The sequence below is a fragment of the Erinaceus europaeus genome, chromosome 7 (assembly GCF_950295315.1).
Source record: "Erinaceus europaeus chromosome 7, mEriEur2.1, whole genome shotgun sequence".
NCBI classification, from domain to species: Eukaryota; Metazoa; Chordata; class Mammalia; order Eulipotyphla; family Erinaceidae; genus Erinaceus; species Erinaceus europaeus.
The window spans coordinates 10,520,864-10,592,952 of NC_080168.1; the positions used below are offsets into that span (position 1 = coordinate 10,520,864).

General features: G+C 39.4%; 1 long non-coding RNA gene and 2 other non-coding genes across 4 annotated transcripts; 1 reads left to right on the top strand and 2 right to left on the bottom strand.

The window, feature by feature from the left end:
* Nucleotides 1–27,875: 27,875 nt before the first annotated feature.
* Nucleotides 27,876–40,831, bottom strand: LOC132539252 (uncharacterized). Of its 2 annotated transcripts, none has more exons than XR_009550516.1 (4): nucleotides 40,802–40,831; nucleotides 30,796–30,857; nucleotides 29,959–30,087; nucleotides 27,876–28,092 (listed from the first exon to the last, which is right to left on the bottom strand). It is a non-coding gene; the product is annotated as an uncharacterized LOC132539252 (long non-coding RNA). The 2 variants fall into 2 exon arrangements; XR_009550515.1 differs by lacking the exon at nucleotides 40,802–40,831 and adding an exon at nucleotides 34,927–35,256.
* LOC132539628 (U6 spliceosomal RNA) lies at nucleotides 37,532–37,637 on the bottom strand. The gene has a single exon (XR_009550966.1). It is a non-coding gene; the product is annotated as a U6 spliceosomal RNA (small nuclear RNA).
* Nucleotides 40,832–70,721: 29,890 nt separating the features above from the next.
* LOC132539625 (U6 spliceosomal RNA) lies at nucleotides 70,722–70,827 on the top strand. Its single transcript, XR_009550963.1, has one exon. It is a non-coding gene; the product is annotated as a U6 spliceosomal RNA (small nuclear RNA).
* Nucleotides 70,828–72,089: the final 1,262 nt, after the last annotated feature.

Consider the following 72,089-nt stretch of genomic DNA (forward strand, 5'->3'; position numbering starts at 1 on the left):
AGACTAGCAGCATTAGAACAGAGAAGGCTATATGCTGAACTCCGGTGGGAATCTCTTTTTATTAAAGGGTTGATGGAATAGGATGAGCAGGATATTACCAAACAACATGCCACAGTCATACAACTCTGAAGCAAAGGATCTCAGATAGGAAGGAAAAGGAGTTTGATTTGGTTCCCTCCTACCCTATGCCTGTGTCATCCAAGTTATACTTTGACCATAAAAATGCATAACTTTTGTGGTCCGGGAGGTGGCACAGTGGTAAAGCTTTGGACTCTCAAGCATGAGGTCCCAAGTTCGATCCCCGGTAGCACATGTGCCAGACTGACGACTGGTTCTTTCTCTCTCCTCCCATCTTTCTCATAAATAAATAAAATCTTTAAAAAAGAAAAGAAAATAAAATCTTAAATAGGTTTTCAAAAAAAAAGCATAGCTTTAATTTAAGTTTAGATGATTTCTTTGGCAACCATTCATTTCCCTCCATCCATATTTCTATCAGCTTCTATCTTAACATATCCTAGGTCCAGAGACCAAATTCGTCAACATTAAAATAAGCAAATCAGTTCACTAGCAAGTTAAGGAAAATTAAGTTTGGTAGACTTCAACCAAGGCATGTTGGCTACACAGGGAGAACTCAGGGTGATGGAGGAAGAACCAGTTGAGTGTACATGCTTTATTCATTCATTTAGCAAACTGTTGGGTTGTCAATTACATGATAAAATGAACTGGAGAATTAGCTGAGTGGTTATGTGAAAGACTTTTATGCCTGAGACTCTGAGGTCCCAATCCTTGGCATCACTGTAGTGATGAACTGTAGAACTGAGCAGCACTCTGAGAAAAATAAGTAAATAAACAAGCAAATAAATAGATAAATAAATAAATTAGTGGTGCACCTGGTTGAGTACACATGTTAGAATGTACAAGGATCTGGGTTCAAGCCCCACTATTACCACCTGCAAGTTTTGTGAGTAGCAAAGCAGTGTTGTAGATGTTTCTTTTTCTCTTTCCCTCTCTGTCTCACCCCTTCCCCTTGATTTTTCTGTCTCTATCTCAATTAATTAATTAATCAATACTCAATAAGTAAATAAAGTCTCTCCTCAAAGTAGAAATGATGCAAACTAGTAAATAAAAATGATAAACCCACGTAGCTTTCTTTTAACATTAAAAAATTCTATTCATGATTTTTTTTTTGGTGAGAGATATTATTTTGTCTAAATATGATTGCCTCCTACCTTTTGAAAATTGTTACTAATTTAAAATTGGCTTATGACATTATAAAATTGCAGGGGAGTTCCACCAGGACATAGAGCATTTGTCACCAGGAATCTTGTTTCTATACCTTCACTGAAAGAGAAAAGAAAAATAATAAAGACAAATGGAAGTAGTAATAGTTGTAGGAATGAACTAGAAAGGAGTGAAGGCAGGGCCATTAAAAATGAGGAATATATATATGTATATATATATATATTTATATTTATAGAATCAATTCATATCAGTGACCATGGGAGAACTATTGCAGTTTCCAGTGGTGGGAAGGGGACGGGACAAAGAACTCTGGTGGTAGGAACTGTATGGAATTATACTACTATAATCTTACAGTTCTGTGACTCAATATTTTATAAATACAATATCATAAATCAATCAATGCAAAATCAAATTTGTAAAACAAAATCGATGTTAAGTTTTGTAAGTCAAAACAAAACATTACAATTTTGTAAATCAGTGTATAAACAGTATTATAGTTTTTTATTATCTTTTTTTATTGGATAGAGACAGCCAGAAATGAAGAGGGAAGGAGGTGGTAGAGAGGGAAAGAGACAGAGAGACACTTGCAGAACTGCTTCGTCTCTCGATAAGCTTTCCCCTTGCAGATGGGGACCAGGGGCTAGAATCCAGGTTCTTGCACATTGTAACGTATGCCACCACCCAGCCCCATAATGTTTTGTAAATCACTAACAAAAAAGGAAGAAGAAAGCAAAATAAAAAAACAAAACAAAATTTCAGGGGAAAGATGAACATCTCTGCATTTGTATAAGGTACTCTGCATCCACCACAAAGTTCTGGTGTCCTCTCACTATCAAAAAAAAAAAAAAACAAAAACTTCTCTCTCTCTCTCTCTCTTTCTCTCTCTCTCTCTTTCTCTCTCTCTCTCTCTCTCTCTTTTCCTTTTCTTTTTCTTTCCCTTCCTTCTGGTAACCACCGAAGTTTCCAGTGTCTGAGAGCTAGTTTTATCGATTTTTGCCAACTTCTTTGCTTTAGTATGTGCTATTTGTGCTTACATCCACTATTTGTTTTCCATACATTTTCTCATTTACTTTATCCTAACCAACTCAAGTACCTTTGGGGACATAATGTTTTCTCCATTTTTAATAGAGTGAACGTTTGGGTGCAAAGAGTTACTTGAATCTATTTGGCTCCTGAGATTTGATACCAACATGTAAAATAGCAAAAGCTTAGGAACAGAAGGATAACTAAGCTTCCATTGTGCGAGTGACACCATAAAGAAAACCTGAGTAGTGATATTGTAGTCAGTATCAAGACAGAAATCTGACTTAGATCGGGTGATTGGGGGGTTCCACTTTAATGATGTAGGTTTCAGGAGAGAGCTTGAGAATGAGAAGAAATTAATTGAGTAAAATTAAGAGGGTACTTATCTTCTGGCAATATTTTGTGCTCTTCACAACTGAAATGTCATGTGGAAAAGGTTATTGAAGTAGAAACAGACTGGAACAAAAAACAGTATGAGTAGAATGGGTTGGGGCATGAGTTTGGGATGGAGATGCTTGAACTTGACCATGCATTACCATTACCGTAGGACTGGACTGCTGTGCAGAATCAATTCAAACATTTAAGTCTTTAATGTCTTTGAAAAAGACCTGTCTTTTTCCATGTCTTTGAAAAAGTAATTTGTGAATGTGAGTGTCTAACAAGAGAGGAGTGGCTAAGAAAGTTGTGGCTATGCACACTGAAATACTACTAGGCTATTAAAAGTGACGAAGTCAACTTCATCTTATCTTGGATGGAGCTTGAAGGAATCATGGGAAGTGAGATAAGCCAAAATTTCTATTTGAACAAGAGAATTTCTATTTGATTAAGAGAACTGCCCTAGAGGAGTTAAGACCTCCTCCTACTCAATAAAATTTCAACTAAGAAATATTTTCAATGACATCCTTCTAATGTAGAAGCTGATCAATGAAACTTCCTATATCCAATGAAGCTACAGGATTCACAATGAAATTCTTCCACTGGGTGTAGTACCAAATACCAGCTGCATGTCACTTTTCCACTGCCCACTGAGTAATCACATAACAAAAGTAATATTAAGCACAAGAAAAGCAACTGGCTTTATGGAGAGGTACAGCAATGTAAGTAAAGTTACAAAATCTCCCAAAATAATGGACAAGAAAGTCAGTGTAATTTCCAGGGCTGGATGTCACAGAGGACACAGGAGAAAGCTGTCATTCTAGTTGGAGCCTTTGCTGGTTCAAGTTTACCAGATCAAAGTACCCACAGAGAGAAAGAGAGGCATTGCACATGGTCACTCATCTCCTGCTGGTGGGCAATCACCTTGATTCCATTCCTTATTCATCTTCATTAAGGAGATTTTCATTTCCTACACATCAGGGAACTTCTCTGATGGATAAAAAAAGAAAAAAAAAACACTTTGCCAATGTGGCTTTTAGCCTCGTCAGAAGGGAATCCACAAACCAATATTTGGAGAAGTTAAGCATGAGTAAAAGTTAGGATTTGGGAAAGCTAGCTATAGGTGTGTCTACATAGACATGGATTTTCAGCTTTTAGTACATCTCAGACTGTGTGAACAGTAGAACATTAGTATCAGTTTACATCATTTGGGTCTATTACTTATGCCCTAAGAAATTTAATAGGATCTACAAAACTGTATAGAATCAGATATTTTCTAGCTAGATAGTAGAAATGGAATTTAGGGATAAAACAGCAACAACAAATTTTAAAAACATTCTACAACATAAAATAAGAAAAACTTAGCACTAGATAAAGAAATAAATACAAAATACTGTGGAAAACAAAAAAATTACTGGATATTCCTTAATATCACATCATGAGAAGTAAGATAAGCCAAAAAGAGAAGGATGAGTATGGGATGCTCTCACTCATGGGCTGAACTTAAGAAACAAGAACAGAAAGTGGAAATGCAAAGTAGAATGTGGACTGGTCTGGTGTATTGCACCAAAGCCGAAGGCTCTGGGGAAGGAGGGCAGGAAAGGAGTGAGGGAAGGGGGCTATGAGGTCTCTGAAGTCTACGGTGAGATAAGAATTATACCCATTTGCAAACAGTTATACTATAATCCATTAACTCCTTAATTAAGAGAGAGAAAAAAAAGATTCCTACTCTTTAACTGTTCAGTGAAGGAATATTGGAGAACATAATAAAAAAAAGTACACATACTTCTGTTAGGAATAAATTAGGTTATATACCATCAAGATGACTATCACATGGTAACGTGTGTGAATATATACACATAGGAGAGGATGAAATGGAAGTCACAAGCTTCTAGATTTGTGGGGAAAAGCCCACTGTCTGGGAAATATTTCATGAGGGTCATCATATTCCATGAGGGTCTGAGAAGATTGACCCCGAGCCCCCTCCTCATAGGAGGGGCAGTAGGCAGGTCCTCACTTGACACCATGACCTTAAGATGGATGGACTTTCCCAGGCTGGGAACTTCCTTGCACATGCTTCCTCATTCCCTTTGAACAAAGGCCATAAGTTACCATATATGGGCAACTCGAACCCACTGCAAATATCCTGGTTTTGCTTAACTGCCCCCTTACCACCTGCCCTGAGGTGTTCATGTTTCACCTTCAGAGAGAAGCCTGCCTATACATGGTGAGCTCCTGATCAGACCTTGTATGGTGACTTCCCAGCAGTGAACAAACATCTGATAGGTCAAGACTTAACCCTGTATTGTATGTGTGGCTTAATGATTACCTTAACCTTTTCCTAACCCTTGGGTATATCTAAACAAGTTTTCTCTCTGAAGCTTCTCCCGGAAGAGGTCCTGTGATTCCTCTCTGCACACTCTCCCTTGTAAGGAGGGTTCCCAGGACCCCCAAGGTGGCCCGTCTCCACTCCTCCTCCATGGTCACCAGCGCAGAGGAGAAAGGGTCTCCACATAGACTGGCTGACTTCTTTTCTTCCTTTTCTTTGGGGGGCCTGGTGGTAGCGCACCTGGTTGAGTGCACATTACAATGATCAAGGACCTGGATTCAAGACCTTGGGCCCCCACCTGCAGGGGGAAAGCTTTACCAGCGGAGAAGCAGGGCTGAAGGTGTATTCCGTCTATCTCCCTCTCTATCATCCCCTTCCTTTTCTATTTATGGCTGTCTCTATCCAATGAATAAATAAAGATAATAAAACAAAATTAAAAAAAAAGAAAAGAAATTTTTTATTTGTTCTGTTTCTCTATTATCTTGTCGTTTTTCAAATCAGTGCTAATGTGTGTTTTTCTGAGGTAGCTTTCTCCAAGCAGTTTGCAGACAATGGTTTCCTGAACGCATCCCAGCATCCCATAGCTGGGGCTTCAGGTTTCTGTGGGAGGGGAAGACAGTGGGGTAATGGGAATCTCAGAAGCTGATCTCCTGTACACCAGGCCAAACAAGCCTTCTCTTCCCTGGGGCCCTGCTTGTGGTTACTGGCAGGGATGGAACAATCTGGGAGGCAAACCAATGGGGCTTTTGAGGCTGTGGGTAGAGCAAGAATTTCAAGGCCCACTGCCAACTGCAGTGTTTGAAAATGGTCAGCCTGCCTTTGGAAGGTTCTGGAAAGAGGCAGGGCCAGCACAATCCAGGCACCCAGAAGTGCTCCCTGGAGACCAATGCACCAGGTCTCCCATGTGTGCCCCAGTGCTGAGCTGGCACTGAGCACTCGAGTGGGCCCCTCAGAGTCCTGCCTAGGGCTTTGCAGGTGGGACTCCACTGTTGGCCCCGCCCGAGTCGCCCACCCTCAGATTGACATTCTGCTTTTTAAATCTTGAAACCACTCACCCCCTGAGCTCCTGAAGACAGGCTGTAGTGCCAGAAGGTGCTTCTAGAATGAGCTAGTGCCCGCAGTCACAGGAATCCAGGGAAATAAATGGACTTATGCTAACGCAGCAAGCAAGCAAATCAATCCCCTTCTGTCGCCAGAGTCCTCTGATGTTGTTAGGGCCTAACAATAACCAGAGGAGTGACTCTTTGCTATGGGCTGGGGACTCGTTTCTCTAGTAGCTTCTCCTTGGTTTGCCCAGAATCATGACAACAGTGGTGCCATGCTAGAGGTGCTGATAAGGTTTCTGAGTGAAGAGCCGGGAGCTGCCATACTGGTCTCTGTGATGTCCCTCCAGCAGAAAGACGAAGCCCTCCTCTGGGCATTTGTCTTCGTCTTCCTTCCTTCTGGAATGTTCTTCCCCCAAGTGTCCAAATGAGAGGCTCTGAAAAGATGGTAGAAAAAAAAATAGAGAGAGAGGGAAAGAGAGAAGGGAGAAAGTGAAAGGAGGAAGAAACGAACAAACGATGGAAGGAAAGGATAGGAAGGGAGGGAGGAATGAAAGTAGACATCGGGGAAAGAAGTGAGAGAGGGAGGAGTGGAAGGAAGGAATTAGAGAAGAGAAGGAAGAAAAGAGAGAGGGAAAAGAGGTGGGGGAATAAAGGAAGGTGGAGGGAAGAAGGCAGGACAAAAGGAAGGGAGAAGAAGGAGGGAGAGGAAAGCAAGAAAGGCCTTAAACACGAAAGACAGGGAAGAACATTTCGAGTGGAGTGTGTTGAGCTGAGAAGGGTAGAGCTGAGAAGGAAGACTCAAAATGTATGGGGGCAGGCAGTGGCACACCTGGTTAAGTGCACCATGCTCAAGGACCTGGGTTCAAACCTCCTGTCCCCATCTATAGGGAGAAAGCTTCACCACTTCATCTTGAGTTTGGGGATTTTGTGAACCAAACAACCCTCATGGCCTGGGTCTCACATTCTCCAGCCTGTCTGCTTGTGCTTCTTATCCAGAGACCGTTGGGCCATTCTTTAGCTTCATATCCTCTTAGCTTGAAAACCCCCTCACTAGTCGGCACCTCCTCATCCTACAAGTCTCCCTTCAAACTTGCCTTGCTGCTCAGAGAGGACCTCACTGAGCCTCTACACCCAGCCCTGCTGTGGGCAGCATGATGACTTCTCCTCTCCAGGACTCACCTCAACACACACACACAGACACACACACACACACACACACACACACAAACACACACACACACTTCTGTACCTAGCTAGAGCTGTTCAGGTGATGGGCATCTGAAGAGGGAGAGTGGGAGAGAGAGGATGGAAGGAGAGAGAGTGGGAGGGAGATGGAGAGGGAAGGAGAGTTAGAGAGAAGAGGGAGGAAAAAAGAAAGAAGAGAGGTGAGAGAAAACAGAAAAGAGAGAAGACAGAGACAAAGAGAAGAGAGGGACAGAGAGAAAACAGAAAGAAGACAAACACACAGAGAGAAAGAGGGAGAAAAGAGAGAAGTGAGAGAAAACAGAGAGAGAAAAGAGAGAAGAGAGAGAGATGGGGAGAAAAAAGAAAGAACACACAGGGAGAGAGAGGAGACACAGAGAGAGAGAGAGAGAGAGAGAGAGGTTTTTGATAGGAGAACAGGAGAACAAGATAGAGAGGCCTTGAACCACAGTCCCGCCTGTGACTTCTCCAGACTCTCACTTTTATTTATTTTGCGGGAAGAACTTAATGCTCTAGGAAGGTAGCCACACCTGGAAAAAAAAGTCTCCACCAAGTTTCCTTAGGTGGGAGGAAAGCTGGGACTAAATCAGGTCAGAGAATTCAGGGAAAGGCCACAGTCGCTGTGACCTCCCTGTGTCTGTGCACAAGCTGTTCTGCACCTAGAGACCTGCTTTGGCACGATTTCTAACTACCACTTTGGAGTACCGTTTGCACACCTAATCCACAGACTCTCTTGTGATTATGCCAAAATGATATCCAGGAATGAATCACCAACTCCTGGGGGAGGGACTGGCCCTAAGTTTGCTCTGGGACCCAGGGCCTGCCCTGCCGTAACACTGCCATTTCCACAGAGTCTTCAAGGTCATGCTTTCCCCCTGGAGCACCTTGAGCAGAACTTGCACACACGAGAGTATCTGTAGGTGTGCATGAGCTTCTGTAAGTGCACCACCGGGCTCTTTGGGGACACAGAGCAGGTGAATCTAATTCACTTTGGAAGCAGGGTCTTAGATGCCCCTCAGTCTTGAAGTGAAAAGTAGGCATCCGCCCAACAGTGGGGAGTCGGAAGGAGAAACGTGGCTGCTTCACCCATCAATTACAGTCAGTGTTTGATGACTCTATTCTGAAAATATACAGTCTGGAGCCTTCCTGGTGTCTCACCTCTGGGATTGACGCTGTCTGAGCAGGTGTGTCCAAGTGAGCAAGAACAAAGGTTGTTGTTGTTTTTTTTTTTCTGCAGCACTTCCCCATGATGGCCACAAGAGGGCGACGCAAGCCCACGTAAAACACTCAACCTTCCTCTTCTCCAGGACCTGGGGGTTCCTCCCAGCCTGGCTTCTCTGTGCCCTTTGTCACAGCACTATGGTAATATTATGAAAGTGATTCTATAGCCTTGTAAGAACCACACTGGACAGTCTGAATCTCATCTGAAACAAAGAATGTCTGCTTTGACTAGGTCCGAGGCTGTACCAGTCATGGTGTGCGGTGTGTGATCACTTGGAATCTGCACCAACACTTGGGGGCCACCATTCTGATTTTATGTGTTTATATACTAAAATAAAAAAATGTTCTCACGAATTATCTAGTTCAAATGCAACTGAGAGTCTGTGTTCTATCGGATAACTTACAGAGTGGGTGAAAAAGAGTATCATAAAAGCAAGACATATCAAATGCCTTATGATGGTGCTTGGTATTGAGAACAACAAAGCCCTCTCATTAAGAGAAAGGGAAGAGGGAGTCGGGCTGTAGCGCAGTGGGTTAAGCGCAGGTGGTGCAAAGCACAAAGACCGGCATAACGATCCCGGTTCGAACCCCGGCTCCCCAGCTGCAGGGAGTGAAGCAGGTGGTGAAGCAGGTCTGCAGGTGTCTGTCTTTCTCTCCCCCTTTCTGTCTTCCCCTCCTCTCTCCATTTCTCTCTGTCCTATCCAAGAACAACATCAATAATAACTACAACAATAAAACAACAGGGCAACAAAAGGGAATAAATACTTTTTTTTAAAGAAGAAGAAGAAGATTTCTTCTGGTCTCCTACTTCCAATCCCTACCCAATTCCAGTGGAAGTAAATCTTGGGAAGAAGTTGGTCTTCTCAAGTTAGCAGAGTTAGCAGATTCTTTAGCTGAATCATTTTTTCCCTTTTTTTTTACTTAGTCTATAGAATTCCATGGCCTAACATCTCAGGGCTGTGAAGCAGATATGAGGAAGGAACTGAGACCTTTCTCCCTGGTTGGCCAGTCTTGTCTTTGCTGCTTTCACTGAGTACGCAGGGCCTGGAGTTGTGGGGCTCTGTTGGCAGGGTGAAGACCAGCAGCATAGCCTTTCTACATTCGCTCTGATCCCATCACTGAAACTGAAACTACTCCCTTAAAGCTGTTCACTTCTTCTTCTTCTTTTTTTAAATATCTTTTTAAAAATTTTTTTTATCTTTTGTAAAAATTTATTTGTTGGATAGAGACAATCAGAAGTTGAGAGGGAAGGGGGTGACAGAGAGACACCTGCATCACTGCTTCACCACTTGTGAAGCTTTCCCCCTACAGGTGGGGACCAGGGGCTCGAACCTGGGTTCTTGTGCACTGTAATGTGTGCACTCAACCAGGTGTGCCACCACCCGGCCCCAAAGCTGTTCACTTCTAATCCAGTTGTTATAGACAGCCACAGGTACATCTGAAGGTACATTCCTGAAATATTATAGATAAGGTCCTTTTCACCTAACTGCTCATGTGTGTGACTATTCAAATAATAGTAATAATAATGTGGATCTTCTGATTAGAAAAAAGCAAAAAGTGGGGCCAGGTGGTGGTGCACTTGGTTAAGTGCACATGTCACAGTGTGCAAAGACCAGGGTTCAAGCCCCTGATCCCCACCTGTAGGGGGAAATCTTTGTGAGTGGTGAAGCAGTGCTGCAGGTGTCTCTCTGTCTCTCCTCCTCTCTATCTTCCCCTTCCCTCTCAACTTCTGGCTGTTTCTATCCAATAAGTAAAGACAATAAAAAAATTTAAAAAGAAAATCTGTGATCTCACTATTAATGTCTCAGTCACTTGATTTAGCACTCAAGACAATACTTTTAGAAGCCTGGCCTAGAGAAACTGTGACAGAAAGGTGTTTATACTAAGTAATTGTGACATGGAAATGGAGAAGAAGAAAAAGGAAGAGGAGGAGGAGGAGGAGAAGGAGAAGAAGAAGAGAAGAAATGTAAAATCTCCTACTGGCTTTCTGTCTTCGTTTCTTTAAATGCAAGGCTTCTTTCAAAGTAAGACCAGAGACACTGCAGCTAGACTACACTTTTTCTTGTACAATGCCTAGGGCTTCTGCAGTCTTCCTGTATTTTTGGTTCTTTTTTTCTTCAAATAACTAAGTTGGATAGCAGCCATGATAGGTACCTGTTGTCTTAGTGATAATATTAGCTTCTGGGCAGTCATGAGCTTCACTTAGAGCTAAACCCCTCCCCTGACTGTCCCCAAGACTGTCTCTGATTTCTAGGTACCAAACCTTACTCTCTGCACAAAAACTGGCTTCATGGGACCTTTAATTTTACTTCCTAAGAGGATGATTGAGTTTCTCTCATCTCCTAAATTACACCCATGACTTCCTAATGCTCCTGCCAATACATCAGGAAGACAATCTTCTTAATGAGTAAAAGCCAAATTATAGAAAAAAAACCCTGGCCGGGACTCACCGCCCCCCGTGATTTTATTCTAAATTCACCAATTAGCTACAAGAACTTCAGCGGATGCTTCTAAAACATTTTTCTTCCTGAGGCTAATTTCTCTCATAAGATGATAATTTAAAAGGATTTCTTGGCTAGAGAGTTGACTCAACTCTCAGCAAGGGCAGTGTCATAGCAACAAGCCCAGGTCCCAATGCCAGCACCACATGGGAGGTGCCAAGGCACCAGGGCAAACTCCAGCGCTGTGGCCGCTGTTTCAAAACTATGTCAATGGAAAAGGAGTCCAGGTGCAGTGAAGATGTGCAAGGCACCAAGCCCACAACAACAACAACAACAATAACAACAACAACAATAATAATAATAATAATAAAATTGCCAGAGTCCATGTAGTGGTGCACAAAGTTGAGCAGACATATCACCACAAGCAAAGGCCTGGGTTCAAGCCCCTGCTCCCCACTTCTGTGTAGGTCTGGGGGGGCTGCTTCAGGTGAAGCATGTCTGTAGATGTCTACCATTTTCTTTTCCTCTCTATCTCCCCTGTCCTCTTAATTTCTCTCTGTCCTATCATGTATAATAGAAAGAAAGAGAGGAAGAGAGAGACAAAGAGGGAGGAAAGGGAGGAAAGGGAAAAAAAAATAGCCTCTACTTGGTGAAGACGCCAAGCCCTGGTAATAACCCTGGTGGCAAGAACAATAAATAAATAAATAATTTCTATAAAAACTTCAACCTCTCTAATTGTGTCTTTTTCTTTCAAAATATGCTAAGATGTAATTTTGTTGATAATTTTATCAAGTATAATTGTCTATAGTAACATAAAGCCAATAGAATTATCAGGATGCTTCTTTTCATTCTTATTTAAAAATATCTTTTTTTTTTGCCTCCAGGGTTATTGCTTGGGCTCAGTGCCTGTACCATGAATCCGCTTCTCCTGGAGGCCACCTTCCCGCCCCCCTTTGTTGTCCTTGTTGTTGTAGCCTTGTTGTGGTTATTATTATTTTTGTTGATGTTCTTTGTTGTTGTACAGGACAGAGAGAAATGGAGAGAGGAGGGGAAGACAGAGAGGGGGAGAGAAAGATACTTGCAGACCTGTTTTACTGCCTGTGAAGCGACACCCCTGCACGTGGGGAGCCGGGGGCTCAAACCGGGATCCCTACGCCAGTCTTTGCTCTTTATGCCACCTGTGCTCAACCCGCTGTGCTACTGCCCAACTCCCCAAAATAGCTCATTTATTTACTTATTTTTAGTGTAAGGGAGATACAGTGAGAAACAAACAGGAAGCGGTGCAGGGTGGTGGCTCACCTGGTTGAGGGCACTTGTTACAGTGTGAAAGGACCAGGGTTCAAGCCCTCTGTCTCCACCTATAGGGGAAAAGCTTCATGAGTGGTGAAGCAGGGCTGTAGGGGTCTCTCTGTCTCTCTCTCCCTCTCTGTCTCCCCCTTCTCATCAATTTCTGGCTATCTCTATCCAATAAATAAATAAAGATAATAAAAAATTAAAGAAGATATTTTTCACAAAGGCGAAAGAGACAGAAAGAGAGCTTATAGTGGTTCTGGAGATTGAACCTGGGATCTCAGAGCCACAAGCATGAAATCATTGTGATTTTTTAATTAACTGAGTGTTTTGGAGCTAGATGAATAATGGTGGGTAATATTGGGAATGTACTAATGTGTGTGTCTCTTTGTTTTGATGTATTTTTAACAAATATTTGAAAGGGCAGATTGTTCTAGAGAGTGTCATAATAAGATGAAACACTAGGTGGCAGTAGAACACATTGAATAGTAGACATTGGGCTTCTAAAGCTGTTTTTCTGAGATGGGCTTTGTCTTGTCCTTAGGGGTAGCTAACTAATCAATGTACAAGCACTAGAATGAAACGTGAATATCTTCTCTGATGATTTCAAAAGACAACACTTGAATTTTCATAGTAGAATTCATTCCAAGGGGTAATTCTGAAATGTTGGAGATCCTGGATAAAGATTTTTAATTAGAATATTAAGAAAATGTAAGCCCAAGTAATGTGGTTATTTAAAAAGAAACAAAAAAGTGCTGTGGATTATTAGAAGTGGGGAATAGATATGGCAAGAGGAAAATACTGATGAACGTGTTCATTTCTGATTGGACTTCGAAGTTGGGTTGGTGAACTGTTGCTTTTTTTTTTTTTGTCCTGTAGGTTTTGGGGGATCTCAGACTGAGGACATTGTCTGGAGCAGTGCTGGTAGCTTACCAGGATCATGTGCTTTCTCAAGGATGTATTAAGTTCCTGGCCAAAACCCAAACAATCATAGACCAGCCAGTCTTTCTCACCTACCCGCAGACATTAGGAGGGTCTGGACAAGGTGTTAAGTCCCATGTTTTGAGGAGATGTTCCCTCTTTTTAGAATGGGAAGACAGAGTCAGTTCTCCCAGGAAATGGATACACATCACATACACATACACACACTTGTGAAGCCTTTTATGGGGCCCAGTGGCGGTGCACTTGGTTGAGCACACGTGTTACAATATGCAAGGACCTGGGTTTGAGCCTACTCACCCTCTCCCACCATCCCCACCTGCAAGAGAGAAGCTTTGTGAGTGGTGGAGCAGTGCTGCAGGTGTCTATCTGTTTCTGTCCGTCTCTATCTCCCCCTTCCCTCTTGATTTCTGGCTGTTACTATCCAATAAATAAATAAAAATTTTTAAACAAATATCATCTTAAAAAAAATACTTGGAAAGCTGGCCAAGCATCACAGACTTCATCTTGTAGATATTTCTGTTGCGCTCTTTCCTGATAGAAGAAATGTTTGAAGTAGGAGCCAGCCACATAAGCATCCAGTAAGACTATTACTTGGCAATGTTATCATTATGTCTTATAAGGGACAGACCACTGTGACAGAATCCTAAGAAAAAGGATATTCCATGTCATCCAAATAGCCTCACAGCAGAATCTCTTCTCCCAACCACCTGACTGCCCTTCAGAAAACCTGAACCCAAGCCTGGGAGTCATGTGGAACTTTGGGAACGAGTCTCTATCTGGTCTGATTGCTAGCACCTGAATAAATCCATTTTCCTCAGGCCCTCTTTTATCTCTTGGTTAACTGAAATTCTGAGACATCAACTCAAGACCTTTGATTCAGTTAAGAACTCAGAAATTTCAGTTGCTTCTAGGATCCCTACAGCAGAGCAAGAAAAGATTGTAGAAAATTGTAAAAAGGAGGGGGCTTGTACCGGTGGTGGTGCACTGAATTAAGTGCGGATTAAGTGCACATAGTACAAAGAACCCTTGCAAGGATGCCAGTTCAAGCCCCCAGCTCCCACCAGCAGAGGGGTCGCTTCACAAGTGTTGAAGCAGGCCTGCAGGTATCTATCGTTCTTTCTCACTGTCTATTTTCCCCTCTTCTCTCAATTTCTCTCTGTCCTATTAAAAAATTAAAAAATAAAAAATGGCCACGGGGATAGTGGATTCATAGTGCAGGCACCGAGCCCCAGCAATAACCCTGGAGGAAAAAAACAAAAAAGCAATCCACTGAATCAATGAATACAGCATAGTTGGGGGGAGGGAGGGCGGAGATGCCAGGGGAAAAATACACAGTCACACACTTGCTCCAACGAGCCGACGTGTCTGAATACTGAATATGGGCTCAGTGATATGCAGCCCTGCCTGTGTCACAAGGAAATTCCGGCTGCTGTGAAGTCCCCGCTTAAAAGCTGAATGTTAGTAGATTTGAATGTAGTGCTGTCTGGGCTCAGCTGTGTCCACTGAAAGTCTTAATTTTTGTGGCTCGTTTATCTTTTTAGCTGTTGTCTGACACAGAAAAGTCTTTCAAAACAGAGCTGTAAGAGATCTAGTTTGTGGGTGTGTTTTCCGGCCTCTGAGTTGAGTTATTTTCATGCCTGATTTCTTCTGTGCTATTCCTGAGGTAGCTTTTGCTAGAACAATCTTACATTGGAATGATACGTAGGTTACTTTTTAATGCTGTTTCCTAGTACCCTTATTTGGTCTATTTAATATAGCATGAAGACTGATTTTTCTTTTAGAGCTCCTGTTGATTTTAAGATGGAATCAGGACTGAGAGTTAGTCTCTAGCTGACTCTGCTTTCCCACAAGCTCTTCTGTCAGATGCTTGTAATCAGCAGTGGTATCCACTCACTGGAATCATGATTTCAATTTCAGTGCTTATTCTTCCTGTTCATTTCTAGAGCACCTATTAATTTCAGGTGACCTGCACTTTTGTTATGTTGTTGTTTTCATATATCTATATCTATATATCTTCACATTTTTACTCAAGTAACTTTGAAGACACTACATAGGCTTCAGATATATAGCATTGTAACTCAGCGCCTTTATCCTGCCTTTGATAAATTCGAATCTATTAGATAATTACCAGGAATCTCTTTCTTTACATCTGCTATTTCTTGCTTATTGAGACTTGTTCTTTTGGATATTTGTACATTTTGGGTTGTGAAATTGACTAAGGAAGAGTTCTGTCTGGGAATCTGACACCTGCGTCCAAAGTTCTCTGTCTTATCTTTTGCTAAATGCCCAGTAGTATTTCTTTTCTTTTCTTTTTTTAATAAATTTTTAAAAATATTTATTCCCTTTTTTGTTGCCCTTTTTATTGTTGTTATTATTGTTGTTATTGATGTTATCATTGTTGGATAGGACAGCGAGAATAGAGAGAGGAGGGAAAGACAGAGGGGGAGAGAAAGACAGACACATGCAGACCTGCTTCACCACCTGTGAAGTGACTCCCCTTTGCCCCAGTATGGTTCCGTAGCCTCCATGTCCACTTGGTCGATTCCAAATTATATTCCTCCATGAGGATAATTTCTGGAACCATTCGTTCCACCCCGGTTCCATGGCTGCCAGTTCTTAGCAACATTGCCCCGCCAGATATTCTTCGGGATGCAGCATCATCTAAGTTCATTTCCCACATCTGGGCTCGACCGGACCTGCCAATATACGCGGATATCTTCGCCCACCCTGTCCAACGCTTGACGTCTCGTCACCCAATCTTGTCCCCTACGCCTACACTGAACTTCTCTGTTCCAGTCTCTTGGAAACAGAGCTGGCAGTCAGCTGAGGTAAAGAACAAACACCTCATCACAGCCCCCTGCAAGCGTCAACCCGGCTTTGACCTAGTACGTTATGATTGGGCCCTCCTCAATCGCTATGGAACAGGCCATGGCCGGTGCGCCGCTATGTTCCATCGCTGGGGAGCCAGAGACGATCCGAACTGCCCCTGCGGCTACAGACAGACTATGACCCACATAGTCAACGACTGCCACCTCTCCAGATTCAAAGGAGGTCTCGAAACTTTACATCAGGCTCAACCTGACGCTGTTGACTGGCTACGGAAGAAGGGCAAACGCTAGAAGAAGAAGGTGGGGAGCCAGGGGCTTGAACCAGGATCCTTATGCCGGACCTTGTGCTTTGCACCATGTGCGTTTAACCCACTGTACTACCGCCCAACTCCCACCTGAGTCCAGCCCAGTAGTATTTCAACAAGCTAGGAAATGAATCTCTGTATTTTGCTTCTCCAGATAAACTCTATGAACATGGCTGGGGTTTAGAATCTCAGAGGAGTATTGATCCCAGGGCTGACTACCAAGCACATCAAGTCCGTTGCATTCTTCTTAAATGAATGTTTTCATCCTTTAGTCAGATGTCAGCTTCTTGGTGCCTTTCCGTCATGAGTTTCAGAATGAGTTTTTCCGCACAAGCTGAATACGTGTATAATCTATAAATGGTTCCTCAGAGAAACGGCAGTTTAGTCCCTACTCTGCTCATTGTCCCACTAACATCTTTTTTGAAAAGCTGCTTCTCAGTCCATATTCTACCCCTCTGGGCAATTTCTGTGGACACGGGGATTTCTCTTTTTTCTTGACTCCTAACTCACCACTAAAGCAACACTTGTATCACTTTACCCATCATTCTTTTTGTTGTTGTTGTTGTTTTGTTTTGTTCTTTGTTTTTGCCTCCAGGGTTATCACTGGGGCTTGGTACCTGCACCACAAATCCACTGCTCCTGGCAGCCATCTCCCGCCCCTCATTTTTTATTGCTGTTCTTGATAGGACAGAGAGAAATGGAGAGAGGAGGGGAAGACAGAGAAGGAGAGAGAAAGACAGACACCTGCAGACCTGCTTCACTGCTTGTGAAGCAACCCCTCTGCAGATGGGGAGCCTGGTGTTCGAACCAGGATCCTTGAGTAGGCCCTTGGGCTTCCTACTATATGTGCTTAACCCCCTGCCTCCCACCAGCCCCTTTCCCGTGTGCTACCACCCAGCCCCCCCCCCCCCCATCATTCTTGTCTGAAGGGATGTTTCAGATTAGTCTGTCAGCTTGTTTAAATGAAGACATCCTATCCCAACCACTTCAGCACACTGTGTGATACAGAGGCTCGGCAGTATTTCTGACTTCAGTGCCCACCCAGGCTCATGGGTTTTCTAAGTCAATGAAATGCTGGAGTCTTAGATACATAGAGAAACAAGCCCTCTTTCTCCCTTGTGGTTCATTAGCTCAGTTTGCCTCACATATATTCACAGAACTTGGAGAGCTAACAATTTCAGACTGTTAACATTAGTCCCTTTTCCAAATGAAAGAGTATCTTGAAATCCCACCCATCCAAGGTCCATGCAGGCCAGTGACGCTTCATTTCACAGTGGGTCTGGACTTTTCGAAGCTGTTAAATAATTTTGAACCAAAAGAAAAAGATTTCCCTGCTTCCAGTCCCAAAGCAGTCTTGCATGGATGCGTATTCTTAATTAAATGAGTCCCAGAAAACATATAATATGGCTGGTATCTTTAATGAATTTTAACACAACTCTGCCCATACCACGTACTTCATATTTGATACTGAAATTGAGTCCTATGCAATTTGCTCTGTGTTGAAATTTACTGCTGCTGGTGTCGTTGGTGGATTATTCTGAGCCTCTCTTGCTTATTGATTGCACAGATATTAGAGAGGAGAACGTGGTTGGAAACAGACTTTTGAGAGGCCTTGTAGCTTCATAATAACAGTGAGCAAGACAAAGAGATGGCCTCTTCTGTGCCATATTGAGGAAAAAACACAATAATAAAAACAACTGTAACTGGAGATGAGCTTTAAATTGCTTGAGTTTGCTTAGATTCACCAAGGACAAAGGACAGAGTCTTAATGCATGTAACATTCCTCATCAGATTTCCCAGGCTGCAGGAAAAGGTTTTTGTATATATATGTATGTCAGTGTCTCTTGCCTATGATAACCAGACTGGGTTTCTGATAGTCTGCATTATGATCTTCTTGTTAGAGTATAATGAGATTCAGTCCTGCACATATGAATACCCAGAGCCTGTCACAGAGCCATCTGTCCAGGACTTAAAGGCATGAGCAGGCTGGAGGCAATGAATAGAGAAAAATGGAAATTTTTATTAGCACCATTTCTCTTTGTTCGTGATTTAAGACCACTCGCCACGATTCATCGGGACTCAAGACATCTAACGGGCCACTTACACGTTTGCTGAAATTGGGTTATAATTTGGCATCTGGATATTATTGAGCCAGTCTTCCCCTACCCCTGTTATTTTTCAAGTCCTTCAATATTAGCCACCTTTAATTTTAAAAGCAGTTTTGTGTTTATAGAGAGATTGAGTAGAGATAAGCGATCTCCAGCCTCCCCATTTATAACATCGGGCACTTATGAGGTGTGTTCCTTGTAACTAATGGACTCTTGTCGGCCTGCTGTGACAACTACAGCTCACAGTTTGCTGTTAGGGTTCATTGCTTGTGTCCTCTTGTCCTATGGGCTTTTCCAAATGCAGTCTCATGTATGGATCAACACAGTAAGATGAGAAATGTCTTGACTGCCCCCAGATGCCTCTGTGTCTTTATGCTTCACCCCTAGACAGTGGCTGATTAGTTTCACTGTCTCCATGATTTTCCATTTTCCGTTTTCCCAGAATTCCATGTGGCTAAAAGCATCCACGACAGATGCTCTTCAGACTGGCTTCTCTCACTTAGCAATGTGCATGTCTCAGCTTTTAATGACCTTGAGTACATCCTTCATCACAACCTGATCCGTGCTCTTTTCTACTCCTTCCTTTAGTTCTGTTATTTAACTTCTCACCAGTCCTATTACTAGTTTATTAACGTATTGTTATTTTGTGGTTGTTGTCAGGGCTTTGCATCCCTGGCATGACTTTATTCAAAAAAAAAAAAAAAAGCTCGACTTTAGCTTATGCATGATAGCGCTGATTAGAATTCCCCAGATAAATCCAGGTCAATGACCCTTGACCAGTGCAAACATCTGCCTCACCCTGGGCCGGAAAACCACCCCACTTTTCTCCAAATTTCCTTGATGGGATATCTTTGCCAGTCTTTTGTCAGATCGACCTGAGCTGCCATTTTCCAAGAAATACATTCACTTAGAACTCAGCTGACTGCCTCCTCTACATATGATATGTTTGGGGAACTATGGCAAACAGAGAGTGGAGGCTGTTCTTTTCTGCACAGCTTTATGAAACAGTAAAGAAGCCCTGTCACCTCATGCCAGGAGCTTGTACAGTCTAATAAGCAACCTGTGGGGGGGGGGGGTCACAGTTTTGACTAGGACACTTCTTTTTTGGTGACAGCAAGTTATTTTCCTTGCAAAACTTATATGTCCTCATTACTTATTAGGAGGCTGTTGGGTGACCTTGTCAGCAAATTGGGTGACTAACATTGCCTTTTAGGTTTGAGGCAAAAATCTCTATGTAGTCAACACTTTCCTCTTCTATCCATATGCTGTCTGCCTTCTACACTAACAAATAGGCCCCCATGACAAATGAATAGGCTGAAATCTTAATATACAATTGCCTTAGAAGATGGGACTTTGGAAATGTGTTCGTCATAGACCAAGCTCTTATAAGTGAGGCTACTGCTTTAAAGTAACTCCAGAGAACTAACTCCCTGGCTTCTGCTACATGGAAGGACACATCAAAAAAGGAATCTCCTACAAACCAGGAAGCGTGTTACTGAACTCCAGTGTGTGGGTGCTTAGAGTGTAAAAGCCAATCTGAGAGGAGAGCATTAGTGAAAGGAAAGCAGGTTTACTCAGGTTGTAGCAATTTGAGAAAATGGCAGAGTCTTGTCTTCAAAAACCATCTCATTCTCCTGCTGGAGTTTTAGACTCTTCTAGGAAGAAGAAAGGATTCAGGCTTAGGAAAGGGGCATTGTGCTGATGAGGATGAGTGAGTCCATCATGAATTCACTTCTCTAGCTCCAATGACTGATGTGTTCAATCCAGTCTACTAAGCCAAAAATAAATGTAAGGTAATATTCTTCATGTCTGATTTGCATCTGGAGATCTTAATCAGAGAATTCCCCAGAATTTATTTTTTGTCTCTTCTTTGCCTTTCATTCATGGACAGTCACTGGTGTGTCGGGCACATGTATACAGCTTTTAGTTGTTGTTGTAAAGCAAGGATAACAGAAAAGTATAATGTACAGGCCATGGTTAGTGCCTACATGGCTAAGTTAGAATTTAAAATGGAATTCCTTCTGCATTGTTACAGAAAGTCCCCACAAGTCACATGGGCACCATGAGGCAGAAGGTGAGCTTTAAATTCCTATTTTTTTTTATAAGCTCTGCAGTCTGTGATATTTTGTTATAGCAGCTCAAAAGAACTAAGACACCACCTGTCACCTCTTCGCTCATTCATCTCAAGAGCATCTGGAGAAGCACTTAAGGCAGCAGTCTTATCTTGTTTTGTTCTTTCACTTTTATTGACTTAGTTCACTGATTTCTCAACAACTGTTCCAAATCTCACCTGCTTTTTCTAGTTTGATATTCCTCTGTCCCACTTGTTCTTTCTCTTGAATTTTTCAAACTTTCTGTACCTACTGATAAGGATTGCTGAAGACTTAATTTTGAAAGAATTATTCAGTTATCAGAAATCTACTGAAGGGTTCCCAATTCACATAGCATTGACTGCATATGCAATTATAAACCCCATATGCTAGCGTTAGTTGTCTTTTTTATTTTACTCCAAGTTACCTATTAAGAATGAAGGGCTTGGGATAGACTAGTACTAGAGACTCAGAAATTCAGCAGGTCACTTAAAGTTTTGCTTTCCTTCATAAGGGAAATCCCTCTAAATAATCTAAAGCCTTTAGCATTTATATGAAACTTTAATCCCTACTCTTCTCACTTCTTTTGATTTGGATAAATATTAATCGGTTCAATTGCTAGACCTCTTTGTTTCCATACTTGCCTCCTCTTTAAGAAGGAAGGAATACAGAGACACAACCTATCTTCTCCCAATGTCTCTTCATTAGAGGCTTATATACATATTAAAAATGCTGTATCAGAGAGAGAGAGAGAGAGAAGAGTAGTTAAATTTAGACTCAATACAGTGACTGTACTCCAACTCAGTTTCCACATACCCTTTGCATTTAGAAAGTGTCTGATTGTCTCCCAGCCAAGTCACAACCTCTGCCCAGGAAGAAGCCCCCAATGGTCCTGAGAAACTCGATTGGTTGAAATGATGTCTAAATCTACATTTTCTGATTGAAGATGGGCTTGGCTAACATATTGAAATCATGTTCTCCAGCTTAGTATAATCTGATTTACAAAAACTGTCTAATTTTGTAGAATTCTGTCGATTTTGTTGCATATTATGTGAGCACTGCCATTAGACTCACACATATTATTAATATTCTCTGTTTCTTCTTAAATATTTTTTATTATAAAATGCCCCGATTTATCTCCAGAAATACTTTGTGTTTATATCTTTACATATTTTTATTTGTATTGATACAGTCCTCTCACCCTGCAATGCTATCATTATACCATGTCATGCTGTATGTAGAAATTTTGCAGGTGGTCTGGGAGGTGGTATAATGGATAAGGTACTGGATTCTCGAGCATAAGGTCTTGAGTTCAATCCCCAGTAGCACATGTGCTAGAGTGATATCTGGTTCTCTCTCTCTCTCTCTATCTCTCTCCCCCCTCTCTTCTCTCTCTCTCTCTTCCCCTTCTCTCTCCCCTGCCTCTCTCTCTCTTCCTATCACTCTGATTAAAAAATAAATTAAAACAAAGAAATTTTGCAGTAGTAAAAGCCTATGGGTACCCAAATTTGTTATTTTGTATATTACATTTGTTTAAAATATAATACAATAGAGAGAGAAGAGAAAAAAAAAAGACATTCAGAAGCAGTAATAGGTGTACATGTGACAGAGAAAGAGAAGTCAGGACCATAAGGGGGAAAGAACAAGTATATATAAATATAGATATTTATAAAAATAATAGTCAACTCATATCTGTGGCCTTGGGAGAACTATTGTAGTTTCTAATGGAAGGAATGGGGATACAGAACTCATGGTAGAAACAATGTGGAGAAAGTGGGAAAGCTATTGGGGAGGGGTGGGATATGGAGATTGGGTGGCGGGAATTGTGTGGAGTTGTACCCCCCCATCCTATGATTTTGTTAGTGTCTCCTTTCTTAAATAAATAAATAAATATAAAAATAAATTGCTGGGAAATTGTGCCAATGCAGTCACATCTGCCATGTTGTCCCCTCAGGCTACTGCTAGTTCCCGCGAGAGTTGGGACATTCTCGGAGTGCCTGTTCAGCCATGTTGTGCCCTCAGGGCATTGTCTATATCCCCGCGATATCCAGAGTGCTTTGGTCACTCCTCCCCCCTCCCATTCTCACAAGAGTTATTATCCTATCCTGGAGTGGTATGGTTACTCCTCCCCCTTCCCATTCTCGTGAAAGCTACTCCTATAAAAGCCCTTCTTCTTCTGCACCTCGCTCTCTTGCCAGCGCTTCACTCCGGTGTTCAGACGCAGGAAAGGTTACTGCGTGAGGCGGCCATTTTCGCTACCTCCACATGGCCCAACCTGCCTCTCTAGCACCCAACTCTGAGGTGCCAGCGCAAATAAAGATTTGTGTTTCCTCTTCGCTCCGGACCCCCTCTCTCTCTTCTCTGCAGCCTGCGCACAACAACATCCGGCGCCCAACGTGGGGCACAATAAATAAAAATCGGTGTGGGATGATATCCAAATTATCTTCTAACATTAAAATCAATATTAAATCACTAAGAAATTTTTAATGTCCATAAAACATAATATGAAATATTCATAATAATATTATAATTTATAGTTTTAAAGTTTAATGTGCACTAATGAAATTAAAAGGATTGTATATCCAGTCACCATGCTTGTTCTCATTTCACCTGGCATGAAGTTATCTCAATACTGAAGTATCCAATTGGAATATTTTTCATTAAGACTGGATCATTTCTCTTAACACATCTTGTAACATGTTATCTGAGAAAATTTATTAGTTTATTTATTTATTTATTTATTTTTCTATTTTATTTATTTTCCCTTTTTGTTGCCCTTTTCTATTGTTGTTATAGTTATTGTTGTTGCTATTGATGTCATTGTTGTTAGATAGGACAGAGAGGAATGGAGAGAGGAGAGGAAGACAGAGATAGGGAGAGAAAGACAGACACCTGCAGACCTCCTTCACCGCCTGTGAAGCGACTTCCCTGAAGGTGAGGAGCCAGGAGCTTGACCCAGGATCCTTATGCCGGTCCTTGTACTTTGTGCCACCTGCACTTAACCCACTGTGCCACCACCAAACTCCCTATTTATTTATTTATTTTTTAATAGAGTACTGCTTAGCCCTGGTTTATGGTGGTGTGGGTTATTGAACCTGGCACTATGGAACCTCAGGCATGAGAGTCTCTTTACATAATAAAAATTTCTTAGTTTCAACCTCTCTAAAATTGTTATTTCAAGTTAATTCGGGAAAGGTGCTTTTTTGCTAAAAAGAGAATTTTGAGTTGAGAGGTTTGGTCTCCCAGCCCTTGAAGACAAGCTGCTTTGAGCTAGTCATCACTCGATATGCCACATTGCAGTGTTTTTGCAAAGTCACTGTTGATTTGAAGGATTTGCTCTTGGTATATACTGTGATAGGTTTCTGAGACTCCTTTTAAAGTATTTTCTTTCTAATTTTATTTTAGCAATTTCAGTATGACATGAGCAGAGATTTACTTATCTGTACTTTTCTTGATGTTTACTAATTCCTTGAATCTGTTGATTTGTTTATCTGTTTTCCCCACATGAGGCAGTGATTGATGATGTATTTTATTTATTTATTTATTCACTTATTTATTTTCTCCCACCAGGGTTATCTTGGGAGTTCAGTGCCTACAAGTTCAGTGTCACTGCTGGTAGCTATTTTTCTTTCCTCTAGACAGAGATTGAAAGATAGAGTGAAGCAGAAAGACCGTGTGAGATGGGACACTACATGTCTCTCACACCACTCATGAAGCATCCCCCCCTGCAGGCATTCTCATGTCCTAGCACAGGGCTTGAACCCAGGTCCTCACATATTATAATGTATGAGCACTTCCCAGTAAGTCTTCTGCTGGTTCCCTAGAGTGAGGAGAGGCCAAAATTACTGGTAAGCTGCAAAGGAATCTGAGTCTCTGGTGTACACATAGGAAACAGTTGCTACCCTTGAGGAAAAACTGGTGAAGAAAAGAAGTGGCTATCAATCTGTTGGTGCCAACACATCCTGTGAAGTCTTTTCCTTTCATTTCTGATGCTGGATTTTACCTCCATCCTAAATCTAACAGCCTCATTGTGGTTCACAAAGCATCTCCTCCTGTCTGACAGAAAGAATGGAATTCTTATTTGGGTGGAATCCATAGCTGCCAGAGTAGAACCAGGACAGGAAATCACAGTTTAGATTCATCATCTCCTGATAACTTTAATAGGTCATGGGATTCTGTGTTACTTGGTGCATGGCTGTTGGTATGCTTCTAAAACCAGTTCTGTTTCATTGGTTTAATCCCCCCTGCTTAACACTGTATTCTATTTACATAACCACTCTTAACTAATCACCGCCCTGCCTGCAGGGCATTGGTTTAATCCCCACTGGTTCATGATGTCTTTTTGCTCTGCCCCCTCTCGTAGTACACCCTCATTTGCACCAGTCACTTTTCGCTCCACTCTCTCTATGTCACATCCTGTTTCCACCCTACTTGGCGAATATATATATATATATATATATATATATGGACAGGATTGTGATTAGAGATACTTTAGATAGCTTAGCTTAGATTGTGCTGCTTTCTGCATGAATAAAGACTGAAATGTGTACCACCCAGCCATCCATGAGTCTCTGGTTGTCTGACTCCCGCCCACGAAGCCAGCCCGGCACAAGGCAAAATGATAAATAATCCTTGGTCAGTATCCTCTAATATCAGTATATTGGTCAGTATCCTCTATTTCTATTACAACATGAAAAAATGTTATTGTTAGAAAATATTCTGTAAGATTTTAAAAGGCATACAACATAAAACCCTTGCCTCTTGATTCTTTTTTTTTCTACCCCACAGAATTATTATAATACTTTATATTGATTACATGCCTTGAATTAGGGGATTCAGATATTACTTCAAATATATGAGAAAAACTTTTAAAAAATGGTGAGCTCTACTATAAGATGGTGCTAGCACTGAATATGGGACTTAGGAGACTTAGAAACTAGAGTCCTACACCATCACCCCAACTGTCTAGCCTCTATTTTCTAAAAGAATTTGTGCATCATTCTCTCCTTCTAGAATTCCAGTTAGACATGTCTGGTAGACATGTATGAGGACCTCTGAGATTTCCTTCAGTCTTTCCTTTCTATTAACTTCCAGTTCACTTCATCTTTCTACTTTGACTTCATCCAATAGATGTGCTATTCTTCAGTTCTACATTTTCTGTTTCTATTTTTTGTGGTAGGAATTTACAGCTCCAGGTCTGATTTCTATTATTCACATAAAAAGTGAAGAGACAGAGATAATGACAGGAGAGATACCGTAGCACCACAGCCTCTCCTAATGCAGTGGAGGCTAGACTTGAACTTGGGTCATTCACATTTCAAATTAAGCACACTGGTCAAGCAAGCTATTTTAATGGCCCTTCATTTTATTTCTTTTTTTAAATAAATATATGTTTATTTTAGTTCATTGTTATCCTCTTATGTACACTGAATACACTTGTCATAGTGTCTTTAAAGTTTGAATGCTCGTCCCAAAATTTTCTGTTAATTGTCTCTCCTTGAGAGTAGTTCACTCTTCCCTGGTTGTTAGCATGTCAAATAATTTGAATCCTATCTAGGCAGTGGGTGTTGCTGTTGATTTTCATTTAGATTTTCATTTTGTTTGTTTAGAAGGAATTTCATTTTATTGGATTCTTGTAAATTATGTGACATTTAGCTGAGTTGTTCAAATCTTAGTTCCATTCTTTTATGCTGAGCAAGGTTGCCTTGAGTCTTCATGAATGCATGATTAAGAGTCACCACAAATTTCATTAAGGTCTACAAACCAAATTTGGAGCTTCTTGTTTTTTTATGTTTGTTTGTTGGTTTGTTTTGTTTTACCAAACTACTGCTTAGTTCTGGTTTATGGTGGTTCAGGGGATTGAACATGGGACATTGGAGCCTCAGGCAGGAGAGCCTCTTTGCATAACCATTATGCTATCTACCCCCACCCACTTCTTACTTCTCTGGGTTGCTTATTGATAGTATCTGTACTTCATTCACTAGTATCTGTGCCTTTTATGAACTTAATTGGTTTTATAAAATAAAAAAAAATGCCAACTTTCTTTAGAAATGTCTTTCATAGTAATAATAAAATTATAAGATAAATTATATATATATATATAAAGATAAATACCATACTGCTTTCTTCTTTTCAATATTGGTATAACTATGAGATTTGTTTATGTGTAAACACTGCCTAGTTTTTTCCATTAGCCTGGATCCATATATATAGTATGTGTCAATGTGATAAGAGTTCACTTGACCCAACTAAAAATAAACTCCATGTAACAACTGATATTTTCATCTTCATATGTGTGATTCATGTCTCTACTATTTTGTAGCACAAAATTGGTGCCAGACATGAAAAGGTTCCATGGCTGCCAGTTCTTAGCAACATCGCCCCGCCAGATATTCGTCGGGATGTGGCATCATCTAAGTTCATTTCCCACGTCTACACTCGACCAGACCTGCCAATATATGCGGATATCTTCGCCCACCCTGTCCAACGCTTGACGTCTCGTCACCCAATCTGGTCCCCTACGCCTACACTGAACTTCTCTGTTCCAGACTCTTGGAAACAGAGTTGGCAGTCAGCTGAGGTAAAGAACAAACACCTCATCACAGACCCCTGCAAGCGTCAACCCGGCTTTGACCTAGCACATTACGATTGGGCCCTCCTCAATCGCTATCGAACAGGCCATGGCCGGTGCGCCACTATGTTCCATCGCTGGGGAGCCAGAGACCACCTGAACTGCCCCTGCGGCTACAGACAGACTATGACCCACATAGTCAACGACTGCCACCTCTCCAGATTCAAAGGAGGTCTCGAAACTTTACATCAGGCTCAACCTGACGCTGTTGACTGGCTACGGAAGAAGGGCAAACGCTAGAAGAAGAAGAAGAAGAAGAAGAAGGAAATTATAAATTTTAATGGCAATCAACTACTAACTTATACTCATCAGATTGTGACTACTATGCTGCGCAGCTGAATATACAATTTTTAAATAAATATATCATTTTAAAAGATGTTTTATTGCCACCATGGTTATTGCTGGGTTCAGTGCTGGCACACTATATGAATCCACTGCTCCCGACTTTTTATTTTTTAGTTTTGGTCTGTTTTATTTGGTAAGGCAGAGAGAAATTGAGAGGGTAGAGAGAGAAAGATAGCCACCTAGATAGACCTACAGGCCTGCTTCAATGCTTATGTGAAGAGATCCCCCTGCAGGAGGGGAGCAGGGAACCAGGGTCCTTGGACATGGTACGCCACCCTGGCTTCCACAAATATATATATATGGTTATTAATATCATTGACGAATGTGTTCACCAGTGAAACATTTACACTCATCTATGGGTATTCTGGAATTTATAACTACCCTTTAATATATTTCAACATTTTTATAAATTTTGAAATCTGCTATTCATTTTTACATGTAAGCACAGGAAATAGTAAAAGGAAGTTCTACAGAAATAATTTTTGTAGCATATTGGTATTGTATTATATTACAATAGGATAGCATAGAGTAATATAGCTACATGCATCAGGAAATTCTGAGACCAAGCTGCAGATGCTACCATGACTCCAATGTGACTTCCCTGGGCAGACAACCTCACCAATGTGTCCTGGAACTCCCACCTCTCCAGTGTCCTGATTCCTTTCTGTATTTCCTAAGGAAAAACGGAAACAGGCTGGGAGTATGAATCAACCTGCCAACATTCATGTGCAGTAGAGAAGCAATTACAGAAACTAAACCTTCCACCTTCTGCATCCCATAGTGATCCTGGGTGCATACTCCCAGAGGGATAGAGAATAGGAAAGCTTCCAATGGAGGGGATCGGATACAAAACTCTGGTGGTGGTAATTGTATGGAATTGTACCCCTCTTATACCACAATCTTGTCGATCATTAATAAATCACTAAAAATAAAAGTTGTAACTTACTTCTTTAAAAAAATATTTATTTATTTATTCCCTTTTGTTGCTCTTGTTTTTTTATTGTTGTAGTTATTGTTGCTGATATTGATGTTGTCATTGTTGGATAGGACAGAGAGAAATGGAGAGAGGAGGGGAAAACAGAAAGGGGGAGAGAAAGATACTTGCAGACCTGCTTCACCGCCTGTGAAGCAACTCCGTGGCAGGTGGGGAGCTGAGGGCTCAAACTGAGATCCTTAGCAGGTCCTTGTACTTCACGCCACATGCGCTTAACCGGCTGTACTACTGCCTGACTCCCTGTAACTTACTTCTTATATTATGATATACAAATTTCAAATCAAGTAAAATCCACAGCACACTGTTTTGAGCTATATACAAATTTAATTAAACTACAAAAATAAAAACATCAATGCTAAACTCAAATGTAGGAATGAGAGAACTCATATAAGAAAAATCATTCTGGTGTATTGCACCAAAGTAAAAGACTCTGGGGTGAGTGGGAAAGCAGATTCAGGTCCTGAAACAAGATGGCAAAGGACCCAGTGGGTGTTGTATTGTTATGGAGAAAACTGGGAAATGTTATATATGTATGAACTATTGTATTTACTATCAACTGTGAAACATTAATCCCCTAATAAAGAAATTTAAAAAAAAAATCGTTCATAGTTAATTTATTAGTGATACTTGAATTCTAAAGTTAACTGGAGCATTCATGAATTACTTTTTAATGTTTTCCTATAAGATATCCCTTTAAAATGAGTATGAAGAATTTAAATCAGAAAGGAATAAGTTTTTAATTAAACCAAACTAAGCATCGATATAATAATGTATCACATTACATTTTCTACCTACCACAAAATCCCTTAATATCAACATGATTAACTTTGTAAACAGTATCTCAAATTATATTTAAAATGTCACCTCATTTTTAAACATATTCTAAAAGTAGAAAGAAAAATGTTAAAAAATATTTATCACAGAGCCTATCTAATTTCTCACAGAAGAGGAAATCATAAAAAATGGTTTCACTTCAGGATAAATATATATTGTTGAGAAACAGACACAAAAGGGTCCAAGGAAGCCTTCTCTGGAGCAATGAAGCAGCTGGTGCCATTAAAATCATCCTTTTTTTTTTTTTCTCCAGGGACCTTAGAGGCTATCATACATGTTTTTAAGACTAAAAATAAATATAAGCCTTATCCTTCAACTGAAGATGAGACCAGCACCCTCTGGGAGAAATCCAACTGCAGATCTAAGTGGGATACAGAGCTTTAGAGCAATATATCACTTCTTTTTTCTGCTTCTTTGTGAATCTACTTTGAATAGGGGAGTTCATTTCTAATATTTAAGAAACTGGACATAAATAGGAAAGCTAAAACGTGATTGTCCGATCTTGACATACCTCCCATTCAGAATCAGGAAAGGATCAGGAAATACAAGGAACTTTCATCCCACAAAAATATTTGCTTTCTAAACTGGGTAAGGTGTTGTATATTATTTTAAATGTTTTGCATATCTCAAATAGTTCACTAAACATTTCGAAAAGTTGAAGTCTATCAACTAATGATTACTATGCAAAGGTTAAAAACTAAGGTGATGTACCTGCTGCGGTTAAGGGTCAGCAATAGAGGTTTCTTCTTCATGGGAAATAAGATCAAGACAGGACCATCATACTGTAAGAGGAGTGCAGTTCAGTAGCCAACTCTGACGTGTGTCTTGAGTTCTTAGAAGCTGGAAAGCAATGTGAGCACAGAGCTATAGATAGCCAACCGGAAGTGGTTCTTCCGGTGAGAAAGGACAACGTGAAACACTTGTCAATTCATCTGAGACTTGGGTTCGGGAACATTTCACATGGAAACTATGGTGTGTTTGGAATGATTTCAAAAGAGTCTCAAGATAACCTTTGTTTTTAACTAGGGAGTGTATTTGTAGGCTATTTGTAAGAGAACATTGAGGAACAAGACCGCAGCTTAGAAAAGCTTTTAGGAAACACTTCACAGTGTAAGAAGCAAGGTATTTTACATTAAATGAGTGGGACCACCCTCCTGGCCATGTCGTTTACTAAAGGTAAGCCATCTGGGAAAGACATAAGCTTACCAAAGTACATTTTGTAACTAGGAATAATGGAAACATCACCCTTATTTTTTAAAATAAATAACACAGGTAGTAGATACCGTCTGACTAAAATATTTGAGTTAAATGCTAGCTTTCACCTTTAAGTAGTGAGTTAAAAAGATGGAGAGGGAGACGAGTGGTGAAATATGGTGAAAGGTCATATGAAACCGGCTCTAACAGGTTTTTATGATTGATTGAGAGAAGAGGAAAGTTACAGATGAATAAAGGTGTTTAGCTAGGCTGAGAGGTTAATAATTCTGCAGAACTGATTAATAGATATGGAGAAGGGAGGGACTTGTTTCAAGATAAAGATAATGTGCTTACTTTCATGCATGTTGAGTTGGAGGTATTAACATAACCTGTCAATGGAAATGTGCCGCAGACATCTGAAAATAAAAAAGATGAAAGAAGAGGATTAAAGAAAGCGTGTCTCTACTCTGATCAACCTCTCTTTAGCCACAAGTCACAGATACTGAGAGATGGAAGCTTAACACCAAAATGATTAGAGGTGTCAGAATCCATGTGAGTTCGTGTGTATAAAGAGAAAAAGGAATGGGAGCCAGGTGGTGACACACCTGATTAAGTGCACACATTAGAGTGCACAAGGACCCACTCAGGTTCAAGCCCCTAGTCCCCACCTGCAGGGGCAAAGCTTAATGAGTGGTGAAGCATGGTTGTGGATGTCTCTCTGGCTCCCTATATCTCCCCCCTCCTCTCAATTTCTCTGTTTCTATCCAATAATAAATAAAAAAAAATATTTTTGTGGCTTTTAAAAAGTTTTCATTTATAAAATGGAAATATTGACAAGATCATAGGATAAGAGGGGTACAATTCCATACAATTCCCACCACCAGAGTTTTGCAACACATCCCTTCCATTGGAAGCTTTCCTATTCTATATTCCTCTGGGAGTATGGACCCAGGATCACCATGGGGTGCAGAAGGTGGAAGGTCTGACTTCTGTAATTGCTTCTCTGCTGAACATAGGTGTTGGCAGTTCGATCCAAACTCCCAGTCTGTCTCTGTTCCTTAGTGAGATAGGGGTCTGGGGAGGCAGGGCTCAGGACACTTTAGTTGGGTTGTTTGCCCAGGGAAGTCAGGTTGGCATTATGGTAGTATCTGGAATCTCATGGCTGAAAAAGATTTAAGATATAAAGCAGAACAAATCATTGACTGATCGTTAACCTAAAGGCAAGAATATTGATTATGAAGATTAGGGGGTCTCCATTTTGAAAAAAGCTAGTAGGTCTATTTTAGGTATATTCCAAGGGGCCCATGATTTTACTAGTTTTTGCCTGAGCCTGACATCTGATATGCAGGTGGACCCAAGTTATTGTCTGGAGAGATGGTGTCAGAGTTGGAAATAGGACTAGAAAGCTAGATCAGGGTAGAAAGTAGCTCTTAAATATGGGAAAAATATATAAATATTGTTAATTGTAAACCCCACTGATTTGATCTGGGGCCCATATTCAGCTTAGGAGCCTGTGTAACCTCTGCATCCCTGTAGGTCTAAGCTCGCATTCTGTGGTCACAGCTAGGAACATTCTAGGCTGCACAAATTTTGAGACATATCTTCCTCAGGTGGTAGAGTATGTTGTCCAACCTCCCTTCGGAGAATGGAACAATCCCTACCATTGTTGATCCACATTGAGGGAAAAGTCCTACAGGGGCCCACAGAGGGGTCCATTATGTTGTTCCTGATGGAGATGACCAGTGGCAGTAGAGAAAGGGATCTGTTAGAGGTCTAGGCTCATCATGTCTGTGTGGGATTCCCAGGACTCCCTGACTAGGGCCCCAGGTGATGGGGTGACCTGGTAGTGACTAAAGAGTCATCATTAAACTATGACAATGTCTTGCCCTTATTCAGCTTTTGTAGTCCTTACTTTGTCTGACAAAGTTAATGACTTGTTCTTTGAAATATTCTATCTCCTAAGAGCTTAGACCAGGGGCAACTGCTGGTGTTACTTTATAAGATACAGCTATATGTAAAATAGCATTAAAGGACATAAAACTAGTATTTTTAAAAAAATCTTTTCAAAAAGAGAAAAAGAATGAGGATACAAAGTCACAACCTAGGAATATTGTGAAATACAGAAGAGAAAGTAAGGAAATAGAATTGGAACAGTGCTGGAGGCATGGAAAACAGAAGTGAGGAGTGTGGAATGTGAACTAGGACCTAGACTCTACAAAACAAGGCAGGCAGAGGAATGTTATGGAAAAAGACTTGAAAAGTCATTACAGCTGGTAATTTTTATGGAGCTGTTTGCATTTTGTAATGTCAGGAGAATAATACTGACGGCAGTATCCTACGTGCAAGTCCATCACCGTCTGTGTTTCCTCTTCTAATGAAGAAACTCCTTATACCAATAGCAGCACATAACACACCATTGTACTTCTTCTTCTAGCGTTTGCCCTTCTTCCGTAGCCAGTCAACAGCGTCAGGTTGAGCCTGATGTCTGCTTGTTGCTGGCTTTGAAAGTGACTGGGATCCATGTGGATTCAGTCGGCTAGGAAGGATCGTCAGTTTCCCCAATAAATGGGTACTCACTGTACTTATAGGTTATGATGCCTGAGGTTTAATTAGTGTACTGCATATGCTAGATCAAGTAATTCTCTGCCCCACTCTCTCTCATATAAATATATAAACCATTAAAAAAAATAGAAGGAGTAAGAGGACAATTGCTCCCCTATGTAGAGCATACACATTACTATGCAAATAGACCCTGGTTCAAATCCCCAGACCCCACCTATAGGACTAGAAGCTTCCTGAGTGGTATTTCTGGTATCTCTCTTTCTTCTTCTCTATCTCCCCATTCCCTCTCAATTTTTCTCTTTTTCTATTAAAAAAAGAGAAACAGAAAAGATAGAAGAGAAGAGAGGAGAGGAAAAGAGACAAGAGGGGAAAAAAGATAGGAGGAGAGGAGAGGTTAGGTGGTGGCTTACTTGGTATAGCATACATGGTTCCCTGTGTGAGAGCCAGCTCAGAATCAAGCCCAACTTCCCACCTGCAGGGGCATGTATCATGAGCAAGGGAGAAATTCTACAGATTTTGCTCCTTCTCTCTGTCTCTCTCTCCTTTTCTGTTTTCTTTCTTTCTTTCTTTTTTTCTTTCTTCCTTTCCTCTTTCTTTTTAACCTCTTTAAATTCTGACTATCACAAAAAAACTGGCAATCAGGAATAGTGGCATCACGCAGGTACCAAGTCCCAGCAATAACCCTAGTGGCAAGTAAATATAAGAAAAATTTAAGAAGAACCAAGGACCAGAGTCTCCCTCTAGGGACTGTGGTGAGAACACAATCCTGCTGAGGCATTAATCTTGAAGTTTTAACCTCCAGAACCATGAAAGTATAAATTTGTGTTGCTTCTGTATGTCCATTTTACGGTAACTTGTTAGAGATAATTTGTGATAGGAAACTAATCACTGAGAAATTCACTAGTCACTCCACATTTACTAAAGGAAGTCAGAGTTGGAATCAGACTTTTTTTGATCTGAAATCCAGGCTCTGTATAAGAAGGACCAAGTATGTCCCAGGGCAGTAAGGAAGGAATAGGCATAGGGAGGGCCAGCAGACAACTGAAAGGGAAGCAATGATCAATTCTCATTCCTCCATTTAATTTTTACTGAGCATTTACTTAGAATAACACCTTTTCCTTAATATAATCATGTATTAGATGACTCCCTCTTCCTCTCTTTCCTCCACTTCATTTCTTCCTACTTTGGAGAGATGATCTGGCAAATTTTAGTATCCATTCCTAATGCCTCTCTGCCCATTGACTCTACCTCAATCTCTGCAATTGGACCTCAAGAAAAACAAATCACAACCTGAAACATTCCTACTGGTTGAGTCTCTAGTATTGAGTTAAACAGCAATATGACATTTTCTGGCATCTTGGTCATTATTAGAATAAGCATTTCAGAGATGAACCAGTTTGCAAATGAAATATCCATTTTCTTTCTAGAACAGAAAGAAAAAGGGGATAGGAACTGTTATTTAGCTATTTCTATAGGAGAGGAGAGCTTTAGGGCTTTAATTCTCTTAATCTTTAAAAATGTAGGAAGGCTTCTAGGGGAAGAAAAAAAATGTAAGAAAACCTCATTCAGTTTCCCACAGCTTTGGAAAACGAAGTTACCAACTTTTTTTTTTTTTTTTTTTTTTGGTTTTCTGAGCACCTGAAAGAATTCTGGGTGTGACACAGCTGTGCTATCCTCACTTTCCATTAGCCAAGACAAAACAGCCAAGAACAGTAGAAAAGTGGTTCCCTTTTAACAGCTGCTGCTGATAATAAAATTATGGACATCCTATCAATGAAGTCTGCAGATCAAGATCATGAGCCTGGAATAACAACTCAAAACAGGACTGGGAAAAGAAGCCATGAGAAACCACACGGAGCCATCGCCCACCCATTGAGAGTTTGCCCCAGCTGAACCTAAGTAAACAGGGAAGATGCTCCTCACCTGCCACACCACCACAGCGCCTCCTGCAGGTTGAAAAGCAGAAAACACACCCAACAAAAACATGGGGAAAAATACAAATATTTATCTCCATAAGGATTATGAAAACATGTTGGAATATGAAAAAAAAAAGATAATTATGAAGGTGCTTCAGGACTCCAATCATAACGTACAAACTCAAATCAAGGAATTCTGAGATCTATTCAACAAAGAATTCAGAATTTCGCAGAGAGAGCTCTGAGAAGAATTACAGAAGCTAAAAGACATCCTTGACAGCACTAAAGCCTATCCCTATCTGAGAGGGCTTGTATCCACAGTCAACTAACTTAAGAATACAACAGCAAAAGCAGCAGGCCCTTAGAGAGCAAAGCGTTGGAGAAGAAAGATTTACAAAAAATGAAGCAATTCTCTGTGAGTTAGCAGATTTCATCAGAAAGAAGAATGTGAAAGTTTCAGAGCCTGTGAAAATGAAGAGGAAGAGAGAGAAGAGAGCATATTTACAAAAATTATTTCAGAAAAAAATCCCACATGTAAACAATGGTCAAACATTAGATGAAGTAGAAGCTGAGGGGAAGTCAAAGCCATTAAGCCCTAAACAAACAACCCCAAACAATACTGTAGTGTCACTGTCCAAAAGTAAGGGGGAGGAAGGAATGCAAACTGCAAACTGCAAGGGAAAGGACTAAGCCGGTATGGAGGGCGGGACCATCAAGGCTGTCACAAGATTTCTCAACACAGACTCAAGAAGCAAGAAGGGAAAAGAATGGCAATTTTATAATATTAAGAAATAATAATTATAGGGGCCAGGCAGTGGCACACCTGGGTAAGTGCACACCTGGGTAAGTGCACAAGGACCCAGGTTCAAGCCCCTGCCCTGCCCCCTTCTGCAGGGGGAAAAGCTTCACAAGTGGTGAAGTAGGGCTGCAGGTGTCTCTCTGTCTCTTTCTCTCTCTACCTCCTCCTCCCTTCTCAATTTCTCTCTGTCTCTATCCAATAATAAATAAGTCAAAAAACAGAAATTACAATTATCAATCATGTTACTATCCTGCCAAATTATCTTTCAAGTATGAGAAAAACCAAAAGCTTCCCAGACATACAGAAACAGAAGGAATTCACCCCCAATGACTCTGCCTTGCAAGAACTATTGAAAGCAAAAGAAGTAAAAGAATTCGAACCCCAAATGAGGTCAAAAGAATATAAATGGAAATTCAAACAAAAGCAACAAAAGGACCAACCATATAGGAAGGAAAAGGGAAGGCAGAAAGGACAGAGTGATGTGACCAATGCAAGTAAACCAAGGCCAAACAACCGTGTTCCTCTTCTCACTATTATTTCTGTTTCTGTTTTCAACAAAGACAAATACTTTTTTTTTTTTTTAGCTTTGTAAATGACATGAGCTAGAGCTCATGTTTATACCTTATCTGACAGGACACTTCAAACTGAATCAAATTCTTTGTGACTTAACTTTTAAAAAGGGTAGTAATTTTTTTTTTTTTAGAAAACCTAGGAGAACAGTAAAATTTGTTCTGATTCCTGAAGAATTATGCTACCTTTCCCCCCCTAGATTTATGACAGAAAAAAAAAACCCTTCAAAATAAAAACGTCTAGTCTGGAAATGTTTTCCATTGGTCATTTATTCACAGATTGATCAAGAGCTTCCAGCAGAACTGAATCCCTGGGTGAGGGATTTCCACTGATGTGACTTAGCAAAATCCCAGCATTCCTTGAGTTAGTTCCAATGTTCTCTGGTTACTCATTAGTGAAGACTCTTGTTTTGAACTCCATGAAGTCTCTGTGCCAGCAGCCTTCTTGCCCAGGAGCAGTGTGGCTGTAAAAATTATGTCACTTCCATCATAGACTCTAGGGTTCCCCACTGCCACAGTTGGACACAGAGAGAGGAATCCATGTGAAATGAAGATGTTTTTAAAAAAATATTTATTAATTATTGGATAGAGACAGAGAGAAATTGAGAAGGGAGGGGTAGACAGGGAGAGAGACAGAGAGACACCTGCAGGCCTGCCTCATCACTTGTGAAGCTTTCCCCCTGCAAGTGGGGACCAGAGGCTTGAACCTGAGTTCTTGCACACTGTCAAGTGAGCGCTTAAACAGATGTGCCACCACCTGGCCCTGGTTAAGATCTTTTATGACTACAATTTATTTCCTGCTTTTGTAAGATTACTGGATTGTGAGGATACAAGAGTATGTAGAGGTCATCGGTGATGAAGTAGTTGGTACTTTTGTAAAGAGTTCTCAGTTTCCCAGTTACATATGAGCCAACATACGGGGCACTCACACAGTGCAGAGAACTCAGCCCTGGCAGGTGCTGTTGAGTCAAAGGCCAGGTTTCTGAAGATTGTCAAAGGAATCAAGGGAATGTCATCTTGATTAAAGTTCTTTTAATGAAAACTTTCATGCCTGAGGTGTCAAAGGCCCCAGGTTCAATCCCAGCACCAGTAAAGCCAGAACTGAGCAGTGCTCAGGTAATAATAAACAATTAAAAAGTAATTGAATCAATTCACTTCGTGTTTTACACCCCCTCACACACACCTGCATCATCTATACTTCTACACTGCAAGCTTGAATTATGGTCATTCCAGATTAACTTTTTAAAAGTAAATAATGTTCCACAAAATTATGTGTCATCCTTACACAAGGGCCATGCTAATGTCTGTATCATTACAGTTTTAGTATAGGTGTGGCTGAAGTAAGCACACCATCTTAAAAGTTTAACCTCTTCCTTTTCTTAATAAGGTATGTGACATTTTAGAGCTCTGTGCACAGAAATTAAGAAAATAATATGTTACAAATGCATTACACAAGTGCTTAATATTCATGGTGAAAGTGAAATGTGCACAGCTAGGAAAATGCAAACATTGACATGTTTAGTTACATAATGAAAAATGGAATTATCTAGTGATTTTCATTCTCACCTCCCCAAAACATCACTCTAAGTACAGCATTGTATTATTTTAAAAAAAAAGGAAGCATAGCAGTGACCAGCCATGTTGCTCAGTGGTAGACTGCATTGTTCTTATTATGAGGCCCTCATCTCAAGTCCTGCTACGGAGACTATGGAAGAAATACACTAATGAAAGTCCTTAGGGCACTCTGTGCACACCTGGTTAAGTGCATACAGCGCCACACTCAAGCTTCCGGGTTTGAGCCCCTGCTCTCTCCCTACAGGGGGAAACTTCATGAGTGGTGAAGCAGGTCTGCAGGTGTCTCTTTTTGTCTCTCCCTCTGGGTCTCCCTCTTCCCTCTAAATTTCTCTGTGTCCTATCTACTGAAACAAATAAATAAATAAATAAAATAAGAAGAAAAAAGAAGAACAAAATTTAAAAAGGAAAAATGGCTTCCAGGATCTATGGATTTATTGTACAGGCTCTGATCTCCAGTGATAACTCTGGTGACAAAAAAATGCTTGTGTGAGCAAAATAAACACATTTTATTTTATTTTTAAAATACTGTATTTATTTGTGTGAAACGTTGCTAAATCATTACTAAAAATTAACTAGTAATTTAATTTATACAGAGACCAGAACACTGCTAGATTTTGGTATATGGTGGTGTCAGGTATTGAACTTGTGACCTATGGGGCAATGACTGTTTGGTGCACCATCTCCATACTTCCTCACCAACCCCAAAGTCCATTATTTTATTATTTATTTTTATTGAGGGGGTCAATGTTTTACATTGAAATCACTGTGCCATGAGTATAATTTCATTATGCATCAGGCCCTGTGTATCTATGTCCATAGCAGCACAATTTGTATTTGCCAAGACTTGGAAGCCACCCAGATGTCCAACTACTGTTGTACAGTTGAGTGGCAAAAAAAAAAAAAAAAAAACTTATTATATATATATGATGAAATATTATTTGGCTGTTAAAATTGAATAAGCATATTACTTTAACAATAAAATCAGCACACCCTAAAGCTGTAAGAATACACCTGTGACACCCTCCACAATGCAAATCATAAACTGTTTCTAAGTATTCTTTGAAAACATATTGAAATGTGCTATATTCAATCAACAACATTGTTTTGTTTTGGTTTTTTTTGCTGTCTTCTACCTTCCATTCTAACACCTCCTATCAGTTCTGTATTTTTGGTATTGTTTCAAGTCTGTATTTCCTCTAACATGAAAACAATAATATCATTTGGATCATGTAAAATTTACAATTATAAGTCATATCTAATGTTATCAGTGAATTTATTTCTTAACTAATCTTTGGACATATTCCCCTCTCTTATTTTATTACACTGTGCAGGCTTCTTGGGACAATGTTGGATAAAATTGCTAATGAGTATCTTCAACTTGGTTGCAAACTCAGGGGAAAAGAATTTAGTTTTTTTACACTTAAAGCAATGCTAGCTGAGTGTTTTTGATATGTGAATTTTATTAGACTAAGGGAGTGCCTTTCTATTCTGAGTTTTATACCAATTTTTATTGAGAACTATGAGTTATTTTTTCCTTCATCCTTTGATTGACATTTGATTATTAATCTAATCTTTTCAAGATTTCCAGATATAAACAAAATGATCTTGCTATATTATCCCTTTCATATTGTATTGGTATTAATTTATTGTAAGTCTTTCAAAACTATTTCTATGTTCATGAGAAACCCTATTGTGAAATTTATAATGCAAAATACAAAGAGGAACTGGGAAATTTTATAAATCACTGTAATTTCTGGAAGAGTTTCTAGAACATGTGTGTTATTGCTCAAATAGCTTGAAAAATTCACAAGTGAAGCTGCCTGAGCCAGAATCTCTCTTTGTGAAACACTTTTAAAGTCTCATTCAATTTAATAGCTTAGGGATATTCATAATTATTATTTTTCCTCATATAAGTTGTGCTATGCTTTTTTTACATTACTTGATCATTTTTCCACATCATGAAATTTATTGACACAAAGTCATAGACAACTATCGCAGTTTGAATATTGTCATATTTCTCTATTTCTCTAAATATATACTTACTTGTCCTGGTTTCCCAGTTGAATGTACGCTAACAGTTAAAATGTAACAGACCCAAGCCCACATGAGACTATCCTGTTAAGCCTCTATGCTTTGAGCTTTGTAATAGTTAATACCATGAAAGTATATCTTATAGTTCATTGCTCACATGAATTTATTGTGGTTTGTTTTTGTTTTCCCCACATGATCATCCTTGTTGGTGATTTAAAAAATGTACTTTTGTTCAAAACCCTTCTCTCCAGTTTGGTTGATAAAGATATGACATACATCACTGTTATGCTTAATGTGTTTTGACGGTTTGGAATATCAGTAACTTATTTGGAAATTTGTTCTCATTCTGACGCACCACCAGTAAGTGATAAAAAGCACCGAAAAGAAAGTTCTACTTCAGGATAGCAGGTAAAGCTTATCCTATGAAGTAATAGTTTCAGTTAAAATCAATCACTAGAGGAAAGAGAAGAAATCCTGGCGATGCTCCAAATTATCATTTTAACTTGCTTTTCTCCTGATGACATAGGATGTAGACCATCACTTCATATACCACCCATATGTGCTATGGTGGGATTACTGTTAGGGTCTTTGTTTTGTTTGTTTGTTTTCCCAGAGCACTGCTTATCTCTGGCTTTAGTTGGTGCCTGGAGTTGAACCTGAGACCTTTTCTGCCTCAGACATGAAAGTGTTTTTGTGTAACTACCTTACTATCTCTGCCCCCCCACCAGACATTTGGTCCATTTCCTGATAATTTTTCTTATTGTTAACTCTTAAGATTTTAAAAAATATTTTAGATCATAGTCCCTTCTATTATGTGTCTTTTGGGTTTTTCCTAGTCTGTGCTTGAGTTCTCTTGACATTGCTGTTAGCAGAGCAGCAGTTGTACAATTTAATGGAGTCTTTCTTACCAAGGATTTCTTCCAGGCATTGTGCTTGTGCTGGTGTGTCTAAAAACACAAGATTGACAGATTGATATCATTTATGATTTTTCTTACATCATCTGCTAGAAGTTTTGTACATTTATGATTATGATTTAAGTTGTGTGAATGGTGGGAAATGTGTCTAGATTCCTCATATTATGCATGTGAATTTTCACTTGTTCCTGCACCTTTTGTTGAAAGGACTAATTTTGCTCCATTGTGCTTCCTTTTTTCAGTTTTATTTGAAAGGACAGAGAGAAATTGAGAGGGGAAGGGGAGATGGAAGGGAAAGATAGACATCCTGTTCTCGCTGCATGTGGGGAATAGGGTCTTGAGCCTAGATTCTCATGCAGGGTAACATGTGAATACACATACTTCCTGATGTATTTTGAAAGCATTTAGTTGTAATTCTGTAGATCTCCATTGGCCAGAGCGATCCATTTTCTTTTCCAAATAACATTATTAGTTTTGAATGAACTATTCATCTTAAAGATATAATTTATTTAATTTCAGTGGCCTTTCCGATTAAGATTTAAAATAAACACACTCTTTCTCACAATTCAATCAGTAAATGGAAATAAAATTCAAAAATTAAAAGCTAATCTCTTTCAAAAACAGGAAGGTCCTTTCATGATTTGAGTTGTTTGATTCAGAGGTATTTTTTGTTTTGTTTAGTTTTTTTATTTTGTTTTGTTTTGTGAAAAGTAAGGGATGACTGGTTTCTAACTTAAAGCTTTCAGGCTATTTTGTAATTATGGTGGGATAAGGTGACAAAAACCCAGCAGTTACAAAATGCTTTTAATAATAATAATAATAATAATAAAAGTATGTTAACTGGAGCTTCTTTTTAATATTTATTTTATTTATTTATTCCCTTTTGTTGCCCTTGTTGTTTTATTGTTGTAGTTATTATTGTTGTTGTCGTTGTTGGATAGGACAGAGAGAAATGGAGAGAGGAGGGGAAGACAGAGAGGAGGAGAGAAAGATAGATGCCTGCAGACCTGCTTCACCACCTGTGAAGCGACTCCCCTGCAGGTGGGGAGCCGGGGTTTGAACCGGGATCCTTATGCCGGTCCTTGTGCTTTGCACCACCTGCGCTTAACCCACTGAGCTACAGCCCGACTCCCTAACTGGAGCTTTTATCTCTAACATATTCAAAAATAAAATTCCTTAAAGGTAAATAATAATGGTTATGCAAAGACACTTTAATGCCTGAGGGTCCAAAGTCCCAAGTTTAGTCCCCCACACCACCATAAATCAGAGCTGAGCAGTGCTGTGGTCAAAAAAAAAAAAAAAGTAAATAATGAAAGTGTTACTGATATGAACATACATAAGAGCCATGAGAGAAAAGATTAAAAAAAGTAATGTATAACAGCCAGTTATTAAAATTGCCTTAACCACTATTTTCTTCTATCAGCGTTAGAGTGTCTGGTCTAATATCTACATCTTTGATCATTTTGGTCTGATTTTGGTCCATGGTGTTAGGTGAGGATCTAGTTTCATCTTTTCACATGTGGCTGTCCACTTGCCCCAGTACTATTTACTGAAGAAACTTTCTTTGACCCATTGAATAGCTTTGGCCCCTCTTTCATATGTTAGGTGATTGTATATATAGAGAGAGACTTTCAATTTTGTTCCATTCATCTTAGTGTTCATTATTATTCCAGTGCCATACTGTTTTAATTATAACTGCTTTGTAATATAAACTGAAGCTGAGGAGTGTGATGCCTCCATTTTTATTTTGTTTGCCTTTTTGTCAAAAAAGTGATTTGGCTATTCATGGCTTTTTGTGGTTACACACAAACTTTTCTATGAGTTGTTCAATTTCCTCATAAAATGCCATTGGGGTCTTGCTAGGAATTGCATTGACATTATAGATTTTTTTGGTAGAATGGTCATTTTAATATTTATTCTTCCAATCCAGGAACAAAGAATGTTCTTCCATGACTTTGTGTCCTTTTCTGTTTCCTTTATCAATGTCCTGTAATTTTCCCTGCGAAGTTCCTTCACCTCCTGTGTCAGGTTCAATCTGAGGTATTTTACTTCAGGGGTTCAACTGTAAATGGTATTAAGATCTTCAATTCCCTTTCCTCTAATTTATCATTTGTATGTAGAAATGTCAAAGATCTGTGGGAGTTATTTTTGTACCCTGCTTCTCCACAGAATTTATTGTTTCTAGTAGTTTTTTTGCTGGAGGCTTCAGGATTCTCTAGGAAAACTATCATTGTCATCACAGTAGCTTGCTTCCTACCTTTCCAGCATACATATTTTTGCTATATCTGTCTTGTATGATTGCATGACCAGGGCCTCCAAGACTGTGCTGAATAATAATGGTGATAGTGGGCATCCTTGTCTTGTTCCAGATTTCAGGGGTGACTGCTTGCAATTTTTTCTTATTTGGTATAATGTTAACTGTAGATTTATTATATATGGGCTTGATTATACTGAGAAGTTGTCTTTCTGTTCCAAAGTTCTGGAGCGTCTTTGTCAGAGAAAGATGTTGGATCTTATCAAGTGCTTTTTCTGCATCAGTTGATATAATCATATGAATTTTATCTTTTTGTTAATATTGTGGATTGCAATGATTGATTTGTCTATATTAAACCATCCCTGCTTTCCAAGGATGAATCCCACTTAATCTTGTTAACTTTTTTTGATGTTATTGAATTTTATTTGCCAAGATTTTGTTGAGAATGCTTGCATAATGACTAAACATTTTAAAAATAACTTGTTTTGTTTCTGAAAAATGAATGTCTTCATATTGAACTATGGTATTTATAAATATACATGTGTATTGCTTATACTGGTGAAAATTCAAAAATGAGAATATTAGTTATATATTATTTCATTTTTAATATTAAGGAATGATTTTAATTTTTTAATAATCTTAAGTTATATTAGTTTTAGAAGACTATGTATTTACTTTAAAGAATTAGAGTAAGGGAAGTGACTTAGTGGTATATATAGTGTAATACCTTACGTGCATGGGGCCACAAGGCATTGGGTTCCATCCCTGTCACTGGTAAGATGATGGAATGAAGTATCAAGTGATAGTGCACCAGTAGAACATAAGTGTTACCATGTGCTAGAACCCAGATTCAATCTTCTGGTCCCCACCTGCAAAGTAAATTCTTCATAACCACTGCAACAGTGGAGTCTCTTCTCTGCATCTCCCTTTCTATCTCAACCTCTACTAAAAAGAAAAATAATAGTTATTGAGAACAGTGGAATCCTTGTGCAGGTATTGAGCCCCATTAATAAGCCTGGTGGCAAATAGAACAAAAATGTCAGGGTGGTACTCCGATCTTTTTCCCTCTCAATTAAAAAAACGAAACAACCCCCTTCTTAAAAATATGAAAAGTACAGACACTCATCACATTTATTTATCGTCAACCCAGATTGCCTTCAGAACCTATCTGATCTTATAGCCTAAAGGAGAATACTAGGTAACACCAAATCTTTCCTAGCAAGCAAAGTGTATTTTAATTTTTAAGTGAAGAGAGAATAACCATCGTTGGCATAGGTAAGAAGAATACTTTCTGATATTCTAAAAACATCAGTGCATACACTTGCTCTCTGTTAGGACTAATATCGTAAATCTAAAGGATGTCTCTTATTTTGACAAAGTCATTTCTCCTTAGAAAAACAACTGCAAACTTTATTTACATTGGATTAAACTGTTCTCTCAACACATAGCCTCGTGCTCTCCATTACAAACCAGAGAAACACATTTGTATTTCATTGCATATTCTCATGCCTCTACGTTTTTACATCTTAATCATTTCAAGTGGTCACTTTTATATGGTCTTCAGCTCCTCTTGCTCGATCTTCACTTCAGATTACTTAAGAAATAAATTTAGTGTTTTTTTGTTTTCCCCCCTTTTAGTCTGCAACAAGCAGAAAAACAATGTGGATTTCATTACTTTTCTTTCTTTCTTTAATTATCTTTATTTATTTATTGGATAGAGACATCCAGAGATCAAGAGTGGAGGGGGAGATAGAGAGGGAGAGAGACCAAGAGACACTTGCAGGCCTGCTTCAGCACTTGCAAAGCTTTCTCCCTGCAAGTGGGGATCAGGGGCTCAAACCCGGGTCCTTACACACTGTAATGTATGCATTCAACTAGGTGTGCCACCACCCAGCCCATTACTTTCCTTTCTAATGAACATGATTCATGTTTATTTAGCATCCAATAATTTATTTAGTTAATATTTAAGAGGTAAATCTTATGTACAGAGATTTGTTTGGTCTGTGTAGAAACTTTCTTGAGGAATGAAGTTCCTAATATACTTGAGATCTTTGACAAAATATGATTTTATATGGTATACAAGACATTCATTTACATTATTCTTTGGATGATATAAGATATAGAATAGTTAAAATTTTTAGTATTATAATGCTTTCAATAAGGTCAAAAAGAAGCTTTAAACTGGGTATAGATTTTAATTCTTGAAACTGCAATTAATTGTATTTCAATTCATTATCTCTCATTTCCCATCAAATCATTTTTTTTTACTGTGGCCATACGGCTAGAGTCCCATCATGTGACTAGGAAGTATTTTATGGTATCAACAGCGTGTCAGTGAATTTAACTTTGAAATGAATACACAGCCATGTCTAACACTTCTGAGTAGTATTTTAAATCAAGAATTATAATAATAACTTTCATTTTAAATAGTCAACAAAGCATCAATAGTTCTGAGCATTCACATTAGAAACTGACAGGAATAAGAACACAACAGTAAGACAGGCTGCCTTGGAATCAAACACTCCCAGCAGCCACTTCTTCTTTATTACTGGAGGCTTCTTAGTCTGGTTACTGCACATCTTGTTGACTCTGTATATTCGTTTTTTTCAGCATTGAACACAATAATATGCACACGAGTGAACTGAATGAAATGACATATTTAACAAGAATTAAATTAATCACAGTGCCAGCGTGAGATGAATGGACTAGAAGCAAATACCAGTGCAAAATTCTTGGATGCATACATTTAGCTATCACTTTCTCACTATTCTTTTTATTGGATGTGTGTATGTGTGTGTGTATTGAAAGCTGCAGATACTTCCACCTCTCCCCAAACTCTACACCTCTGCATCACAACCCCTTTTACTGTGAGTCCTGCACTCTGATTCAGAAGCTAGACTTTGATTAAAATCTCTCCAGTTTTTTCCTAATGCCTATCCCAAATCGTACAGTCCTAGGGACACAGAGAAATAGTCCAACTTCCCTGGACTGACAACCCCACCAATGTGTCCTGGAGCCCCACTTCCCCAGAGATCTACCCTACTAGGGAAAGAGAGAGGCAGACTGGGAATATGGATCCACCAGTCAATGCCCATGTTCAGCGGGGAAGCAATTACAGAAGCCAGACCTTCCATCTTCTGCAACCCACAACGACCCTGGGTCCATGCTCCCAGAGGGATAGAGAACGGGAAAGCTATCAGGGGAGGGGATGGGATATGGAGATTGGGTGGTGGGAATTGTGTGGAGTTGTACCCCTCCTATTTTATGGTTTTGTTAATTTATTCCTTTCTTAAATTAAAAAAAAAAGGAAAAAAAAAGAAATAGTCCAACTTAACAGGTCAGTTCATATCTCTATAATGAATGGAGCTATTACTAGTCTTTAATATGAACTACATAATAATGCTTTCAGTCAAGGATGAGTGTAATTAAGATAAAACATAGTCTGATAGAAGTTACTAAGGGGACATATTTAATAATCTATTCTTTGGTTCATATAGTCAATCACTGAACATTGTGTGATTCTGTTGCTGTAGATTCTAGGAACATGTTGTTGAGAAGAATAAAACCAAAAATTGCTTTATTGGACTAATAATTAAATAATAGGAGATGTTCAAACTGAAGGCAAAACATATTGCATTAAGTTAATTTTAGGAATCTCCATTTCTGCTTTGCAGAATGAGTCTTTAATATTCCTTAAAAAAAGAATACCAGACCCCCACTCCAAAAAAAATAATAATACCTTACATAAACTGAGACAGAAAGCTGGTTATATTAATTTCTCCTTGAACGACAGATCTTGACAAGAATAGATTTAAGCACTGATTTTAAGAAAGTATTTTCTTCCTAATTCCATTTGGGATAATAGTTAAAAAGCAACTTAAAGAATGAATTAGCTTTCAAAGCATTAAAAAAAAGAGTGGTTCCAAACCCTTGGTAAAATAGCAAGCATAGTAAAATGTAGTTTAGTGCAAAATAAGATAAAGCGAAACAACAAATAAAGCAGATTGTGACTATCATTAGTTCCTGTTTTGACTTCTCAGCATCAAAGCCCCTTTCTCATGTCTGTGAAACCCCTGATTATGCAAACATTCATGGGATCAATGTGACCATTTTCCAGGACTTTGAAAGACTCCTTTGTGCTCATGAGAAAGTACTCAGAAACAATCTTTTGAAAATGAATTAATATTTAATAATCAGAACTCCAGATCAAAAAAATCTAATACATCTTTAAACCTTGAATTCACAGTATGGATTTTATTATTATTATTATTATTATTTTACAAGTCAGTAAGATTTGGGAAGTTTTCATATCTGTCTTTGGTAAGCATTCTGTCTTACTAAACTTGATCCATCACATTCCTTGAAACAATTTTGACCAAATTTATATGTCTAGTATGGCTGATATTTTTAAAAGATTAATTCCTAGCTGACAAAAACCACAAAATACTATATTTAATTCTGCAATTAAATGAATTAAGTATGTGTGTTATAGAAGTTACTTCTCAGGGTCTGGAAGATAGTTCAACTTGTTGGAGCACAGATAGTTCAACTTGTTGGGCATGCCGGAGGCCCAAGGGCCATAGGTTCAGTCCCCAGCAACAACATCCCACTGTAAGCCAAAGATGAGCCTTTCTATGGTCTCATTCTCAAAATAAATAAGTCTTGAAGTATCTATACTTTTGAAAAATAACTTAGAATCAGCAAAATTGCATAGTTGGGTAGTGCACCTGTTCTGTTATGCATCCACCCAGTTTAGAGCTCTGTCTCCACCTCACTGGAGGAGACTTGGGTACTGCAGTGTTTTTCATCGCTCAAAATTGTCTATCTGGAAAAGTGTAGTGAAGCCCTGATGCAACAACAACAACATAATAATAATAATAACAATAATAATAGTAAATAGAGTGGCTTCTCAGACAAATGGATTTAGAGTCTGGGCCAAAGATTTTCAACAAGAGAACAAACAAATTAAAAACTGCACCTTAGCTGAGGCGTGGTGTAGTCAGGAGAATGTTTGAAGCACCCTTTTAGACTGGAAAGCTGAACTTCTTTTAAAGAGATATTGTAAGATTGGTAAACCAGTGATTAAATGTCGCAGACATTTCACAAGGTAGAAAGTTAGCTAGAGTCTTCTAGAAGAGGTTCTTAAGCTAAGTAGTCAGAAAGTCACACAATGTTTTCATGTATGATAATCACTGTCTCCCAGAAGAAGCATCTGATTACTTCATACCATGCTTTCTGCATGAACCCAAGATTGGAGTAATTCTCTTTCTCAAGATGGTGACTCTTACATGCAAGTTCCCAAATCATAAGTTCCTACTTAATATTACAGCCAAGTCAGTCACCTTAAGCTTGTTCTTGTTTGTATTAATGTATTATAACCTATTTTCTTTGATGTTATAGATAGTTAACGTGATAATTTGCGCATAATCCTTTGGGACACAGGAATATTGATCTTATCAATTTGATTCTGATAATTTTTTAAAATATATTTTTAAATCTTATTTATTTACTCCTGAATGGAGACAGAGAAATTGAGAGGGGATGGGGTAGAGAGGGTGAGAGACAAAGAGACATCTGAGGCTCTTCTTTACCACTTTCCCTTTACAGGTTGGGACCAGGGGCTTAAACCCAGGTCCCTGAGACCCTGATTCTGCAGAATTTTCCACAGAAAATTACATAATCTCTTGGTTCAAATAAACTTATATACTAGAAAGCAACAAATAATGTAGACAATTAACAAACCGGGAATTTTAGGTGTTTTTGTGGTGTGTTATAAAGAACATAGTAAATAATAAAAATTTCACACACTATGTCTGGAGTTAAACAAATGGGAGGTTAATTACATTATAGGTTATTTAGATGCTGCAAAATAAGCAAAGAAACAAAGATCATGAGTCATGATGGCAGGAGCCATGCATCTTTAAGCTAGTTACCAGACTGGGCTATCTGTGTTCAGGTCCTAGGGGAAGTGGCATGAGGTGCCCAGGCAAGAGCAGCAGGAACAGAGGGAGATTTCTGCCAGATATTTGCTTAAATAACTTCCTACACACCCATAATCCCTTGTGGGTTTGCATAAGTCAGTAGTATGCTTATCAGGCTAACTTCAGCCATATGCTAATTATGGTCATGCCCCAACAGTGTGTGGCTTGATATGTATAGGATTTCCTCCCTCCATCATACTTGCTTAGATTAGTTATACAGTCACAATGTCCCAATCTCCTTCTCCTCCTTTTCTTCTTTGTTGTTGTTGTGTCAAGATTTCATTGTGCTGAATCACATTATCAGATAGCATGAGACAAAGAGAAAGACATAAAAACACTGAAGCAACTTCCTCCACTGCAGTGGGGACTGGATTTGAATCTGGGTTACACACGTGGCAGCATACTCTTCTTCCTAGATAAGCTATCCTTCTGGCCCAGGATAAAGGTTTATTGAACAAACCTTTAAATGAGTGGTTATTCTAGTCTACATAAGCTCTGGTCTCAAATTCATTAGTTAAGACTGCCCAATTCCACCATCTACCACATAAGGGCTGAAAGCTCCAGTAAAAGGTTAGCTAGTGTTAAATGGTGTTGCATTTCTTTGGCTTATATATACTGAATAATTTTCTAAGGAGTCAATTCCTGCAGAGTCTTATTAACCTGTAGTAGTTTTATTATGTTCTATTTTAATTGAGTGGAGTCATCTTATCATCCAACCTGGTAGCATCTGATATCTAGTGACAAGTGGAAGCAGTGATGCTGGAGGCTTGGTCTAAGGGCTGCAGATGTGGAAATGCCTGTGACTGTCCCAAATGCAATGCTTACGGCTGTGACATTCACACCAGGTGCTTCTACAACCAGCCCTACATGCAAGTCTTACACTTAAGTCCCGTTGACTAGCTTCCTTTGATTCCTGATCAGTTTTTAAGTCTGGTTCTCAACAACAATGGCTGCTAGTTGTCTTCCAACAACATACTAGCTTTATGTTTTTCATTTACAGTCAGACATTCTGATATGTAAAAATGTACTTTTGCAATTTAAGCATTTAGTCTAAGACAATTTTCAGACTACTAAATTATTATTAAAATTATTAACACCAATCAGCATGTCGATTCCTGGTTTTTTAGGATTATAGACATGTTCTGTTTAGAAATAATTCCAATAAGAGTTTTTATATTTTATTTTTATACCAAAAAACATTCACATTTTGCTTCAACCTCAAACAGGGTGTGTTTGTAAAATTAAATGAGTGCTGGCAACAAGCTACACTTTTTTTTCCCCATAGGCAAAAAATAAATTAATGCAGAAAAGCTCAGAGAAACCTTAATTAATGATAGCTGGGCTTTGGGCTTAGTGACATAACAGTTTATACCTAGGAGTTTCTTTGCAGCATGTTCTAATTCATGTTCCATTTTAAGAACACTTTATTCTGACCAATCTATTGCCTTGGTAAAAACTTTGTCAATATATATAAAATGTGAAATAAGCACAATGAATTATTGCAAGTGACCACTACTGTGTTAGAACTAGAGAAGACGCATAAGGATCCTGGTTCAAGCCCCAGGCTCCCCACCTGCAGGGTGGACACTGAAGTCAGAAATACTGCCGAGCCTCTGTATCACACAGTGTGCTGAAGTGGTTGGGATAGGATGTCTTCATTTAAACAAGCTGACAGACTAATCTGAAACATCCCTTCAGACAAGAATGATGGGCGGGGGAGGGGGGGCTGGGTGGTAGCACACAGGAAAGGGGCTGGTGGGAGGCAGGGGGTTAAGCACACATAGTAGGAAGCCCAAGGACCTACTCAAGGATCCTGGTTTGACCATCAGGCTCCCCATCTGCAGAGGGGTTGCTTCACAAGCAGTGGAGCAGGTCTGCAGGTGTCTATCTTTCTCTCCCCCTCTGTCTTCCCTTCCTCTCTCCATTTCTCTCTGTCCTATTCAATAACAACAACAACATCAATAATAATTACAACAATAAAACAACAAGGGCAATAAAAGGAAATAAAGAAAGAAAGAAAGAAAAAAGAAAAAAAATCCAAAAAAAAAAAAGAACTAGAGAAGACATCTTTTCTACTTTTCTAAAACAAACAATGCCTATGTAGTTGACAATTCAAGTTGTAAATTTGTAGAAAATAGTATACATAACATAAGGGCTTAAGAGATAACTCACCAGGAAGCATACACACATTTCTGTACGCAAAGACTCAGGAACACCATGTATGGCACTGAGATATCTGCATAGATGCTGTAATAGTGTTGTAGTGTTTCTCCACTTCAGTGTCTCTCCCTCTCCCTGCCTCTTTTTCATAAAGAAATAAGAATGGAAAGTTGATCTAGGGAGACTCGGTGGTATCAAATGTGCATGAGACCTTGAATTCATTCCCTGGCACTGCATTAAAAAATTAATATGACTTGAATATTGTTATTGCTTTTTAAAATTAAATATGTATATATTGAGACATTATCAATATAGGCTGCCAAGGAAAACACCTATATGATAGACACAATACTTGTGAGTCTAAGTGGTGTCTTTAGGGAAACCATGGTAACACAAATACATAAGCTTTAAGGAAACAACACAATTTCAAAAAATTCTGTAAGACTATGATATAAAGGTGGTGGGTGGTGGTGCACCTGATTAACCGCACATAGTACTAAGCACAATGACCCACACAAGGATCTGGGCTCCAGCTCCAGGCTCCCCAACTGGGGGCTGGGGGGCGGGAATCTTCACAAGCAATAAAGCAGGTCTGCAGGTGTCTGTTTTTCTCTCTCCCTCTAACTTTCCCCCTCCTATCTCAATTTCTCCCTGAACTACCCAGTAAAATGAAAAAAAAAAAAAAGCCAGCAGAAGCAGTGTATTTGTAACGCTGGCACTGAGTCCCAGCAATAATCCTAGAGTCAAAAAAAAAGACTATGAAATAATAAATTGTATCGTTACTTTATTTCAAAAGATCTCACCATTTGTTCTGTTTTAGACACTGGCTAATCTATTTCTCAATTACTTATGTATACTCAAGAAACTATCAGAAATAGCACTGTATGAGAAAAATGAAAATTATTTTAACGGACATCTCAAACACTCCTTAAGCTTCTGGCTCATCCTTATTACATGGGACTTGTATTCTCCTTGAGCATTTAATTTGACAAATAAATGTCATAAAGGGAAAAGGGAGGATTTATGGAGACACTGACATTACAAATACATGCAATAAATTACTGTGAAAGTATTTCAGGAATGGAACACTGCTAAAATGTCATTTCCTAGAGGAAGAGAGAAGCAAAGGAGGGACAGATGGTCTGAAGGAGAGAATGACTGACTTTTTGGTGGTGAGCATGGTGTGGCTACATACAGTTTAAAGAGAGGTGAAATGGTTCACCTACAGTATATACAGTTTTATACGCCAACATATGTCAAGAAAAGAAATATTGGGAGCTGGGCGGTAGTGCAGTGGTTTAAGTGCAGGTGGCGCAAAGCACAAGGTCGGGCATAAGGATCCTAGTTCGAGCCCCTGGCTCCCCACCTGCAGGGCAGTTGCTTCACAGGCAGTGAAGCAGGTCTGCAGGTGTCTATTTTTCTCTCCCCCTCTGTCTTCCCCTCCTCTCTCCATTTCTCTCTGTCCTATTCAACAATGATGGCATCAATAACAACAATAATAAAACAACAACAATAATAAAGCAAGGGTAACAAAAAGGAATAAATAAATATTTAAAAAGAAAAGAAATATTATATGTAATTACACATATACATATTCTCCATAAAATGTAAAGTGATAAAGTTCTGTGTAAGCACTGCTTTAACCACAACCAAGTTTCGGTATAGCAAATACTCACGATCATTCTTTCAAAATCTTTTTAAATTTCAGTTATAATTTCCTGTTTGACTCAGGGATTATACAGAAGGACCTTGATGCATTACTGAAGTGTATAACTTCAAGAAGCTTATTAAATTGAGAAAAAAATAATAGAACACCAACAAAAGTACTAGGTTATCCATAGAAAGAGTTATGAGCATAAGAAAAATTCTAATCAGTAGTCCAGAGAAATCTAATAGGGTTTTCCTAAAAGAGACTTACTTGATTATCTGGAGGAACAGAAGAGGAGCAAAGATGAGCCAACAACCCATACTTGACTTGCCTGTCATGTTCAATGTTTTTATGTAGAAAGGTTACATTTTTGTTTAAAACCAAGAGTGTCAGGGTATTATTTCCCCACTGTGGGTGTTGTCAGGTTCTTGCTTCCTTTTCTGATGGTGTGATAGGATAGCTATGACCTTGAAGAAACCATGGGGCTGATAGTTGTCCTTGCTGTGGGTCAGAGGAAAGAACTAAATGATGACCCAGTGCCAATTATCCTGTTGAGCAAGTTCCTAACAATGAAATATTTTAGATTTTTCCCAGCAATAGGTATGTCCAGTCTGGGACTGGGACAGATTAAAATTTAGGTAAAGTGGGGTGGAGACAGGAGGATGAGCCCAGGCTTTATGGGTTACTCACACCCAATGTTGTGTGAGAAGGTTGACTAAAAAACTTTGCCCCAGGCTTTCCAAATCCACTGAGAAACTGAACTCTGGGCTTCTTTGCCTTAACAACAACAACAACAACAAAAATCAACATTGTATATGTCTTTGGGGGCAAAATGGATGGAGCTGGAGATGACTGTGCTAAGTGAAAAAAAAAATGGAGGTAAAAGACAGCTACTTGATGGTTTTGCTTATGTGTGGAATGTAGATATCTAAAACAAATGAACTTACAAAAAGTAACATAAATAATTTTCAAAAATATTTGTTTATTTATTCCCTTTTGTTGCCCTTGTTGTTTTATTGTTGTAATTGTTGTTATTGATGTCATCATTGTTGGATAGGACAGAGAGAAATGGAAAGAAGAGGCAAATACAGAGAGGGAGAGAGAAGGATAGACACCTGCAGACCTGCTTCACTGCTTGTGACTCCCCTGCAGGTGGGGAGCCGGGGGCTCAAACCGGGATCCTTAGGCAGGTCCTTGAGTTTTGTGCCAGGTGTGCTTAACCCACTGAGCTACCACCCAACTCCCCATAACTTTCATTTTTAAAGCTATGGCGGTTCTCAAAGGGTGACTGTATAAGATATTGGTTGTTGATGCGGTGATTTATAGAAAGGAAGAGAGAGAGAGAGAGAGAGAGAGAGAGAGAAGAAGGAGGAGGAGGAGGAGGTGGTGGTGGAGGAGGAGGAGGCGATATAAAGCAAGTGAACTTACAAAAAGTAACATAACTTTCATTTTGAAAGCTATGTTGGTTCTCAAAGGGTGACTGTACAAGATATTGGTTGTTGATGCTGTGATTTATAGAGAAAAAGAGAGAGAGAGAGAGAGATATGTTAAGCTAAAGCCCCTGAAATCTACAATGTTATAAGCAGCTGTCAAATCATTAACAATTAAGTGAAAGGGGGGGAAGAGGGAGTTAGAAAAGGAGAAAGAATTGCATTCTGGAGAAACCAGCTATGGCTTACCTGATTCTGGTAGCTGTCCTCTCTCTCTCTCTCTCTCTCTCTCTCTCTCTGTGTGTGTGTGTGTGTGTGTGTGTGTGTGTGTGTGTGTGTGTGTGTGTGTGTGTCTAGTGAGGCTCTTCCCCAGATGCCAGGGTCTGATCTGGGAACAGACCTCATCCTGGGTGTAGTCAGCCCACAGCCCACAGCCCACAGCCCACAGCCGATCCTGTTTGCAGTCTGGCCAGACATGACGCCTACAGAGACCAAGATTACAGACTGCAAAGCAAAGCATTTGCTCATTTGATATTTTCGGCATTTGCAATGTGAAGGCTGCTTTCAACAGTTAGAATAAAAGGTCACATATGTAATTCCTCTTCAGAATACAGAGCTGAGTAATGATTTAAGTCATCATACTTTGAAATATATATATATATATATATTATGTTACATGAATTTTAGATTTATAGAAGTGTTGCACAGACAGTAAAAGAAAAAAAACATGCCTGGCTCATACACAAACTCTGCTGTTGCTAGCATATGCATTAGCAGTAGCTCTTTTATAATAATCAAGGAACTAGAATGGATATATTCTTATGAATGAAGGTTTATGGGGGTTTTTTTGTTTGTTTTGTTTCAAATTACCTCGGTTTTTATCCTCTTCCTTCCTAAGTTTCAAGAAGTCACCCAGCATAGCATGCTATACATGCAGTTAGCATGACTTCTTAGGGTTACAGTTTATTAAGATTTATGGTGGATTTTTTTCTGCCAACCTGACCTCTCTTCTGTCTGTCTGTCCATCTGTGTGTCCATCTGTCCATCCATTCCATTTTATGGTGAAGTTTTAAATTACATGTACAAGATTCCAAAAGTCTCAACTTCAAGCTGCCTGACATTGCCATATGCTAGAGCTAAGGTCTTTTCTCTCTTTCTCCTCTTTCTCATTCTCATAAAAGCAAATAAATAAAACTAAACAAGCAAACAAAAACAGAATAAAACACTTTACTTACTAGAAACAAAAGACTTAGGTCTCATCCCACAGGGATTGCTCTGATTTTATCTAATTCTGAAGCAAGCCACTGTTGGGGATAAGGCTTGGCAGGGGTCAACCTCAGCTGGATTAAGGCAGTGATTGGGTAGTTTTGGAGGTACCTTTGGGCAATAGATGGTAATGTGGGTGTTTCAACAGCATCCTGTCCCTAATAACTCACAATGAGTCATTACCCCATACAACTTGGAAATGGTAGGTTCAAAGAAAACAAGAAAGTAACCATCTTCTATGACTTTTTGTATCATTTGCTGCTAGAGAGAACTCTCATCACAGTCACACAGCTGGGAGAGGCAGTGATACAATGCAGTTGGGTTTAGCATAGTGATACGTCCGTTCTTAACTCCATGTTTGTAATACCATTGCTCATTATTTCAGAGATTTGGAATGAGAAACATTTCCAGTAAAATATTAGTGGTATCATGTATTGCAAACAGTGTTTGTAGCTATAGCAGTGATGGCATCTCTTTGTGCTGTTTCTTCTCAGTGGTCAAAGTAGAAGTGATTCTACACCTTCAAAAGGCTGTGAGTCACTGTGAGTGTTTCTATAGAGAGCAGCATAGGTAAATGAGGCTGGAGAGATAGCTCAAATGGAAGGTTAGATGCTTTGCCATGTAAGTGACCCAGGTTTAAAAGGGGTGGAGAAGATAAAGAGGGAGAGAGAAAGATAGACACCTGCAGACATGCTTCACCACTTGTGAACCCTGCAGGTACAGAGCAGGAACTCACCCAGGTCCACCTGAAAAATGCCATCTTGGAGTAGTGAAGAGCTTGCAATGACAAACTAACAAGAAAAAAATAGATAAAGAACAAAAAACTAATGTAACTTCTTAGAATGTCTTCAGGAAACAGTGAGAAAGAAAATATGAATGAACAACCAGGAAGCTGGCTCACTGGTAGAGCACATGCCTTGCACCTATGGGGTCCTGAATTCAGTCCCCATTGGGAAATGTGAACCACTGCTCTGGTTCTCATTTTCTCAAAGGAGGGAGAGTAAAACTGCATGTATAAATATCAAGAATAACACTGATAGCAACACTATTTTTGAAATGCTGAAATAAACTGACTTTTAGCTAGATAATGAGATACATATACACACATGTATGTGTGAATTGATATGGTTTCGCTCACAGTTTCTATGTGTTATTTATTGAGCGCTTCACTATGTCCAGCACTATTCGATGTATTACCGAAATGATGACCCCTTTTACATACTCATTAGTAGTAGTAGTAGTAGTAGTAGTAGTAGTAGTAGTAGTAGTACCAGAACATTGCTCAGATCTGGCTTATGATAGTGCTGGCGTTTGAACATGAGACCTTTGGTAATTTAGGCATGAAAGTATTTTTTCATAATCGTTATGCTATTTCCTCAGCCCTCAGGGTAACCCCTTTGTAAGTTTCCTAACACTCCAAGGGGAATATAGCTTACTTCTCTCCATTTACAGATGACCAAAGGATAAAGTTTATTACTCATCACCTCAGGTCAGGAAAGTGACTGAAATCAGACCAAAAACTAGAATCCAGTTAAGAAAATTCTCAAGCTTTAACAAAGTAGATGACATTATGTTTCCAGACTGGAAATCAGACACTAGGTCTAATGTTGACTTTACACAGACTTCCAAAAGCTGACACAGACTCACAAACTAGTGTGAAAATCAATGTCCAGATCACTGAATCTTCAACATTATTTGATCTGCCCAAAACAGATGTACATCTATATTGTCTGCAGTTCTACGTACAATAGCTAATAGTACTCACAACATATGAGTGACATGTACACACAATGGGATACTACCAAGCTATCATAAAGGGTGACATCTTGACATGGAAAGGTTAATGCTTAGCAAAATATGGTCAAAAGATTAGAGTGAATGCTGCATGACTTCACCTGTGAGTGGAATTTAAACACATAAACAAGACAAGAAAGCAGACCAAACCAGCCCCAAATCATCCCTTGATCCAGACCACAAAACAAAGGTTGCATGACAAGAGGTTAGATGAGGGTACAAAGAATGGAAGGGGTATAATAGATGGAGGTGGGGGGTGGCATTTTGGTGGTGGGTATAGTTTGGCAATTGAATTTTGAGATGTGTGATGAAGCACTCCTGCAATTCCCAGAATCTTTTATATGTTAATGCTACCTACAACAAAGAAAGAGAGCATCTGTCCCCAAAGCATCAGTCATTCAGAAATCATTTTTCTGTCTTTGTTGACAAAGAGAAAAAATGGGAGGGGAAAAAAGAGAAAGAAAAACATGTGCAGCACAGCTCTATCACCCCTGAGGCTTCCCCCAGTTGGTGGGGACCAGGGGCTTGGAACCATTCCCTTTCTCATGATAATGTGTGTGCTCTACTGGGTGCACTACTGCCTGGCTGCTTTTTAGGGACCAGGAAGTCCTCTTGCCAAGCCCCAGGATACTGTTTACCGCCTCCTCACTAGAATGACACCTGGATTCAGCATAGATCTCCCAGATCTGAGTTGTCAGATGATTTATCTTTGCTGTTATTTTAACTTAGGCTTATCTGCGATTTTTAGCAAGTGCCGACCAGTTCTTTCTAGCTTGTCCTAACAGAAAATGGAAGGCTCTATAATTTTAAGAAGTATTTAAAATGTGTATCTTTCATAACTACTTTGAAAAGAAACAACAATAAAAAAGATAAAGGGCACATTGCATGAGATTCAGATCTTAACAAATATGGTTAATATTTCCTGTCTCCAATTCATTAGACTTGTAGGGGTGACCGTTTCCTGTCCCTAATACAAGAGAGATATATGGGGGACAAGTCACTCACTCCTGACTAATTACTCTACCTGCAGTACCAGTTTTCACAATAAGCGCATCAAGATGTTTAAGAACCTTTCAGCGGGAGTCAGGCTGTAGTGCAGCAGTTCAGCGCAGGTGGCACAAAGAGCAAGGACTGGAGTAAGGATCCCGGTTTGAGCCCTGGCTCCCCACCTGCAGGGGAGTCACTTCACAAGCTGTGAAGCAGCTTTGCAGGTGTCTATCTTTCCCTCCCCCTCTCTGTCTTCCCCTCATTTCTCTCTGTCCTATTCAACAATGATGGCAACAATAATAATAACCACAACAATAAAACAAGGGCAACAAAAGAGAATAAATAAATATAAAACATTTTTTTAAAAAGGGACCTTTCAGCAATTCCTACAAGTCTTCCTAAAAATGTTCCAGCTTTATGATGACTTGTCTTGAAAGGGCAATTGCATCTCTTTAGAAAAATTTAGCGCATACTCAAAATAAACAAAAATCAAAATAAATAAGCTGCCTTATTTGTATTCTAGGGCTTTTTTCCCCTGTAATAATTGTGTGTAGCCAAAATCTGTCTCTTTCCCATCCCCAGATGTGCAGTCCCTTAAAAAAAGAGCATAGTCAATTATAGTGCACATTCCATCCTTCATATCCCCATCACAATCTGGCTCCCTCATAAATGACATACTAGAAAATGGTCATTAAAATTAGGAATTGGAGTCAGAGGGATTAAGCCCACAGACCTCAGACAGGCTGACACAAACTCACCTGATCAGAGGTGAAAATAAGTAACTCAACCTCAGTGGAAAATAAAAATCATAATAAAAAAAGCATAATAAAAGCAAAGCCCACTCCTTTTTACGGGCATTCTTGACCCGTTCTTGCACTTTAATAGTATCTTTACAGAGAAAACAAAAGTGAGATGATGACAGGACAATGGGTGTTTATCATGCAGAAATAACTCATTTCAGCTTTATGGCACAGTGCTTAGAAGATGGATGACTTTCCACCAGGATGAAAGTGTTTTCAGAAAGAGATGGTGTGTCTCTTTCCTGGCAGTATGAGTGACGGTGCAACCTGGCCATGTGTGGAAGCCTAACTGCTCTCTGGCAGCTTGATTTGGTCCAGGAAAGGACATTAGAAGCCCTGCAGGTGTCTTTTCAAACTGAACCCTCATTTTCCAAGCAATTAATACTGACTAGAACCAACAGGATAATAACCAGGGCCACACCTAGAGGGGCCCTGCTGCTTCCTGCAACTGTGTCTGGCAGAGCTATGCAGCCACAAATCCTGAACAAGAGATCCCCTGGGAAGTGTGAGCAGAACAGACAGGCTGTAATCCTGCTCTCTGTGTGAGATGGGAGGGTCAGATAATGACTATTACTCATTCTGGTAATTAAGGTCTGCCTCCCAGGAAAGACCTAAGCCCTCCTGCTTTGTATTATCTTCAGCCATAACACACACACACACACACACACACACACACACACACACGAATACACACATGCAAATAATAAGTAATTAAAAGAGCAGATGAAACTGTGCCTTTTGCTGCAGCATTGACATTGACAAAACTGGAAGGAATCATGCTAAGTGAAGTAAGTCAGAAGGAGGATAAATCCCAGATAATCAGATGATCTTACTCTTATGTGGATTTAGAAAACAAATAACAGGACCAGGAGGGGTGAAACATGTCTAAGCCCTTGGTCTTTGTCTGCAGACCACTAAATGGAGCATGAAGATGGTTATGCAGGGGAGAAGATCTACCACTCTACACGAGAATGAAAGGGCACTTTGCTGGTGGGTTGCATGCATTACCAAATATCTGTTGGGGGGGGTTATTGAATTATAACCCTGAGACAACAGTCATGTAAAACTTAATTTCATTGATGAAAATCAATTATACCAAATAAGTGGAATAGCCCAATGGCACCCAATATCATATGCTGGTAGGGTGATTAGACAAATGAGTATCTATTGTGTAAATCATATCTCAGCTAAATTTAGTTCCCAAGTGTGGACCTGATACTCACACAAGACAAGACATCTTTCTCTGGTATTGTTATAGCAGCAGTGAGAAGGACAACCAAGTCTATGACTCAGCTGTCAACAAATATTCATTGACGTCTTACATACAGCAGACACTTGTCTGGACTTTGAGAGACAACACAGCAGTGACCAGAGCAGATCTGATTCATGGCACCTCCCAGGCAGTGAGAGTGATACAGTTCAGTGCATCTCAGGCTACAGGACTCACAGTGGTGCAGAGGGTAATGGCCAAGGATTACCGGTGGTGGTGGGTTCAGGGATAGCATCACTCAAATGTGACCATTGGATGGATGGATTTGGGGACACAATCTAAAGGAAGTAAAGCGTTTCCCTTCTTCTTCTAGCGTTTTCCAAGCATTTCCCTCAACTACAAGGAAAGGATGCAATAAGGCTGGTATACCAATTATCTGAACAGAAGGTGTGTGGAGGCTGGAGAGTCAGGGTGAGTAGCCTTGAGGGAAGAATAAAAGAATTGGATGGAGGTAAAAATGTGGAAGCCAACAGAAAAGAGACACAAAGAGCAGAGTGTCCACATGCTTTGCAAGCCCCAGGCTTTAGTTCAATTCCAAGAATTGTATATGAAATAATAATTAAGAAGAAGGGAGTCGGGAGGTAGCGCAGCCAGTTAAGCGCAAGGACCGAGTTAAGCACAAGGACTGGTGTAAGGACCCCGGTTTGAGCCCCCAGGTCCCCACCTGCAGGGGGGTTGCTTCACAAATGGTGAAGCAGGTCTGCAGGTGTCTGTCTTTCTCTTCTCCTCCTCACTCCATTTCTCTCTGTCCTATCCACAACAAAAATAACCAACGACAACAATAATAATCACAACAACAATAAAAAGAAAGAATAAATACTTAAGAAGCAAAGGTATGAGAGCCGGTCTTGTCAGGACTGTAGGGAAGAACCAGCACCTTACAGCTCATCCATTAGAACAGCAGAAGAAAAAGAAGGTTAAGCTGGAGAAGATGGACATAACCAGATATTACTTAGTCTCTGGAGGTTGGTCCATTTTTTTCAATCTGAATCTTTATTAAATATAAGTTTTAATTAATTTACTTATTTTTTAGTACGGAATAGAAAAAATATCAGAGCACTGCTTAGCTCTTGTATGTGGTGGTAGTGGGGATTGAACCTGGGACCTCTGAGGCTTCAGGTGTACAAATCTTGTGCTTTTGTCAGAGAATTCTCTGCAAACTTCAATTTTTATCTTTTATGTACAATTGTGTGGTATGGGAATTCCTATAGCAAATAAGGATATGCTTTTTAAAAGCTTTTTTTTTTTAATTGCCACCAGGATTATTACTGGGGCTCAGTGCCAGCACTATGAATCCACCATTCCCAGAGGTCATTTTTTTTCTTTCTTTCTATTTTTTACTAGGATAGAGACACTGGAGAGGATGAGGAGATAGATAGAGGAAGAGAAAAATGAAGGCTTTGCAAGTGGGGAGCAGGTGCTCCAACCTGAGTCTTTGTACTACTAGCCTGTGTGCTTAACCAGGTGCACCACCACCAAGCCCGAAGGACATGCATTTTATATAAAATTGCATGTAATTTTTAGAATAAAAATCATAAAATTTTGAACATTCCAAAGTCTAATTATAAAAGAAATACCACAGCATTTTTTAAAAGTGTTTATTTTTTATTGAGTGACCGACATACTTGTTATATTCCTTTTGTTTTTGTTTGTTTGGTTGGTTGGTTTTGAAGGATACCAATATTTTTGCGTGAATGCTTTTGATTACCTCTTCATATGGCAACAATCTAGTAATGTTTTCTCTATGTAGTGAATTTAGATCATTAAGTCTTTTCTCTAGTTTTATGAGTTGAATTGTGTCCTTCCCAAAAATATATGTTGAACTCCTAAGTCAATAATTCAGAACATGGAAATAGTATGTTTGGGGGCCATGCGGTGCCACACCAAGTTAATCGCACATAGTACCAAGTGCAAAGAACCTGGTTCGAGTACCTGACTCCCCACTTGTAGGGGGGGTCGCTTCACAAGCTGTGAAGCAGGGCTGCAAGTGTCTATCTCTCACCCTCTCTATCTTCCTCTTCCCTCTCAATTTCTCCCTGTCTTATTAAAAAAAAAACTTGGGGGGGGGAATGGCCACTGGAACAATGGATTTGTAGTGCAAGCCCTGAGCCCCAGCAATAACCCTGGAGGAAAAAGAAAGAAAAAGAAATGGAGGAAAGAAGTAAGGAAGGGATGAAGGAAGGATGGATGGAAGAAATCGTATGTTTGTGAAGTAGTGGTCACCCTGGGATAGAGTGGTCAGTGAAAAATGACAGGCACCCACAGGAAGACATAGAGATACAGGGAGAAGACCATACAGAAGAGGATGCAGGCCTGGAGTTGCTACAGTTAAGGAGAAGCTAAGACCATCAGCTGCTGGAAGAACAAGGAAGGGGGACTTTCCTGAAGGGTTCGGGAAGAGCATGACCCAAACAACACTTTGATTTTGGAATTTCGGAATATCTCCAAAACTCTCAGGCTGATTTGTGTTGATTTCAGTTACCCAGTTTATTGTACTTTGTTACTGTAGCACTGGGAAATTAATTCAGTTAGCATTATGAATCAAAATTTATGTTTTATTATAGTTAATTTAGAAAACATGACTTTTAACTCTATACTCATTATTGGTAATGTGAAACAGTGTTCAGCATTGTTGTTGAATTTGAGAAAATATAAATTTCTCTCATATTTGAGCTGTGACAGATAATTTTATGTTATTCCCACATGTATGTGTGTGTTTAAAATTAAACACTCAAATTATTGAAAATTCTCAAACTTTTGAATAGGTGCCAATAAAAAACAAACACTCCACTTAAAATTTTGCTTTTGTGATGAATGAAAAACTTTCAAACAGATCTCTTCTAACCTCTGTGAACATGTAGGTGGCCAGGATATCAAGCCCAAGTCCTTACACATGATAAAGTATAGGCTCTACCAGGTACACTATCTTCTGACTTCCCAAGAGATAAACCCCACTTAAGACAGAGAATAACTTCTCAATAAATCTACTTATTGAGTGAGTAAACATTGAACAAAGACTAAGTATTTAATATTAAAGATTCAATTATTCATTGAAAATGTTGCATATTTATAACATATAAATAAATATGAGAAGTTAGTATTTATATTATCACAAGATGATAGACATATTTCAGTCCAAACTGTTTTCCTGCAATGAGAAATAAAGTAACTTTGAGAGCTTACCCAAGATTACATAGGGGAACATTTGTTTCCAAAACATCTGTGAATGACAGACAACAAATAAAGTAACAATAGTAATTATAGAAATTATGTAGGTCTCAGCAGTCACCAAACATTATGTTTGATCAGTGAGAAAACTTATTTTATTCTGCTTAAATTCAGCCTAGTACCAATGGGGACTATAATTATAGTAAATCATCCCTGAAGAAATGATTTTCTGTAGTCAGTGTTCCTCCAGTAATGCACTAGATTTTGCTTCTGAAATGTCCCCAAAGTTAAATCAACTTAGAGGTGATGATTTTGGATGCAGGATATTACAGAAGGTAATTCCATCAACAGTAGGTTTCATGATTGTCTATCTAAAACAAACAAACAAAAATCTATCTACTCTTCCTCCCAATCACATTGTTCACTTACAAAAACTCATTACTCTTCAGTTAAAACTGTGCCTTTGACTAATATATGACCTTATCAAGGATGAGATATAGTGCCATCACTGGGTTCAAAAAGGACCTTACAGATGTATCTGATTCCATTGCCTTTAAGAGAAAGGAGGCAAACACTAGAAGAAGAAGAAGAAGAAGAAGAAGAAGAAGAAGAAGAAGAAGAAGAAGAAGAAGAAGAAGAAGAAGAAGAAGAAGAAGAAGAAGAAGAAGAAGAGAAAGGACTTCACCCAAAATTGTGTTATTGTAGAATGCAGATCAGGACTCAAATTATCTGGTATTGAACCTGATATTTTTGCTATGCCTTATTTCTCTCCAGTGTCAGAAACTCAGTCAGTTTTTCTAATACTTGGGTTGAATTGCATCATCCTCTACTTCTGAGATGCCAATTTGATTCTTAAGTCTGACATCAAAATTCACACCAATTTTGCTGAAGTTCTTGCATTGGTCATATTTGCCATTACTTATCAACATATATGTGCTTTTAAAGTCAGTTTCATCCTCCTGGTCACAACATGCCTTGCTATGTGAGCTAGGTTACAAAATAGATTGGAGGGATGTGTTATGATAGTGAGACTGCCACAGGCAAAAGAGACTAAAGCAAAGATTTGAGGTATCATATCAACTAACTCAGGAGGCCCTGTGTTCATAACATCCTTAAATCAATGGACTCTAAATCAAAGAGTTCTGGTGTAGCAAAGTAGAAACTTCAGACAGAAACGGCAAATCTTACATAAACAAACTAGCACCAATATGTCATTAGTCATAAGAAATAGATACCACTTTTTAAAAAAATTTCTTTATTGGGTCATTAATGGTTTACAATCAACAGTAAAGTAAAATACAGTGGTTTGTACATGTATAACATTTCCACATAAAAATACAACCCCAGTAGGTCTTCTGCAATCATGTTATGGGATCTGAACCCTCGAACCCTCCCCCCCAGTACCCCCCCAAAGAATCATCTATTTTGGTACAGTACACCAACTCCAAGAAAATTCTGCTTAGTGTTTTCCCTTCTGAACTTGTTTTTCAACTTCTGTCTATGAGTCCCTGGATTCATTTTTTAAAATTTCTTTATTGGGGAATTAGTGTTTTACATTCAACAGTAAATACAATAGTTTGTACATGCATAACATTTCCCAGTTTTTCATACAACAACACAACCCCTACTAGGTCCTCTGTCATCCTTCTTGGACCAGTATTCTCCCCACCCACCCACACCAGAGTCTTTTATTTTGGTGCAATACACCAATTCCAGTTCAGGTTCTATTTGTGTATGACTCTCTTAAAAACTTAGTCCAGGAAGAATAGAAGCAACCGGTGGCATAGTTACATACAAATAATGTCAAAGGACATAAAATTAGGTGATACTGTGTATGATACAGCAAATCCTAACAAAGGGATATTTCAAAGTTAACCCAACTGCCAAACAATGTGATTATAGCAATAAATATCTACTGTTTTCTTAAACCCTGTGACAGCAGGCACCTCCCGCTTCCTCTATAGAGCCTATATTTCCCCCAGCCCTGGAACCTCTAGAGTGGGGCTCACTTTTCTGCATGCTTCTCTCAAGTCATATCAAATGATATTGCATCCACCAATCCCAACCTAATCATTGCAACGAGTACCACTTCAGCATGCTTCACTTCAGACTGTCCAGAGACATCAGACATGGAATGTCAACCCTTCACCCTCATTACTCAGGTGAGAACTTTCTTTTCATAGTATTCTTTTTTAATATTTATTTATTATTTCCCTTTAGTTGCCCTTGTTGTAGTTATTATTGCTGTTGTTATTGATGACATTGTGTTAGATAGGACAGAGAAAAATGGAGAGAGGAGGGGAAGACAGAAGGGGGAGAGAAAGATAGACACCTGCAGACCTGCTTCACTGCCTGTGAAGTGACTCCCCTGCAGGTGGGGAGCTGGGGAACCAGGATCCTTACACCGGTCCTTGCGCTTCACACCATGTGTGCTTAACCCGCTGCGCTACCGCCCAACTCCCCCTTTCATAGTATTCTCTAATTCCATTCCAGGGGGTTCACTTTCTAACAAAGTCCCAAAACCTAGATATAGACCAGGTCCCCTAAGATAGAGCATATGTTCACATGTATCCATAAATTAGGGCAAAATATATACTTGAAAGCAAAAATACACAATAGTCTGTAATGAGTCAGTATCAAGTTCCTAATGGAATGGTGTCTACTTAGACTTAGATACCCTCCTCACCTACTTCCTATTACAGTTGTCTCACTCACTCCAAAGCAAGGATTGCAAAAGCTTAATAAGGGCAAGAGACTGGCATACTTTAACGATGACTCTTTAATCACTATCAAGAAACCCCATCAGCTGGGGCCCTTAACAGGGAGCCCTGTGATTCCCAGACTTGATGGGCCTAGACCTCGAATAAATCCCTCTCCCTGTTGTTACCAGTCATCTTTATGAGCAACAACACAGTAGACCCCTTTGTGGGCCTCCATTGGACCTTGCCCTCAACTTGTATCAGCAATGATAGAGAATGTTCCATCCTCCAAAGGGAGGGACAACATACTCTATGCTACACCTGAGGAAAAGTGTGTCAATATAGGGGCAGCCTGGAATGTTCCTACTTATGACCACAGAATGTGAGCTCAGATCTAGAGGGATGCAGAGGTCATATAGGCTCCTAAGCTGATTATGGGCCCCAGATGACATCAAATCAAAGGGGTTTACAGTCAACAATATTTATACCCCTTTCCCATATTTGGGAGCTACTCTCTTCCTTGATCCAGCTTTCTGGTCCTTTTACCAGCCATGACATCATCTCCCCAGACAATAACTTGGATCCATCGGTATATCCGATTTCAGGCTGAGGGGAAAAAAGAAAAAAGAAAAAAAATGAGTATAGCCACAGGCCCTTTGGAATTTAGTTAAAATATGCCTACTAGATATCTACAAAATGGAGGACTCTCCCCCCACCCCAACTCTTCATCTGCACTATTCCAGCCTTTAGTTCCATGATTGGTGAACAATTTGTTTGGCTTTGTATGTTAACTCTCTTTTCAACCACCAGGTTCCAGATGCTAGCAGGATGCACACCAGACTTCCCTGGACAGACACCCTCACCAATGTGTCCTGGAGCTCCGCTTCCACAGAGGCCTTCCCCACTAGGGAAAGAGAGAGACAGGCTGAGAGTATGGATTGACCAGTCAACACCCATGTTCAGCAGGGAAGCAATTACAGAAGCCAGACCTTCCACCTTCTGCATCCCACAATGACCTTGGGTCCATACTCCCAGAGGGTTAAAGAATAGGAAAGCTATCAGAGGAGGGGATGAGATACAGAATTCTGGTGGTGGGAATTGTGCAAAGTTGTACCCCTCTTATTCTATGGTTTAGTCAATGTTCCCTTTTTATAAAAAAAAAATAAAAAGAGAATTTAAGATATTAAAAAAAAAAGAAACAGACACCAGAAAGGGGGTGACAATGTTGAAATTAACTTGTAAAATTCTGGAGATACAGTGGAAACATATTTCTTCCTAAATATGCCTAGGTCTGCACTGATAACACCTAACAGAGCTAAAAGAGATAGGCAAATAAGGATAGACTCTGGATAAATCTCAGATCAAATCGATGGGGTTTACAGCCAACAATATTTATACACCTTTCCCATATTAGGGAGCTACTCTCTTCCCTGTTCCAGCTTTCTGGTCCTTTTTCCAGCTATGACATCATCTCCCCAGACAATAACTTGGATCCACCTGCATATAAGATGTTAGGCTCAGAAAAAAAAAACCAAAAACCTAGTATAGTTATGGGTCCTTTAGAATATAACTAAAATAGGCCTACTACTAACTATCTATAAAAACGGAGACCCCCAATTCTTCATCTGAACTATTCCAGCCTTTAGGTTCATGATTAGCCAACAATTTGTTTGGCTTTATATGTTAACTCTTTTTTTAGCTACTAGGTTCCAGATGCTGACATGATGCCAACCAGACTTCCTTAGGCAGACAACCCCACCAATGTGTCTTGGAGCCCTGCTTCCCCAGATACCTGCCCACTAGGGAAAGAGAGAGACAGGCTGGCAGTATGGATCAAACTGTTAATGCCCATGTTCAGCTCGGAAGCAATTACAGAAGCCAGACCTTCCACCTTCTGCAACCCATAATGACCTTGGGTCCATACTCCCAGAGGGATAAAGAATAGGAAAGCTATCAGGGGAGGGAATGGGATACTGAGTTCTGGTGATGAGAATTGTGTGGAGTTATATCCCTCTTATCCTATGGTGTTTGTCAGTGTTTCCTGTTTATAAATAAAAAATTTTAAAAATATATAAAGAAAAAAATTATCCTTCAAATATGAGGGAGAAATAAAGGTTTTCTCAAATATTCAAGAACTAAAGGAATTTGCCACGTTCTACCCTACCTTACAAGAACTACTGGACCAAGTCCCACAAGAAAGGTGGAAGCAAAGGAATACATGTTCCAAACACCAAGTTGCTGATGCCGCCATGATGTTAACCTGACTCACCCGGACAGACGACTTCACCAATGAACCCTGGAATTCCACCTCTCCAGAGCCCTGCCTGAGAAGGGAAAGATAGGGACAGGCAGGGAATATGGATTAACCTGTCAATGCTCATGTCTATTGGAGAAGCAATTACAGAAACCAGATATCACACCTTCTGTACCCCATAATGACCCTGGGTCCATGCTCCCAGAGAGGTAAAGAATAGTTAAGTTTCCAATGAAGGGAATGAGATATGGAACTCTGGTGGTGGGAACTATGTGGAATTTCACCCCTCTCATTATATGGTTTTGTCCATAATTTCTATTTTACAAATAAAAGAAAGAAGTTATAATAAATCAAATCCAATGTAATATGAAAGGGATAATATAGCAAGATCGTTTTGGTTATATCTGGAAATCTTGAAAAGATTAGATTAATATGCAAATATTAATCAAAGGATGAAAAAATAACTCATGGTTCTCAATAAAAATTTGTATAAAACTCAGAATAAAAAGGCACTCCCTTAGTCTAATAAAATTCACATACCAAAAACACTCAGCTAACATTGCTTTAAGTGTAAAAAAACTAAATTCTTTTCCCCTGAGTTTGCAACCAAGTTGAAGGTACTCATTAGCAATTTTATCCAACATTGTCCCAAGAAGCCTGCACAGTGTAATAAAATGAGAGGGGAATATGTCCAAAAATTAGCTAAGAAATAAATTCACTGATAACATTGGATATGACTTGTAATTATAAATTTTACATGATCCAAATAATCATTATTGTTTTCATGTTAGAGGAAATACAGACTTGAAACAATACTAAAAATACAGAACTGATAGGAGATAGTAGAATGGAAGGTAGAAGACAGCAGGAAAAAAAAAACAATGTTGTTGATTGAATCTAGCACATTTCAATATGATTTCAAAGAATACTTAGAAAACAGTTTATGATTTGCATTGTGGAGGGTGTCACAGGTGTACTGTTAGAGCTTTAGGGTGTGCTGATTTTATTGTTAAAGTAATATGCTTCTTCATTTTTAATAGCCAAGTAATATTTCATCATATATACATATAATAAGTTGTTTTTCTTTTTTTGCCACTCATCTGTACAGCAGTAGTTGGACATCTGGGTGGCTTCCAAGTTTTGGCAAATACAAATTGTGCTGCTATGGACATAGATACACAGGGCTTGATGCATAATGAAATTATACTCATGGCACAATGATTTCAATGTAAAACATTGACCCCCTCAATAAAAATAAATAAAATAATGGACTTCTGGGTTGGTATGAAAATATGGAGATGGTGAGCCAAGCCTTCATTGCCCCATTGGTCATAAGTTCAATACCTGACACCACCATATACCAAAATCTAGCAGTGTTCTGGTCTCTGTATAAATTAAATTACTAGTTAATTTTTAGTAATGATTTAGCAACGTTTCACACAAATAAATACAGTATTTTAAAAATAAAATAAAATGTGTTTATTTTGCTCACACAAGCATTTTTTTGTCACCAGAGTTATCACTGGAGATCAGAGCCTGTACAATAAATCCATAGATCCTGGAAGCCATTTTTCCTTTTTAAATTTTGTTCTTCTTTTTTCTTCTTATTTTATTTATTTATTTATTTGTTTCAGTAGATAGGACACAGAGAAATTTAGAGGGAAGAGGGAGACCCAGAGGGAGAGACAAAAAGAGACACCTGCAGACCTGCTTCACCACTCATGAAGTTTCCCCCTGTAGGGAGAGAGCAGGGGCTCAAACCCGGAAGCTTGAGTGTGGCGCTGTATGCACTTAACCAGGTGTGCACAGAGTGCCCTAAGGACTTTCATTAGTGTATTTCTTCCATAGTCTCCGTAGCAGGACTTGAGATGAGGGCCTCATAATAAGAACAATGCAGTCTACCACTGAGCAACATGGCTGGTCACTGCTATGCTTCCTTTTTTTTTAAAATAATACAATGCTGTACTTAGAGTGATGTTTTGGGGAGGTGAGAATGAAAATCACTAGATAATTCCATTTTTCATTATGTAACTAAACATGTCAATGTTTGCATTTTCCTAGCTGTGCACATTTCACTTTCACCATGAATATTAAGCACTTGTGTAATGCATTTGTAACATATTATTTTCTTAATTTCTGTGCACAGAGCTCTAAAATGTCACATACCTTATTAAGAAAAGGAAGAGGTTAAACTTTTAAGATGGTGTGCTTACTTCAGCCACACCTATACTAAAACTGTAATGATACAGACATTAGCATGGCCCTTGTGTAAGGATGACACATAATTTTGTGGAACATTATATACTTTTAAAAAGTTAATCTGGAATGACCATAATTCAAGCTTGCAGTGTAGAAGTATAGATGATGCAGGTGTGTGTGAGGGGGTGTAAAACATAAAGTGAATCGATTCAATTACTTTTTAATTGTTTGTTATTACCAGAGCACTGCTCAGTTCTGGCTTTACTGGTGCTGGGGATTGAACCTGGGGCCTTTGACACCTCAGGCATGAAAGTTTTCATTAAAAGAACTTTAATCAAGATGACATTCCCTTGATTCCTTTAACAACTCTTCAGAAACCTGGCCTTTGACTCAACAACCCCTGCCAGGGCTGAGTTCTCTGCACTGTGTGAATGCCCCGTATGTTGGCTCATATGTAACTGGGAAACTGAGAACTCTTTACAAAAGTACCAACTACTTCATCACCGATGACCTCTACATACTCTTGTATCCTCACAATCCAGTAATCTTACAAAAGCAGGAAATAAATTGTAGTCATAAAAGATCTTAACCAGGGCCAGGTGGTGGCACATCTGTTTAAGCGCTCACTTGACAGTGTGCAAGGACTCAGGTTCAAGCCTCTGGTCCCCACTTGCAGGGGGAAAGCTTCACAAGTGATGAGGCAGGCCTGCAGGTGTCTCTCTGTCTCTCTCCCTGTCTACCCCTCCCTTCTCAATTTCTCTCTGTCTCTATCCAATAATTAATAAATATTTTTTTAAAAACATCTTCATTTCACATGGATTCCTCTCTCTGTGTCCAACTGTGGCAGTGGGGAACCCTAGAGTCTATGATGGAAGTGACATAATTTTTACAGCCACACTGCTCCTGGGCAAGAAGGCTGCTGGCACAGAGACTTCATGGAGTTCAAAACAAGAGTCTTCACTAATGAGTAACCAGAGAACATTGGAACTAACTCAAGGAATGCTGGGATTTTGCTAAGTCACATCAGTGGAAATGCCTCACCCAGGGATTCAGTTCTGCTGGAAGCTCTTGATCAATCTGTGAATAAATGACCAATGGAAAACATTTCCAGACTAGACGTTTTTATTTTGAAGGGTTTTTTTTTTCTGCCATAAATCTAGGGGGGGAAAGGTAGCATAATTCTTCAGGAATCAGAACAAATTTTACTGTTCTCCTAGGTTTTCTAAAAAAAAAAAAAAAAAGAAGTACTATCATTTTTAAGAGTTGAGTCACAAAGAATTTGATTCAGTTTGAAGTGTCCTGTCAGATAAGGTATAAACATGAGCTCTAGCTCATGTCATTTATGAAGCTAAAAAAAAAAAAGTATTTGTAG